At 40.6% G+C, this 72,089-nt stretch overlaps 1 protein-coding gene across 1 annotated transcript; it reads right to left on the bottom strand.

Annotated features, from left to right (window-relative positions):
- Nucleotides 1-65,346: 65,346 nt before the first annotated feature.
- LOC138893122 (uncharacterized) lies at nt 65,347-66,114 on the bottom strand. Its single transcript, XM_070176892.1, has 2 exons — nt 65,784-66,114; nt 65,347-65,618 (listed from the first exon to the last, which is right to left on the bottom strand). Exons 1-2 carry the CDS (start codon nt 66,112-66,114, stop codon nt 65,347-65,349), a joined length of 603 nt encoding a protein of 200 aa, XP_070032993.1.
- Nucleotides 66,115-72,089: the final 5,975 nt, after the last annotated feature.

Genomic DNA, 72,089 nt, shown 5'->3' with positions numbered 1-72,089 from the left:
CCGAGCAAGATCAAAATGCTCCAGAAATTCCATTATGCACGTATCAACTCCTGAATGGCTCGAATCTAGCCACAATAAATTTGATTCAGTCCACACAATTTATAGGAATTAATTCCATATCAAAATACTAATACAAGTTTCGACAACCCATCCAATTACAAGTTCAACCATACTAATTTCACTTAATTCCGACTCCAAATCGATGTTCAAAACACGAAAATTCATTTTATGAAATTATAGAAATTTCCTTCAATTTCTCTTGAAGATTCGATAATCTTACACCAAAAATGAAGATTAATTCATGAAATATAATCACAAGGGAGTCAAGAACACTTACCCCAAGTTGTGTGGAAACATTGCTCTCCAAAATCGTCCAAGCCGAGCTCCAAAATCCGAAAATGGTGAAAAATAGCGAAACCCCAAACTTAAAGGGTTCTGTCCAGCAATTTCGCAAAGGTGGTCAAGAGGTCGCACCTGCGACCCTCGCTTCTGCGGAAAACAACTCGCTTCTGCGAGAATGGCTTGGCCAGCCCAGATCGCTTCTGCGATGCTAGGACCGCATCTGCGGTTGCGCTTTTGCGCAAAATTCACCGCACCTGCAAAGACCCCAGTCCCGCATCTGCGCCAACCCCGCTGCACCTGCAGTCAAGACCCTCACAGGTGCGATCACATCAGAGGCAGCAGTTCCAGCATTTTCCTTAAGTCCGAATTTGATCCGTTAACCATCCGAAACTCACCCGAGGCCCCCGGGACCTCAACCAAATACACCAACAAGTTCTAAAACATCATACGAACTTAGTCAAACCCTCAAATTACCTCAAACAACGCTAAAACCACAAATCATACCCCAATTCAAGCCTAATGAACTTTAAAATTTCAAGTTTCCACAAGCGATGCCTGAACCTATCAAATCAAGTACGATTGACCTCAAATTTTGTACACTAGTCATAAGTGGCATAACAGACCTATTGAAATTTTCAGAATCGGATTTCGACCCCGATATCAAAAAGTCAACCCCCGGTCAAACTTTCCAAAAATTCAACTTTCGCCAACAACAACAACAACAACCCAGTAGAATCCCACTAATGGTGTCTGGGGAGGGTAGTGTGTACGGAGACCTTACCCCTACCTCAAAGGAGTAGAGAGGCTATTTCTGAAAGACCCTCGGCTCAAGAAAACAAAAAGACAAAACGACAAGAGGAGACAACATTAGTATCACCACAACAATCATAGAAAAAATAGGAACACCATGAAATACAGAAGAAAAATACAAAGCAAAAACGATAGCTAGTAAATAGGACATGCACTGAAAAGCGCAAAAATTTGACTTTCGCCATTTCAAACTTAATTCCACTACGGACCTCCAAATAATTTTCTGGACACGCTCTTAAGTCCAAAATCACCATACGGAGCTATTGGAATCATCCGAATTAAATTCCGAGGTCGTTTCCACATAAATCAATGTCCGATCAACTTTTTCAACTTAAGTTTTCAATTAAGAGACTAAGTGTCTTATTTCACTCCGAAATCCTTCCGAACCTGAACCTGCAAAATCGGTAAGTCATAAAACAACTGTAAAACATAAATTGAGCAGTAAATGGGGGAACAGGGTTATAATTCTCAAAACTACCGGCTGGGTCGTTACATTCTCCCCCACTTAAACATATGTTCGTCCTCGAACATGCCAAGAGTTGTTCGTAACTTTCAAATATCTATTACACCTTACCACACACATACCCGAGGGTGATCCCACGTCACCCTATTCTATATAGGCCTCACAACACAATACAACTAAAAATCATTAATTTAACTTTAGTCCAAAAACTTTGGAATTCAATTTCCAACATTCAGAATTTCTTTTCAAGACCCGAATCTCACATCTACACACCGTTTGAGTCTGAACAACCTGTATCAAGCCATAACCCAAGATATAATCACATAACATGCAACAAAACTCATATGCTCACAGCGCCATTCCCAATCACAGTGACTATTCCAAACTAACTCGGTACTTGTATTAAATCCCATATCAAACAAAAACTCATTCCAAAACCTTTGTACACTGCTGATAATGAAAGAAACATGCAGAAATCTCATGACTCCTTATCGGATCAACAAGTTATGGAGCTCTCTCGCCCCAACCAGAACCATAATCACTTTCTAAGCCGACTTTCAATAGTATCCTCCTGAATATACTGAAATCAAACCTGATAGCACCTATTCTAGGTCCAATGACCTAATATTATTAAACACAACTATCCCACTGACACACCACATCAGCATAACTCAAGCCACAACTGCGCAATCCGTGTACCCAAGTATGGGAGATGTCTCAAGGAAGAGAACCATATTGCAAGTTCAACAAGCACCACCACAACCACAATGTTACAACCAACTCCTCAATTTTCGTGAAGAGGATAACTGTAGGCGCATGTGCACAATTGTAAAGGAAGGAAATTAATGAATTAGATAAATTACCATAGAAATAAAATTCCCACACACGGCACGATAACTCACGTGCCAATAATATGAATCACACGGCATGGTCACAGGCCTCCAGTCCCAGCATATCATATAGGAGCAATTAAACAAGTACACTTGTATATGATAAAGAAATAAGATTCTCTTGCTCCTGGACTGGTATAAATAACACGTCATAGTGTAAGCACGTGCAATGTCTGCTATCACACTTCAGAATTAGCCTCTTTGTAAACTCAAGTGTAGCCCAGATAGTTCTCAACAAAGGTAAGAACACGAGAAACGTTATAACTTTACGCTTAACATTCAACTCTAGGCATATCATAGCCTAAGCATTATTTCGAGTATAAATACCTGCCCCAATGCCGCAATTGGCTCAAACCTCACATAAATGCATACTTATAGTGCGTAGCTATCACAAATAATTAACGCAACTAGTGCCTCCACTGAGTTAAAATAAAATACTCACCTCAAATAGGACGCAACCCGAAACAATATACTTCTGAGAACTCCCAGTCTCCAAATTCATCGAACACATGAATCACCGTAACTGATCCCAACTCCAGCACTAGAATGACTAACACATCTTCCATTCACGATAATACCATAAGGAATACTTTAATAATTCTTCCGTGCCACATAGCAATAATTTGAATATCAGCAGTCTATCAACCAAGTGAGTACTACAATACCGATGAACATCCGTAAGTCAAAACACAACGCGCCTTCTGAAATGTGCACCCTTCTCAGGAATTACTGAGCAGCTATAACATTCATCGAAATATCAAAAACTGACCATGCTGTCCAATATTCGTTACCATCTCTTCATGACTGAACTGTCACCTTGTACATGTAAATCCTAATCCCGCGCAACACACCACATCTATTATGCCATCATGTGACAAGCACAAGAATCCCATTATCAACTCTGAGTCACCAGCAAATTAAATACCCGGTTAGTTAGAAACCTTCATCTTGCTTCCTTCCAGGAGGAAATCACAATACACAACACGTTTCCCACACCAGTAGAAAATATCCGGTTCAAACCATGGTAGAAACTATCAAGAACAGTTTGAAATCCATCTGCACATAACCAAGCTATTAGAACTAAATTCCTCTAACTCGACCAAACCACGTAGGTCACCAAAACCCAAGAATATTGCCACCAAAACATCTATAGAGTCTCACCACATCATAATTACCCCTATAAATACCACAATCGAAACAGCCACTCTGAAAATACCTTATTTGAGTCTAAGGCCGTTTCATTCACCTTCCTGATACCGAAATATCAAATCCATAATGATATACAAAATGCCACAAGTCTCGACACCATCTAACTTAAATCTCCGATTTTAGCCATAAACAAATCCCCCAAAAAAACTCTCAATTTTGACATATTAATCTTGAATCCATTAGAACTTTCTCGAGAGTCACCCCTTTTGTTCAAATCCAAATTACACCGCCCAAATGGGCCAAAAGACACGGGCCCCATTAGCACAACAACACTCAAAGAAGTAACTCTACTTTAATACCACCTATCAAATTCATACTCCATGTGCACTACATCATTCACAAATATCAACTCACTCATCCCATGATTTTCATATACCCATAAAGAGTAATATAACCCGTATCTAGAAATTTTCTTACTCGAGTCATTCTCGAACTCCACCTCTATAAGACATCACTGATTCCCAAGTATACTTCAGACCAAAACAAAAATTTGACACATACCTATGAATTGATTTGTCCATAGCTGACTCCCCCACTTGGCTCAAAGCCATAAATTTAAACACTCCATAACTCACAATACCCATACTTTATTACTGTCATAATACTTAAGTCGGTCCAACAAAAATTCTTTTCAAGCTCATGCAACACCAACCATAAAATACCTCAATCGTCCGCTAAGTTCACATTCATTCTCTTAACACTCAAGTCAACTTTCTCAACCAGATTGAAATTCATATCCCAACACATACGCCCCGCCGGTAGTAAAGAAACTCTCCATTCACATTATAAGGAACACACCTATGTAGATTACTTCGCAGGGGATAATCCACCTGCTTAGCCTCAAATTGGTATCTTATTATACCCATTCGCAATTACAATTACTATGAAATCACTTAATCTTTTTGAGTCCAAACTCATTAACCAGACATGAGAATTTAATTTATCCCAAAATTTAACAACGTGAAAGATCCTTCAAAACATTCATACTCGAGACTGTACGTCACATCAAAATGAAAATAAAGCACCCAATGGCCTTCCTTTACATTTCAAGGAAACACTTCTCGTCACATTCAAATCGTCTTAACACATCTCGCAGTTACATCATACTCATCACAAAGCTATTCCACCGCTTATCGAGCCACAAATTCCACCCGTAGGGACATTACTGGACATATGAGTCCAAATGTACAGGTTACAACTGAGGCTACCAAGCCTAAGCTGCGGTCTAAACCTGGCCTCAAGTCCTCCAGACCAGCCCATTACTAAAACACAGAATACACATCTCAAACATCGTTCATGGAATCACAAGCCAACGATGCATAGCTGATATCGAGAGCTTATGTGCACATACGAATGCGTGGAAGGAATTCAAAGAGTTATGTCTCAAGCTGAATCAATTCCGCACGATAAGGAAAGAAAGATGGGAAGTATATATCCTATATTCCATGTAGCCTCTCGAAGATAAGTATGGACGTCATCATACCGATCCGCAAGACTCTACTAGACACTTGCTCATGACTTGTAGAGCCTATGAACCTAGAGCTCTGATACCACCTTGTCACGAACCAAAATCCAACTAGTCATGATGGAACCTAACCCAACCTACTAGGTAAGACAATTACCAACTATCCAATTTCAATAAAATTAATAAGGCAATTAATTAAAAGAAAATATCTAAAACCAATACATTTTTCCAAGAATTGGTAGTACAAATTATGAGCTTCTAAGAATAAAGTTTATAAAGCTGGTATGAAGTAAATACATCATCTATTTAAAAAGTACATAAACAGAGTTTTATGAATCTAAGGCTACCATGAACAAGAGGCAGTTACAACCGGAACGCAGGTACATCTTCAGTTCCAGCTCCCAACGAACACAACAACATATGCAGCCAACATCTGCACACAAGGTGCATAAGTGTAGTATGAGTACAACCGACCCTATGTACTCAATAAGTAACAAACCTAACCTTAGGTTGAAAGTAGTGACGAGTTTGCACCAAGGTCGGGTCCCAACTTCAATAACCAGCAATAGTTCATAACAACTTAAACAAGTAATACCAGAAGTAACTCAACAATCAAATGCTCAGCAAAAACATGATTTTTGAAAATAGTTCTGCCTTTCAAGTACATCAATAAAAACCCAAATCATTTATCGGAGTTGCCAAAAATATGAATAAGTTTGAAAACGATAATTTTTCCCAAAATCCTTTCAAAAATAAATAAGATGTTTCATTTTTCTTTCCAGATAACCAGTGTAAAACCAATGTATCTCTATGCCCATCTGCCAACATGTGCGAGAAATCATGAATGATGTAATATCGTACAACATGAGAAAAAATACATCTCTATGCTTGTATGTCATGTGTGCATGTCAATGCAATGTATCTCAGAGATGAACTCATATGCATACTTTTAGAGTATCAATTCACTCAGTCCTACCCATCACTCAGTCATCACAGTTACTCAATCCTCCCAATCGCTCGGCACTCACACTCACTAGGTACCTGTGCTCATTGGGGGTGTGTACAGACTCCGTAGGGGCTCCTTCAGCCCAAGCGCTATAATCTGCATGGACAACTCACGTGCTGCACGGACAACTCGCGTTCTATAATAAAGCCAATAAGGCATGCTGCAGGGGGCAACCCCGATCCACATAATTATCCTCACAATCAGGCCCTCGGCTTCACTCAGTCATCAATCTCTAGTCTCTCGGGCTCACAATGTCATGAAACTAGCCCAAAATGATGATATGATGAATCAATAAGTAGCAACAGAGGCTGGGAAATGATATGAAATGAATGAACATGACTTAGTATGAAATTTCATTTTAAACAAATAATTCAACAGCAATATGACCTCTTTGGGTCTCAATAACACTGGCACATAGCGATAGCATGATGTTTAATATGATTCTCAGCTCAATTTCTTTAACACATAAAACTACACAGAGAATGCCAAGATTATTTAACTACAAAATTTTACGGAACCAATTACATCACAATTTCTATAGAGCACGACCACACGCCCATCACCTAGCATGTGTGTCACCTCCAAACAATTCACATAATACGTATATTCAGGGTTCATACCCTCAGCTCCAAGATTAGAAGAGTTACTTACCTCGAACAAGACGAATCCAATCCGAGCAAGATCAAAATGCTCCAGAAATTCCATTATGCGCGTATCAACTCCTGAATGGCTTGAATCTAGCCACAATAAATTTGATTCAGTCCACACAATTTATAGGAATTAATTCCATATCAGAATACTAATATTTTTCCAAAAACGTCGAAATTACACTCCAAAATTCACTTGTGGGGCCCACATCTCGTAATCCGACGAAACTCAAAAAATTCGACAACCCATCCAATTACAAGTCCAACCATACTAATTTCACTCAATTCCGACTCCAAATCGATGTTTAAAACTTGAAAATTCATTTTATGAAATTATTGAAAATTCGTTCGATTTCTCTTGAAGATTCGATAATCTTACACCAAAAATGAAGATTAATTCATGAAATATAATCACAAGGGAGTCAAGAACACTTACCCTAAGTTGTGGAGAAATATTCCTATCCAAAATCATCCAAGCCGAGCTCCAAAATCCAAAAATGGTGGAAAATAGCGAAACCCCGAACTTAATGGGTTCTGTCTAGCACTTTCACAGATGCGGTCAAGACGTCGCACCTGCGACCCTCGCTTCTGTGGAAAATAGCTCGCTTCTGTGAGAATGGATTGGCCAGCCCAGATCGCTTCTGCGATGCTAGGACCGCATCTGCGGTCGCACTTTTGCGCAAAATTTGCCGCACCTACGAAGACCCCAGGCCAGCCCCAGTCCCGCATCTACGCCAACCCCGCCGCACCTGCGGCATCGCATCTGCGGTCAAGACCCTCGCAGGTGTGATCACATTAGAGGCAGCAGTTCCAGCATTTTCCATAAGTGCGAATTTGATCTGTTAACCATCCGAAACTCACCCAAGGCCCCTGGGACCTCAACCGAATACACCAACAAGTCCTAAAACATCATATGAACTTAGTCGAACCCTCAAATTACCTCAAACAAAACTAAAACCACAACCCCAATTCAAGCCTAATGAACTTTGAAATTTCAAGTTTCCACAAACGATGCCGGAACCAATCAAATCAAGTCCAATTGACCTTAAATTTTGCACACAAGTCATAAATGACATAACAGACCTATTGAAATTTTCAGAATCGGATTTCGACCCCGATATAAAAAAGTCAACCCCCAGGTCAAACATTCCAAAAATTCGACGTTCGCCATTTCAAGCCTAATTCCACTACGGACCTCCAAATAATTTTCCAGACACGCTCATATGTCCAAAATCACCATGCGGAGCTATTGGAATCATCAGAATTAAATTTCTAGGTCATTTAGACAATGAGGGAACGGGGTTATAATTCTCAAAACGACCGGCCGGGTCGTTACATATATTTCTTTTGAATAAATATCCTTTGAATATAAAACTCTTTCAAAACAATATTTTGCAAATATACTCCTTTCAAATAAATATCTTTTGAATATAAAACTCTTTCAAATAAATATCTTTCGAATATACTTCTTTCAAATAAATATCTTTTGAATATAATTCCTTCGAATATAAGTCACTTTGTAACACCTCGTTTCATAATCATTAAATACGGGTCTGAGCACACTTTCATATTTTCACTGCACCTCATGCCCATATTTTTGTCAACACCGCACGGAAAACTCACGTGCCAATAATAAAAATTATTATATTTCCCCAGCATCTCGTGCCCACATTTCATATCATATCTGCACGGACAGTTCACGTGCCAATAACATAATTCGCCCGGCAATAGCCATAGGCTCACAATTTCAACATGAATCAGACTATTATCAAGTTACCAAGAACAAGACAAGTTGCACAAGAGATACAAATAAACACCAGAAAAAATCACAACGTCATATAAAAATCACCAACAAAATAATCCCACATCATCATGTATCATCCCTGACAATAGCCACCCTTATCTCTCCTATAGCCACCCGTATCACTACTTAATAATAGCCACCCTTATCCCTTCGCCCTGACAATATCAATAGCCACTCTTATCGCTGATATAGCCACCCTTATCACTCCTCTTAATAGCCACCCTTATCTATCCTCCCAGACAATATCCCAACACACATAACCACAGTTAAATGCCACCCTTATACCCACATAATGTCAACAGTGAAATGCCACCCTTATGTCCTCATAATAATAACTCAAATCACACAACATTTTACACGGAATATTATCCCGACAACACAATTCATCAATTCATATCACAATTTGCCCGTAGGACACAACAAATTCACTTAAATTTACAGCAAGTAGCCCAAGGCTCCACATAATGTACACAAAACCTCAAAAACAACAACAGAGATGGAAAAATAATTCAGTATAGAGCAACACCTTCATTAATCTAAATTCTTGATAATTATATTAACGCCTCAATTTAAACTCATTTAATTAATTATTTGCAGTTGGAGAATCCATAATATAATTATTTCCAGGAAATATCAAATCAACAAACTCATGAAATTCACATAAATATTCATGTGACAGTCATACCAAATTATCATATAAAAACAAATTCGACAAACAAGGATTGAAGCATGGCAAATAGAGGATTTAATAAATGCCAACAATTATCCAATTTACTACACAAAAATGCCTAAGACTTTAACCCAATAAATTTTGCACATATAAGCCCGAGTACGTACTCGTCACCTCGCGTACACGGCTTTTCACATTTCACAAATGGCACATAAGACTCGATGCCTAAGTAGTAATTCCCCCACTCAAGGTTAGGCAAGATACTTACCTCAAGCCTAGCTCAATCAATCAATAAGAAGACCTTTGCCTCGATTTTTCCAACTTCGATCGGCTCGAATCTTAAATGAACAATGGAACTTTAATTTCTAACTGGCTTTCATTGGACAAGGAACCTCGAACCGGAGTGAATCAAACGGCGACCTCGATGGTAATCTCGAACTCGACTTTGGAGCTGCTATTTTCGTGAGAAAAGGGGGCTGTTTTTTTTCCCTGGATTTTCAGCTAATTTTTGAGGTTGTTCGGCAACTTTTAATGGTGGTTTTAAGCTGAAGAAAATTGTGTCATTTCAGCAGGTTTTGGGATTGATTTAAGGGGCTGTTTCAGGTCAGTTTTCATGGGAGATGGTGGTTGGTTTTAAACTGAATTTGAGAGGCTATTTTTCAGCTGGTTTTGCTGGGATTTTAGTGTGGAAACAGGGCAATTTTTGGATGTATTTTCAGGTGTTTTTGGATGGTTTTGAGCCATGATTTGACGGCTATTATTTTTTGGGACTGATTTTCGTGGTTTCAAGGACTATTTTAGGTGCCAATTTCAGGTTTGTTTCCTTGGTTTTCTACGGTGGCTAAAGATGGCTTTAATGGAGTTTTGGGGGTTGGTTAACGATGGAGTTTTGAAAGTTCAGAAATTTTTAGGCTTGAATCCGGGTATAATTGGTGTTTAGATGTTGTCTTGAGTGATTTGAAGGTTCGACTAAGTTTGCATGGGGTTATATGACTTGTTGGTATGTTTTGTTGAGGTCACGGGGGCTTCGGGGGTGTTTCGGATGCCCATCAGAAGGAAATTTGTACTTAGGCATTTCCGGTTTCTTCTGGTGTTCTAGGGTTTCGCACCTGCGGTGGGAGCCCGCAGGTGCGGCCCCGCAGAAGCGAAGATGAGGACATAGATGCGGGCAAGGCTAGGTTGGACTAGAAGCACAGGTGCGAGGTTAGGAGCGCATCTGCGAAACCACAGATGCGGAAGGGGAGGCACAGATGCGGAAAAAGGCCTAAGTGGGAAGGATCGTAGAAGCGGACCGGACCCGCAGGTGCGCACCCACAGGTGCGAATATGTGACCGCAGATGTGGAATTTAGGAGCTTAAGTGGGATCCGCACCTGCGATGGAATTTTCGCAGGTGCGGCGTCGCAAATGCAATAGGAGGTCCACAGGTGCTGTTTTGCTGGGCAGAACCTATAAATAGAAGACTTCGATATTTTTCACATTTTGGAACTCGGATTTTGAGAATGATTTTGAAGTGTTTGCTGAGGTATGTTCCTTGTTCCTATTTATCTTCAAGAATGGTGTTTAACCACTGATTTACACCTAGTTGGTGAGTTTTTGAGGTGAGATTTGGGAGATTAGGGCTTGAGAATTTGAGAGTGAATTTTGGGGTTTTGGAGGGGCAAATGATGTCGGATTTTGATAAATTTGGTATGGTTGGACTCATGAGTAAATGGGCTTTCGGATTTTGTGACTTTTGTCGGGTTTCGAAACGTGGTCTCGGGGGGCCGGGAGTTGAGCCTATTTCGGATTTTTGACTTATAATTTCGTATTTTTCTTGTGGAATATATTCTTTTAGCCTACATTAATTATATCGTACTACTTGTGGCTAGATTCGGGGCGTTTGGAGATTGATTCGAGGGGCAAAGGCATTGCGGAGTAGGATTTTGCGCGGTTTGAGGTAAGTAATAGTTTTAAATCCGGTCCTGAGGATATGAAACCCCGGATTTTGATATGATGTGACTATTTAGGAGGGGACGCACATGCTAGGTGACAGGCGTGTAGGCGTGCACCATGGGGGATTGTGATTTGGTCCGTCCCGTGAGACTGTAAAGTCGAATAGACTATTGTTAATTATATCTTCTCTCTGTGTTATAGATATTTGACTGCAAATCATGTTAGAAATCATGCTTAGGCTATGTGATAGTACGGTTGGGACCTCCAGAGGTCACGCACATGTGAATTATTTGCTAATTGGTTTCTTGTACTTAGTCATAGTTTTACTTACGCATCATATCTCAGTCTCTTCTTAATTCCTGTTGATACACTATGTCATTTTGTTTGGGCTGATCTTTATGATTTATGAGGGCCGTGAGCCTAGAGAGATACATGACTGAGTGAGGTCAAGGGCTTGGTTACGAGGTATAGATACCGTAGCGTGTGAGTTGTCCGTGCGAATCATGATGTTTATACTTAGCACGTGACATGTCCGTGCCGATTCTGATATGATACTGTAGCACGTGAGTTGTCCGTGCGGATCTTGATATTATACGATAGCACGTGAGTGATTTCATACTTGAAGGCTTAGCGGATGGTTAAGAAGGGTTGTCTATCCTATTTAGCTTTTGTAAGGGATGTTAGTGCAGAGGTCCCTACTATTGATTCTGTTCCTGTGGTGTGTGATTTCCCGGATGTGTTTCCTGCAGACCTATCGGGCATGCCGCCTGACAGGGATATTGATTTCGGTATTGATTTGGTGCCCGGCACTCAGGCAATTTCTATTCCACCATACCGTATGGCACCGACTGAGTTGAAGGAGCAACTTCAGGAACTCCTTGATAAAGGGGTTTATTTGACCTAGTGTGTCAACTTGGGGTGCACTAGTTCTATTTGTGAAGAAGAAGGATGGTACTATGAGAATGTGCATTGATTACAGATAGTTGAACAATGTCACAATCAAGAACAAGTTTTCTATGCCGCGTATTGATGATTTGTTTGACCAGTTTCAGGGAGCGATGGTGTTCTTCAAGATTGATTTGAGGTCAGGGTATCACCAGCTGAAGATTCGGGACTCAGATATTCTTAAGACAGCTTTCAGGACCCGATATGGCCATTATGAGTTCCTTGTGATGTCTTTTGGGCTGACCAACGCCCCAACAACATTCATGCATTTGATGAACAGTATGTTTCAGCCTTATCTTGACTCGTTTATTATTGTATTCATTGATGACATCCTGGTGTACTCTCGTAGCTAAGAGGAGCATGCCCAGCACCTGAGGATTGTGTTACAGCGATTGAGGGAGGAGAAACTTTATGCAAAGTTCTTCAAGTGTGAGTTTTGGCTCAGTTCAGTAGCGTTCTTGGGGCACGTGGTGTCCAGTGAGGGTATTCAGGTAGACCCGAAGAAGATAGAGGCGGTTCAGAGTTGGCCCAGACCATCCTCAGCCTTGGAGATTCGGAGAGTTTTCTCAGTCTGGCTGGTTATTACCGCCGTTTTGTGGAGGGCTTCTCATCCATTGCATCGCCCTTGACTAAATTGACCCAGAAGGGTTCTCCTTTTAGGTGGTCGGAGGAGTGCGAGGAGAGCTTTCAGAAGCTCAAGACTGCTTTGACCACGGCTTCAGTTCTAGTTCTACCATCAGCTTCTGGTTCTTACACAATGTATTGTGATGCCTCGCGGATCGGCATTGGGTGTGTTCTGATGCAGGAGGGTAGAGTGATTGCTTATTCTTCACGCCAGTTGAAGCCCCATGAGAAGAACTATCCTGTCCATGATCTTGAGTTAGCATCTATTATTCACGCCTTGAAGATTTGGCAGTACTATTTTTACGGAGTCCATTGTGAGATTTACACTAATCATCGGAGTTTGCAACATCTGTTTAAATAGAAGGATCTTAACTTGCTTCAGCGAAAGTGGTTAGAGCTTCTTAAGGACTATAATATCACCATTTTGTACTATCCCGAGAAGGCCAATGTGGTGGCCGATGCATTGAGCCACCAGACGGAGAGTTTGGGGAGCTTAGCATATCTTCCAGCAGTAGAGAGGCCACTGGCATTGGATGTTCAGGCCTTAGCTAGCCAGTTTGTTAGATTGGATATTTCTGAGCTGAGTTGAGTATTGGCTTGTGTGGTCACTCGGTCTTCTCTTTATGATCGTATCAGGTAGCGTCAGTATGATGACTCCCATCTGCTCGTCCTTAAGGACATGGTCCAACACGGTGATACTAAGGAGGTCACTATTGGGGATGATGGTGCATTGAGGATGCAGGGCAGGCTTTGTGTGTCCAATGTAGATGGTTTGCGTGAGTTGATTCTCCAAAAGGCTCACAGTTTGTGGTATTCTATTCATCTGGGCGCCGCGAAGATTTATCAGGACTTGAGACAACATTACTGGTAGAGGAGAATAAAGAAGGACATAGTGGAGTATATAGCTCGGTGCCTAAATTGCCAGCAGGTGAAGTATGAGCATCAGCGACCAGGTGGGTTGCTTCAGAAGTTAGAGATTCCGGAGTGGAAATGGGAGCGGATCACTATGGATTTCGTTGTTGGGCTTCCACGTACTCAGCGGAAGTTTGATGCAGTTTGGGTGATTATGGACCGGCTGACCAAGTCAGCTCATTTCATTCCTGTGATGACTACCTATTCTTCCGAGCAGCTGGCTCGAGTGTATATCCGCGAGATTATTAGGCTTCATGTTGTACTGGTATCTATCATTTCTGACCGGGGTACGTAGTTTACAACACGGTTCTGGAGGGTCGTACAGCATGCGTTGGGCAATCAAGTGGAGTTGAGCACATCATTTCACCCTCAGACAGACGGACAATCTGAGCGCAGTATTCAGATATTAGAGGATATGCTCTATACGTGTGTGATGGAGTTTGGGGGTTTTGTGGGATCAGTTCTTGCCACTAGTAGAGTTTGCCTACAATAACAGTTATCAGTCGAGAATCTAGATGGCACCGTATATAGCTCTGTATGGTAGGCGGTGTAGGTCTCCAGTGGGTTGGTTCGAGCCGGATGAGGCTAGATTATTGGGTACATGCTTGGTTCAGGATGCTCTGGAGAAGGTTAGGGTGATTCAGGATAGACTACGCACAACCCAGTCCAGACAGAAGAGTTATGCGGATCGGAAGGTTCGCGATGTTGCATTCATGGTTGGAGAGTGGGTCTTGCTTCGGATATCACCCATAAAGGGTGTTATGAAGTTCGAAAAGAAGGGCAAGCTGAGCCTGAGGTTTATCGGTCCATTTGAGGTATTGCGACGTATTGGGGAGGTTGCTTATAAGCTTGCCTTTCCTCCCAGTCTAGCAGGAGTTCATCCAGTATTCCATGTTTCTATGCTCCGGAAGTATCACGACGATCCATCTCACGTATTGGATTTCAGCTTAGTCCAGTTGGACAAGGATTTATCTTATGTTGAGGATCCAGTGGAAATCTTAGATAGGCAGGTTCGAAAGCTGAGGTCGAATAATATTGCTTCTGTGAAGGTTTAGTGGAGGGGTTAGCCGGTCGAGGATGCGACTTGGGAGACCGAGCATGATATGCGCAGCTGTTATCCTCATCTTTTCACCACTTCAGGTATGTCTCTATGCTCGTTCGAGGATGAATGATTATTTTAAGAGGGGGATGATGTAACGACCCGGCCGGTCATTTTGATTGTAGTAGCCCCGATCCCCTATTTACTTCTTTCCCCGTATATGTTTCTGCTTATGGGACTTGCCGGGAGGTCTTGTTTTTGGTTTCGGAGTGTTTAGGACACTTAGTCCCTAAAATGGAAGCTTAAGTCTTATGATTTTGACCGTAGTAGGAATTGTATGGAGACGACTCCAGAATGGAGTTTCGTAGGTTCTGTTAGCTCCGTTGGGTGATTTTGGACTTAGGAGTGTGTCCGGACTATAAATTTGAGGCCTGTAGCTAATTTAGGCTTGAAATGGCGGAAGTCGAATTTTTGGAAAGTTTGACCGGGGGAGTTGACGCTTTCATATCGGGGTCGTATTCCGATTCCGGAAGTTGGAATACGTCCGTAATGTTGAATATGACTTGTGTGCAAAATTTGAGGTCAATCGGATGTGGTTTGGTAAGTTTCGGCGTCGTTTTTGGAATTTGAAAGTTTAAAAGTTCTTTAGGCTTGAATCCGGGTGTAATTGGTGTTTTGATGTTTTGTTGAGTGATTCGAAGGTTTGACTAAGTTTGCATGGGTTATATGACTTGTTGGTATGTTTGGTTGAGGTCCCGGGGGCCTCAGGGGTGTTTCGGATGCCCATCGGAAGGAAATTTGGACTTAGGCATTACTGGTTTCTTCTGGTGTTCTAGTGTTTCACACCTACAGTGGGAGCCCGCAGGTGCAGCCCCGAAGAAGCGAAGAGGAGGATGCAGATGCGGGCAAGGGTGGGTTGGACTGGAAGCGCAGGTACGAGGTTAGGAGTGCATCTACGAAACCGCAGATGTGGAAAAGGGCCTGAGTGGGAAGGATCACAGAACCCGCAGGTGCGAATATGTGACCGCAGATGCGAAATCTGGGAGATTAAGTGGGATCCGCACCTGCGATGGAATTTCTGCAGGTGCGGCATCACAAATGCGACAGGAGGTCCGCATGTGCAGTTTTGCTGGGCAGAACCTATAAATAGAAGACTTCGAGATTTTTCACCATTTTCACATTTTGGAACTCGGATTTTGGAGGATTTTGAAGTGTTTGTGGAGGTAGGTTCCTTGTGCCTATTTATCTTCAATAATGGGATTTACCCACTAATTTTATACCTAGTTGGTGAGTTTTTGAGGTGAGATTTAGGATATTAGGGCTTGAGAATTTGAGAGTGAATTTTGGGATTTTGGAGGGGCAAATGATGTCAGATTTTGATAAATTTGGTATGGTTGGACTCGTGAGTGAATGGGCTTTCGGGTTTTGTGACTTTTGTCGGGTTTTGAGATGTGGGTCTGGGGCCGGGTTCAGCCTATTTCGGATTTTTGACTTATAATTTTATGTTTTCCTTGTGGAATTGATTCTTTTAGCCTATATTATTTATATTGTACTGCTTGTAGCTAGATTCGGGGCGTTTGGAGATTGATTCGAGGGGTAAAGGCATTGCGGAGTAGGATTTTGCGCGGTTTGGAGTAAGTAACAGTTTTAAATCTGGTCCTGAGGGTATGAAACCCCGAATTTTGGTATGATGTGACTATTTTGGAGGGGACGCACATGCTAGGTGACGGGCGTGTGGGCATGCACCGTGAGGGATTGTGACTTGGTCCGTCCTGTGAGACTGTAAAGTCGAATAGACTATTGTTAATTACATGTTCTCTCTGTGTTATAGAGATTTGATTGCAAATCATATTAGTAATCATGCTTAGGCTATGTGATAGTACGGTTGGGACCCGTAGACGTCGTGTACCTGTGAATTATTTGCTAATTGTTGTCTTGTACTCAGTCATAGTTTTACTTGCGCATTATATCTCAGTCTCTTCTTGATTCTTGTTAATACACTATGTCATTTTGTTTGGGATGATCTTTATAATTTCTGAGGGCCGTCAGACTAGAGAGGTACATGACTACACGTGAGTTGTCCGTGTGAATCATGACGTTTATACTTAGCACTAGAGTTGTCCGTGCAGATTCTGATATGATATTGTAGCACGTGAGATGTCCGTGCGGATCTTGATATGATACGATAACACGTGAGTTATCCGTGCAGATTATAGTGCTTGGGCTGTAAGAGCCTCTCTGGAGTCTGCACACCCCCAGTAAGCGCAGGTACCTATTGAGTGTGAGTACTGAGGGCTGAGAGCCGAGTGATTGAGCTGTTGTGACAAGTTGAGTGACTGTTTCCCTTGGAGGTTGTTCTTGCTTTTTCATTTATTGATGCACTTAGTTGCTATCTGTCATTGTCGTAAAAATTTTGAAAGATTCTATATCCGGATTTACATGCACTTTAACTGTATAAGAACTCATTTGATTTGAACTGCCGGATTTGAAAGCCTGTCTATTCTTTGCTGGAATTATTGAAAATGAACTGTATTTGTATAACTCGTCACTACCTTCTCAGTTCTTTATTTATTTCTGTTACTTGATGAGTTGGTTGTACTCATGTCATACCATGCACTTCATGTGAAGATCCACGTGTGTTTGATCACGGAGGTCGTTGAGTTCGTGCGCGATCGAGTACCGGAGACTACGAGGTAGCTGCCGACGTCCGCATACCTTGTCTCTCCTTCTATATTTTTTTTCCAGTATTGATACTTAGACACTGTTTGTATTAGACTGGATATCTAGATGCTCATGATTCAATGACACCCCGATGTCGGGCTATTTTTCCGTACTTATATTTTTTTTGGGGTTTTAGGGGGGGGGGGTTTACCCCCGTTTTATGCAAAACTCCAGTTATTTTATATGTCTTAATTCATTTCTGTTAAATTTTGAAAGTGTTTTGGAAAGATAGGCTTGCCTAGTATCACGATAAGCGCCATCATGATGGGTTAGGTTTTGGGTCGTGATACTTTCTCTTTTTCTTAGCTCCTAGTGTATGTTTTCTACTGATGCCCTACTTGTTCCCCCAAGTCCAATATCATTCCGGATCCAATATGAATCACACCCGGGGCCCTGAGGACCCCGCCCGAATATACCAACAAATCCTAAAAATCGTACGAACTTAATCGAGCCTTCAATTCACATCAAACAACGCTAAAACACGAATTACGCATCGATTCAAGCCTAATGAACTTTAAAACTTCAAACTTCTATATCTGATGCCGAAACCTATCAAATCAAGTCCGATTGACCTCAAAGTTTGCATACAAGTCATAATTGACATTACAGACCTACTCCAACTTCCGGAATCGGAATCCGACCCCGATATCAAAAAGTCCACTCCCGGTCAAACTTTCCAAATATCCTCCAATTTTTTAATTTTCACCATTTGACGCTAAAATCAACTACGGACTTCCAAATAAATATCCGGACACACTCCTAAGTACAAAATCAACCATATGGAGGTATTGAAACCATCGAAATTCCATTCAGGAGTCGTTTGCTCAAAAGTCAACTCTCCGGTCAACTATTTTCTTTTAAGCTTCTTAAATAAGAATTGTTCTTCCAATTTGATCCTGAATCGTCCGAAAACCAAACTCCACCACACACGCCAGTCATAATACATATTACGAAATTTTTCGAGACCTTAAGTCGCTAAATAGGGCATAAATTCTTAAAACGACAAGTCGGGTCGTTACACTAGTACTGTCAAACCTCTCTATAACAGTTGCGTTTATTCCAATATTTTGTGGATGTTATAATGAAGTGTTGTTGTAGAGAAAATATATTATAACATAATATAAAAGATCGATTCCAAAAGAACTTGGCTTTTATAGTGAATGATTGTTATATATGGATGTTATTATAGAGAGGTCTAAGTGTATTACTAGCTAATAAATACAATGCATGCAAGTAGCTAGTGCAATCTAGTAAATTTTGATCCTTTTCCTATACTGCATATATAATTATCAGCAAATAGATTTTTGACTATTTCCCATTATAGTTCAGGTAAATGAAAGAGAACCTCCAAGTTTGAATTCACAGGTAATGGGAAAAGGGCCAAATATATCACTCTACTTTCATATATTATTTATATTTAACCCCCGTTATATTTTCGGGTCAAATTTACTCCTACCGTTATACTATCGGGCCAAATTTACCCCTACAATCAGCAAACTTTTAAAAATACGCATTGATTTGTTAAGTAATCCAAAATCTCTCAAATTCCTTTTATTTAAATCACTTGTTGTTCTTCTTGGTCCACTATTTTTGAAATAATTAGCATTTACATGCTTTCTGAATTAGAGAAAACAATAAGTGAAAAATATTAAATAATACAACCGAATAAACAAAGGATAGTAAATTGAAAATTCTAAATTATGTAGCTTTTATAAATTCTAAAAGTATTTATAACATCCCAATTTTAATGAATTCGTTGCACCAAATGTATGGAGACTTTGCAAGTATTAGTGATTGAAGTTGAAGTTACTCGAAAACTTTACATTGTCTAATTCAACTTTGGTTTAATTAAATTTCTTTACATTGTGCACTCTTAAGTTAGTCGATCGAACTCTATACTAACTAGGCAATGACAAAATATATTTGAATATACATGTACATACATGATGCTCAACTGCATATAATACACAATAAATAGACCCACTAAATTCTACGGTGTGTATATAATTGAAAAATAAATAAAATTCTAAACTAATTTTATTTATTACAAGAAGAGAAATGGATGTATTGGTAATTAAAAATAAATTATGAATAATTTGTATAGTCTAATAACTTTAGCATTCATATCAATAGTAATTTTTGAAAATAATGGAGCAACAAGAACAACAAGTGATTTAAATAAAAAAAAATTGGAAGATTTTAGATTACTTAACAGATCAAGAAGTATTTTTAAAAGTTTATTGATTATACGGATAAATTTGGCCTGATAATATAATGAAGATTAAATATAGACAATATATGAACGTAGGAGTAGGAGTATAGTTGCCCTTTTCCCTGTATATGAAATCACTATCGTTGAAACTTGAAAGCTTCGGTAATTGTAGATTATTTTCCCAAATAGATTTTGACATAACTTCTGCATACCCCTTTCCCAAAGTGGCACGAGAATTTAGAGTGAAGTTCAAGTAAAGTTACTCTACTTTTAGGATAGACATTGAATACTTTAAAGCTCAAAACTATAATAATAACTTTGACGCATCAAATTTAGTACTTAAGCAAAAGTCTTATTGATCTTCAAGATAAGTCGCAAAGAATTAACCTAAAGAGCCTCTCACTCAACCGTTTAAATTAAAAGTAATCAGGGATATCTAATATATGTATAATTCATATTTAGTATATCTATAATCATGTATAATCAGTATATATCCATGTATACCAGCTAAAAAAAATAAACAGTGAATACATATAGCTATTTCTGTGAAAATACCATTTGAATTCGCGCAGCGTAAGACCCATTAAAGGAAAAACTCTCAAATCAATTATTTTTAGGAAAATTTATGCGATACGGAAAATATATACAATGTTTTTACAATTCGTAGCTATATTTTTCAAAATATTATTATTTATAACTATATTTGAATTTTATAGCAAATCCACCTATATAATAGTAAGACAAAAGATTAATTGTCTTGAACTGAAACAAGAAAACAACAAGCTCTCGTAGTTTTGTTGGTTGGAGCACCCACTTAGTAAGTTTGTCTTGAATTCAACTCTCAACAAGAGCATTATATTTTCTGTATTTTGCCTTGGTCGTGAACGAATACGGTTGATATAGGTTGCATTTCTTAGCGAACGAATAAAATTGTGCTAATGAATACAGTTGATACTGTAACGACCCAACCGGTCGTTTTGACTATTAGAACCCCGTTTCCCTAAATAAAATTTTCTGTATGTGTTTTTAATGATTTATGACTTGCGGGGATGGTTGGTTCGGGATTTGAAAGTGTGTAAGTTGAAATCGGAACACTTGGTTTCTTAAGTTAACCTTAAAAGGTCAAGTTTGACTTCGGTCAACATTTTGAGAAAACGACCTCGGAATCGGGATTTGACGGTTCCAATAGGTTCGTATGATGATTTCGGACTTAGGCGTATGTTCGAATCGAGTTTTGGATAACCCGAGAGCGTTTTGGCGCAAAATATAGAAGTTGAAAGATTTGAAAAACTTATAATTCGATTTGATGCGCGATTCGTAATTTCGGCGTTGTTTGACGTGGTTTGAAGCCTCGACTAAGTTCGTATTGTATTTTGGGACCCTTATCGCTCTTATAGCCACCCTTATCGCTCCGCCCAGACAATATTAATAGCCACTCTTATCGCTCTTATTGCTAGGCGGATTATAAAATAAAATGGGGGCACGATGTGCCGTGAGTAAATAATGAGGATATTTGGCACGTGAATTGTCCGTGCAGTTGTGATATGAAATGAGGGCACGAGATGCCGGGGGAAATATGATAATTTAATTATGGGCACGAAGTGCCGTGAAAATATAAAAATGGGTTGAGACCCGTATTTACGAAAAATATGAAAATGGATTGAGACCCATATTTTTATGATTATGAAATGAGGTGTCACATGGTGACTTTTTAATCGAAAGAATTATATTCAAAATATTTATTTGGAAGGATTTTTATTCAAAAAGAACTATATGAAAAAAATATATTTGAAAGATACTTATTTGAGAAAATTATATTTGAAAAGATTTATTGAAAGAATTATATTTGAAAATTAATTATTTGAGAAAAACTACATTCGAAAAAGAGTTATTTGGAAGAATTATATGTGAAGGATATTTATTTGAAAAACTTGAATTTATTTGGGCATACATATATTTATTAATTATTGAGTGATATTTATGGTATTCTTGTTGTCTTGTTGCGCATACCATTGGTTGTTTTATCCTGCCCTTATTATTATTTATTTTCTATTATTTTGTATATTATATTGCACAGGTTATTAGACTAGTGAGTGTCTTGACTGTACCTCGTCTCTATTCCATTGAGGTTAGTCTTGATACTTACTGGGTATCGACCGTGGTGTACTCATACTGCACTTCTGTACATTTTTGTGCAGAGCCAGGTATTGGAGATATCAGACTCAAGCAGAGTTAAAGTAGGACCGTAAAGATTCAAGGTAGAGCTGTTTTGCCGTCGCAGTCCCTTGGAATCTTTTCATTTCATTGTACTGTTAAATTTTAATCAAATAGCATTGTATATTCGGTCCTCGTGATCATTCCATGTATTCAGTTAGAGTTCGTGACTCAGTACTACCAGTCTTGGGAGGTTGTATATTCATATTTATTCCGCTGCTAGTTTTGGTTACTTATTTAATTTTTTTTAAAAAAGGTCTTCAAAATGTAATAGAAATCGACTTACCTAGTCTTAGATACTAGGTGCTATCACGACGCATGTGGTGGGATTCTGGGTCGTGACAGATACATGTTGTATTTGTTGCGCGAACGGATACAGTTGACACAAGTTATATTTATTGTGTGTCTGAATACAAGTGATACAAACTGATAACAACTGAACAGTAACTATCAATGGTAATTAGACAAACTATAGTTACTTATGGTAATTAGGATCTAAATTGTAGTGCTTTATGAAAGCTCCTTTTTTTTATTCATCATGCTTGCCACTCTTCTCCGTCTCTTCTCTCCTTCCCTCTAATGACAGGGCATTTGTCTCATTGTCTCCATTATTGTTCTTTAAATTTATAAAGAACTGATTATGAAGTAGTCAACCCACATATACAGATTTTCTTTTTATAAAATATTTCTCTTAAATCTCACTCTCCCTTTAAAAAATTCAAATTATTTTCTTGTAAATCTTCAGACTTATGTTAGATACTTAAATTATTTTCCCAATCTTTATATTATCTGGATGTATTTAGGTTTAGATGTCCATCTGCGACTATAGAAAAGTACTTTCAAAATAGTTTGTTGATCAAGAGGAAGGATATAATCGATTTAAATATTCTAAAGTTTATTTCTAAAATTCATTCTCACTTATAGTTTTTCTCAATCATCATTTGATATGTAGATAGGACTCACAGGTGGACCCATGATTTGAAAATAACAGGGACATCATTGTTAAATAAAAATTTAAGCAAATACTCGAGTGGGAATCGAAATTCAAGCAGTGTATTATAGTTGTGCCCCCAAATCGACCAATGTAAATGCCTAAGTTTTAATTCTTAGGGTGCCAATTAAAATGTATACTTATTATTTAAGAAATATACTCATATATACATATAATTTTTTTCTGAAATTATTAGGGGCCGGTGATGCCCTACCCTTAAGGATAGGTCCGCCTCATAGGTGGAAGATGAAGGAAGGTACAAATTATACTATTCTTCCTTTCAATATAAGTTTTAATAACATAAGATAAAAGATGTGATTGTATTTAGTTTTGACAAGACAAAGCAATTTTAATAACGTACTGTCACAGCCCGAAATTTCCATCTTCGGGATCGTGATGGCGCCTAATATCTCATTTGCTAGGCAAGCCAACGTTAGAATAATATTAGTTATTTTAAAATAATTTTAAATTAATTAATAACAAAGTAACAAATGCGGCGTTGAAGTCATCTCGGCAGTCATAACCAATTATTATTTCAATCAATTTTTGTTGCGGCGTGCAACCCTCTCCAACAATATAATTTTTCAATAAATTTCCATTGTGGCGTGCAAACTGCTCCAACAATATAAACTTAAAATATAATCTGTTACGGCATGCAACCCGATCCCCCAATATATTCCTTTTCATTTCCGTTGCGGCGTGCAACCCGCTCCAACAATATAATTTAACAACTTTTAAATATATATATAAAGAATACTCCCATAAATACTACATTCAGTAAGAAATTATTGGGCAACAAGGCACACAACATTTATAAATTATTACGAAAATAAGTAAGGACAAGTAGCAATTAATTATGAAAATCAAGGAGAAAATAGGTAATTTCATGTTTAATATGCTAAATGTCAAGTAGAAATTAAGACACATAAATCAAATAAGTATGTAACAATTATTGCATGAATTCAAGAATTAATATTTAACAAGAAATATGAGAGAAATAATTATTATGGCAATTAATTCATGTCTTAAGAGCAATTTATGATTTTAAAATAATTATGCAGAGAATTAATTTAACGATGTATAGACACTTGTCACCTCGTCTATACGTAGTTCACATGAATTTCATATAACAAATAATTAAAGGGTTTTATTCCCTCAAGTCAAGGTTAACCACGACGCTTACCTCGCTTTGCAACCAAATTCAAGATTCCAATAAACCTTTGCCTCGCGTATTCGTGTCCGAAATCCTCAAGTTTAGTCATAAACAATTCAATATACTCAATACAAATTGTAGGAATTAATTCCATATGAATTTACTAATTTTTTGGATTAAAATCCGAAATTTATCTAAATCCTCAACAGTGTGGTCCACATCTCGAATTTCAAAAAATATTACAAAATCCAAACACCCATTCCGATACGAGTTCAACCATATAAAAATTATCAAATTCTGATGTCAAATGGACTTTCAAATCTTAAACTTTCGTTTTTGAAAAGTTTTACAAAAATTCAAATTTCTTCCAACTAAATCCGAAATAAATGATGAATATAGACATGAATTTATGAAATATAATCACTCTTGGTTATAGAATACTTACCCAATTCAAAGTCGTGAAAAATCCCTTTGGAATCGCTTAAATCTGAGACTCAAAACTCAAAAATGAGTAAAAATTGTTAACTTCCGATTTTATGGGTTCTGTCCAGGCCTTTTCGCATCTGCGGACACTTGACCGCATCTGCGGTTTCCGCTTCTACGGATACTTGACCGCATCTGTGGTTTCCACTTCTGCGAGGCATGGCTCGCTTCTGCGAGCCTGCATCTGCGGTCTAAAATCCGCATGTGCGATTACACCAGAAAACCAAAATTTCAGATTTTCCTTAAGTCCAAATTTTGATCCGTTAACCATCTGGAACCTCCCGTACACAAACCATATATGATTTTCAATCATAAAACATGCTACGAACCTGCTCGCATGCTCAAAACACTGAAAAGAGGTCGTCTTGACCTGATATTGACCATGGTCAAACTTCTAAATTTCTTAACTTTACTAGTCTAACCAATTATCCAAAAATACACCCAGGCCCCTTGGGGCCCGTCAAATCATACCAACAAGTCCTTAAACATCATACGAATTTAGTCAAAATTTTAAATCACGTCAAACAATGCTAGAATCACGAATCATACATCAATTCAAGCTTAATGAAACTAAAAAATTTCAACTTCTACATTCAATGCCGAAACCTATCAAATCACGTTCGATTGACCTCAAATTTTGCACACAAGTCATAAATGATATAATAGACCTATTCCAATTTCTAGAATCGAATTTCGACCCCGATATCAAAAAGTCAACTCCCCGGTCAAACTTCCCAAAAAATCAACTTTTGCTATTTCAAACCAAATTTCACTACGGAGTTCCAAATAATTTTTCGGACACGCTCCTAAGTCCAAAATCACCATACAGAGCTGTTGGAATCATCAAAACTCCATTCCGGGATCATTTACACATAAGTCGACATCCAGTCACTATTTTAACTTAAGCTTTAAACCTTAGAACTAAGTATTCTAATTCATTCCAAAACCTCACCGGACCCGAACCAACTAACCCGGTAAGTCATAAAACAACTGTAAAGCATAACTTGAGAAGTAAATAGGGGAACGCAGTTATAATACTCAAAACGACCAGCCGGGTCGTTATATTCTCCCCCACTTAAACATGCGTTCGTCCTCGAACGTGTCAAGAGTTGTTCCTAGCCTTCAAATATCTATTCCACCTTACCACATATATACCTGGGGGTTATCTCATGACACCCTATTCCATATAGGCCTGACAACACGACATAATTGAAGATCATTACTTTAACCTTAATCCGTAAAACATAGAACCCAATTTCCAACATCCAGAATTCTTTTCAAGACCCGAATCTCACACCTACACACTGTATAAGTGTGAACAAGATGTATCAAGCCATCATAATCCCATATATAATTACATAACATACTACACAACTCGCATACTCGCAGCACCATTCCTGATAACAGTAATTACTCAAAGCCAACCTGGTACTAGTATTAAACCCCATATCAAACAAAACCTTGTTCCCAAACCTTTGTACACTGCTGATAATGAAAGAAAAACGTGAAATATCATGACCCCTTATCAAATCAACAAGTCATGGAGCTCTCTTGCCCCAACCAGAACCATGATCACTTTCTAAGCCGACCTTCAATATTATCTTTCCGAATATACCGTAATCAAACCTGATAGTACCCATTCTAGGTCCAATGACCTTATATTATTATACACAACTATTTCACAGACATGCCACACTAAAATAACTCGAGCCACAAACTGCGCAATACGTGTACCCAAAATGGAAACTGTCTCAAAGAAGAGAACTGTTTTCGCAGGTTCAACCAGCACCACCACAACCGCAATGCTATGAGATTATCATGTATAGTAGAAACAAGACACATGAATCTAATAACAGTAACCAGCTCTCCTAGAGCTCACATTAACATTACCCGCACGGATAACTCACGTGCTATAGTATCAATATCTGGACCCGCACGGACAACTCACGTGCTAATAATATCAATATATGGATCCGCACAGAGAACTCACGTGCCAATAACATAATCTACCTGGCATGGTCATAGGCTCTTGTCCAATCATATCATACAGGAGCAATCAAATAAGTACACATGTATATGATAAATGAAATAAGATTCACATGCTCCTGGACTGGTATAAATAACACGCCATAGAGTAGGCATGTTTAAAGTGTGCTATCATAACTCAAATCGGCTAGTTAACACAGAAATAGTAACTACCCAGTTTATTCAGGGAATCAGCTTCTTTTTAACCTCAAGTATATCCCAGATAGTTCTCAACAAAGGTACGAATATGAGAAACGTTATAACTTTACGCTTAACAATCAACGCTAGGCATATCATAGCCCAAGCATTCTTCCTAGTATGAATACTTGCTCCGATGCCGGCACATGAGCTCAAACCTCACATATATGCGCATTCATAGCGCGTAGCTATCATAAATAATTAGTGCAACTAGTGCCTCCACTGAGTTTAAATAAAACACTCGCCTCAAACATGCCGCAACCCTGAAACAATATGCTTCGGAGAACTCTCAGTTTCCAAATTTATAGAATACATGAACCACCGTAACTGATCCCAACTCCAATACTCGAATGACTAAGTCATCTATCATGTACGATCATCCCACGAGGAATACTTTCATAATTCTTCCATGCCACATAGTAAAAATTTGAATATCAGCAGTCTATCAACCAGGTGAGTACCGCAATATGAATGAACATCCGTAAATCAAAACACAATATGCCTTTTGATATGCGCACCCTCCTCAGGGATTACTGAGCAATTATAACGTTCATCTAAATATATAACACTGGCCATTCTGTCCAGAATTCGTGACTTTCCCTTCAAGAATGAACTGCCACCTTGTACATGTAAATCTTAATCCCGCACAACACACCATATCTATCATTCTATCATTTGACATATAATCTCGAATTGTGAGTGTATTGAAGGATGTTTCACGTTGTTAAATTGTGGGACAGATTAAATTTTTATGTCTTGTTAATGAGTTTGGACTCAGAAAGATTAAGTAATTGCGTACTAATTGTGGCTATGAAAGGGTATAACAAGATGCCAATTTGAGGCTAAGCATGTGGGTTATCTCCTGCAGAGTAATCTACATAGGTGTGTTCCTTATAATATTGAGTGGAAAGTTTCTTTTCTACCAGCGGAGTGTATGTGTTGAGATTTAAATTTGAATCTGGTTGAGAAAGTTGACTTGACTGTCACGAGAATGAAGCGAGCTTAGCAGATGAATTGAGGTATTTTATGGTTTGTGTTACCTGAGCTTGTGAAGAATTTTTGTTGAACTGACTGCAGTATTATGGCAATAATAGAGTATGGATATTGTGAGTTATGGAATGTTTTGTTCTATGGCTTTGAACCAAGTGGGGGAGCCTACTATTGATGATTTGATTTCATGATTATGTGTTGTACTAGTTTCGGTTTGAGGCATACATGTGATTTGGTTATGACTTGCAAAGATTGATTTCGAGGATGACTCAAGTACGAAAGTTCCTGAATACATGTTATATTTCACTTTATGAGTATATGAAAATCAGGGGATGATCGAGTTATTATTGTTGGATGTAGTACGCACGAAGTATGAATTTGATTGGTGACGTTAAGGAAGGGTTACTTCTTTAAGTGTGGTCAAGCTAAGGGAGCACGTGTTGTTTGGCCCGTTTGGACGGTGCAATTTATATTTGAGCAGAGTGGAGGACACTATAGAAGGTTCAAATGGGTTCAAGATTTATATATAGCAATCGAGAATTTTTCTGGATTCGTATATGGATAGAATCTGGGATTTTCATTTGATGGTGTCGGGACTTGCGGTAATTCTGTATTACTATGGATTCTATATTCCAGTATAAGAAAGGTAAAAGAACAATTTTAAATTCACATAAGGTATTTTCAGAGTGAGCGCTTCAGTTGTGGTACTTATGGGGGTGCTTAAGAAGAATACAATGGCTTATGGGCCTTATGGCGGTGTGGTTTTATGTTAGGATGTCTTGTAGTGAAATTTGGGTAAGGATCGTGAAGTTCTGACAGGGAGAAGTGTCAACTTGAGGGTAATTCAGAAGAAACTCGGAGAAAAATAGGACGACTGGGTAGTAGGCTGGACTAGTATGGTATGATCGGTTCCTTGGGTACCTATAAAGTAGTGAGGGTATGAATCCCCGAATTTGGTATGATATAAATTATTTGGAGGTGACACACACGATAGGTGATGAGCATGTGGACGTGCACAATAGAAATTGTGTCTTGAATAAATCCTGTGCAGTTGTAAAATTAAAGAATCATGTTATTATCCGCGTATCCTCCACGTGTTAGAAAAATTGAGCTGAGGCTCATATTGAAGATCATGTTTAGGCTATGTGCCGATATTTTGGGACCCATAGCGTCGTGTTGATGTTGAATTAATTATTTTAAAATGTACATTTCATACTCAGTCATGCTCATCCATTGTGAGGATATTTATGGGATTGGGGTTGCCCTTCTGTAGCAGGCCATATCGTCTCTTATATATATTATTATTATTATGGGATCGGGCTGCATGCCGCAGCAGGCCTTATAGGCTTTATTGCTCTGAATCGGGGCTGCCCGCCTGCAGCAAGACTTATAGGCTTTATTGTTCTGGATTGGGGCTGCCCGCCTGCAGCAGGCCTTATAGGCTTTATTATTATATGGATCGGGGCTGCCCGCCTGCAACAGGCCATATAGGCTTTATATCATGCTTGGACTGAAGGAGCCCCTCCAGAGTTTGTACACATCTCCAGTGAGCGTAGATGATTATATATTCGGGATGGACTTCACAGGGCATGGACTTGCCTTACTTATTTATATTGTGATGAATTTTCCGTGGACATGGATCTTGTCTGTATCATTTATATTTGGGGATAGATTACCCCAGGGCTGGATTGGCCTTATATGGTATTGAGTGACTGACTGTCAGTCGAGGTGTATATATATACGGGATGGAATATCCCTGGGCTGGATTGGCCATAAACAGTACCAAGTGACTGAATGATTTGTGACCAGTATTACATAAGGTCTTTCCACTAAGATGACATATTCTTCATATCATGCAGTATTGATCTATTTCACTTGTATTGAGGTTAACTGTTGAACTTGAAAGCATGCCAACTTTTCTGTACCATTATTTATGCTGGATTGTACCTGCGGAGCTCGTCACTACTTTCATCCTAGAGGTTAGTCTTGTACTTATTGAGTTGGTATCAGAGCACTAGGTTACTTAGGTCTCACGAGTCACGAGCAAGCTTAGTAGAGCCTGAAGGATCGGTACAGAGACGTCTGTACTTATCTTTCAGAGGCTATGAAGTTTTAGGAACAATATCACTTCTTTCTTATCCTGTCATGCGATTTTATTCTATCATCGATGATTGAACCATTCTATTCTTATTCTCTCGCAGATGGTGAGAACACGTAATACATCTACCGATGGACAGGGACCAAAGCCCCCGATGGCCACTATGACCAGGGGTAGGGGTCGAGGCCGAGGTCATGCTAGAGGCCGAGGTAGAGGCAGAGGTAGAGCTCAGTCTAGAGCTCTAGCAGCAACAACTGTTGTAGAACCTTAGGTGGATCTTCAGGAGGAGGTTCCAATTCAGACTGTAGCCGTTGGACCAGTTCAGGTTCTGGAACTCAGTGACACCGGGTTTTGGGGAGTGTTTATATCTATATTTGTGATATTTATTCAAATTTAAAAGATATGGTATTTTATTGAGATTGTCGGCTTGCCTAGTATTGAGATAGGCGCCATCACGATAGGTGAGATTTTGGGTCGTGACACGTACTACTGATAGAATTCTGAAATTTTTCGACCGGATAAGTCTTGGAGAAAACATAAATTTTCAACTATTTTTTGATAATTACAAATCATAGTGTGCACTGTGTACAGGTAAAATCGGGGGTAATGTCTACCCCGATTCCTCAATGAGAGAACTAAGGGGAGCAAAGATCCATGAGATTATAATCGGGGCCAAAAACCCTTCATATTGAGGCAACATATCCTGAGGTCGGACATGGTAAAGCGACACACCTCGGATCGAGTATAACTCCTAGACCTCGAGAGACATAGTGGATGGTTATGCATGATGGATAGGGGGCCGTAATACTCGCCCTCAACTGGATATTCCGGCGCGAATCTCGTTCAGTAACAATTATGGATCAATAATTACCGAAAAAAGAAGATATTTAACTTTCTTTAGACTTATGCTAGAATTGAAATTCTCCTACTATATAAAGGGGAAGTTTTTCTTTAGTTTGGGACATTGTAACACGCGATCAAGGCAATAAAAGTTTACTTTTGTTCTCTAGCTACTGTAAAAGGCATTACTCACTTGTTATGCTCTTTATTCGTGACTGGGCTTGAACCGAGGGTCCAATCGAGGACGAGCTCACTAATTAATCTAAGATCAATCCTGGTCTTAACATTGTGAGTGGTTTGATCGTGTATTTCCTCTTTAATTCATTTATCTGTTATTCTTAATTATTCGTGTTGAAATAAATCACATATCCTTCAAACCGCGACAAATATAATTGTTACCCATTTTGGGGGTAAACGGTTTGGCGCCCACCGTTGGTCCCTAGTAGTAGCTTCCACAGGGGACTCCGGCTGCAGATATTGTGCATGTTCTCGCCATCTGCGAGAGAACAAGAATACAATGGTTCAATCATCAATAATAGAATGAAATCGCATGACAGAGAGAAAAAGAAGTGAAATTTTTTCTAAACTTCATAGCCTCTGGAAGATAAGTACAGACGTCTCTGTACCGATCCTCCAGACTCTATTAAGCTTGATCATGACTTGTGATACCTCGGCAACCTAGTGTTCTGATACCAACTTGTCACGACCCAAAATTTCCACCCTCGGGACCGTGATGGCGCCTAACATTTCACTTGCTAGGCAAGCCATTAAATTACACAGAATAAAATAATAACAAAAAATGAAAATGGGAATGAATCAAGTAAGTGGTATGTCACCATTAAATTATACAGAATAAGGGCAAATAATACCTCGCAGAAAGAAAATAGAAATTTACAACTTTAAGAAAAATCACAACAATAATCAAAGGCAAATGCAGTCATAAAGAAATATCAACAAGGGCACTCCCGAGGTACCGCCTCGTAGTCCCAAATCATAAATAAATTCACAATATCTCATTTCCTTATATCACCGCAGGAGCCTTCACATTTAATTTTAAAAAAAATATTTTTTTCCCAAAATAGCATCTCGCGTTTTAGCCACCCTTAACACATGGCATGACTTCTAGTAGTTCCCCTACTAGCCACGCGTATCAAGCCACCCTTATCTCACCGCATGCATTTCAATACCCATGCCTTATACCACCGCATGCGTATCAATATCACAATATATCTTAATTTGCACCTCAAGTACCCATATATTTCAACTTGGCAAAATAAATCAACAACAATATTTTTCACAATAAAGAGCTCAGGGCTCATGCCAAAAATAAATCAACAACAATATTTTCTATAATAAGGAGCTCACGGCTCAATCACAATGAGTACAAAAATCTCACAAAATATTCAGCAAAAATAATATTTCACAAATTTAACACTTTGTCTAAATATCAAATTTTTAAATATAAATTACTTCATTTTTTAATAATATTTAAATTAAGAAATCTATCCTTCAAATAATGCACAGAACAAAAAGGAACAGAGTTTCAACTAAATAGGTAAAAACTTAGCAGGAACAGGTCAGGCAAATTTAAAATACGAAAATATATTAATGATGATGAATATAACCGAATAAAATAATTTAAAGACATAATCTTCCACATTTAACCCGTGTACACACTCGTCACCTCGTGTACACGACTCTTAACACATTACAATTATCACATCAATATCAATCCTAGGGGAAATTTCCCCCACACAAGCTTAGACAAGTCACTTACCTTAAACCACGCTCAATCAGTCAAGTAGTATGCATTTTCCTCGATTTTCCGACTCCGATCGGCTCGAATCTAATCATAATTAATTCGATTCAATCAATACAAATTATAGGAATAAATTCCATAAGAAAATATAAATTTTCTAACAAAATCCTAAATTTAACCCAAATATTGCACGTGGGGCCCACGTCTTGGAACCAGACAAAAGTTACAAAATATGAATGCCCATTCAACCACGAGTCCAACCATACTATTTTTACTAAAATCTGATATCAACTCGACCCTCAAATCTTCAAATTAAACCAAGAGGGTTTTCTAAATCTTCCAACTTAATTCACCAATTAAATGTTAAAAACCACCATGGATTCGGGTAATTTGACCAATATTGAGTTAAGAACACTTACCCCATTATTTTCCTTGAATATTTCCCGAAAATCGCCTTTCCCCGAGCTCCAAATCGGTAAAAATCAGAACTTAAACATTCTGCCCAGTGATTTCTTCTATGCGATCGCGGACCAACTCACGCGATCACGAAGCACAAATTTTCATTGCCCAAAAATAACTCTACGCAATAGCATAAAATTCCACGTGATCGCAGCACAGTCTCTGCAAGCCTACGCGATCGCGAACCTTCTCACGCGGTCGCAAACCTTCTCACGCGATCGCGAAGCATTAAGCGCGTGGCCCACCTCCTCCCTCTGTTCCTCTTCGCGAACGCGGCCTAGCCCACGCGTTCGCGATGCACAGTGTTATCAAGCTACGCGATTGCGATTCCCTACACGTGATCGCATAGAGTAAAATATCCACTGCCCACTTAAGCCTACGCGACCGCGGACCTTCTCATGCGATCGCGTAGAAGAAAACCAGACCTGAGCACCAGAAAATTTCAGCAAAACACCAAGTCCAAAAATTGATCTGATAACCATCCGAAACTCACCCGAGGCCCCCGGGACCTCAACCAAATACACCAACAAGTCCTAAAACATCATACAAACTTAGTCGAAGCCTCAAATTACATCAAACAATGCTAAAACCACGAATCATACTCCAATTCAAGCTTAATGAAACTTAGAAATTCCAACTTCTACATTCGATGCCGAAACCTATTAAATAAAGTTCGATTGACCTCAAATTTTTCACACAAGTCATAAATGACATAACAGACCTATTCAACTTTTTAGAATCGGATTTCAACCCCGATATCAAAAAGTCAACTCCCCGGTCAAACTTCCCAACTTAAATTTCTATTTTAGCCATTTCAAGCCTAATTTAACTACGGGCCTCTAAATAATTTTTCGGACACGCTCCTAAGTCCAAAATCACCATACGAAGCTATTGGAATCATCAAAATTCTATTCCGGGGTCGTTTACACATAGGTCGACATCCAGTCAACTTTTTCAATTTAAGTTTTAAACTTTGAAACTAAGTGTTCCAATTCATTCCAAAAACCTCAGCAGACCCGAACCAATTACCCCGGCAAGTCACATAACAGTTATAAAGTACAGAATGAGCAGTAAATGGGGAAACAGAGCTACAACTTTTAAAACGACTGGCCGGGTCATTACAGTAGAGTACTACAAATAATAGTCTGAATGAAAGTTTAACTGTCTAAATAGAAATAGACAGCTAGAGTAATGTAGAAGGGGACTTCAGGATTGCGAACGTTGTGTAGTTATACCTCAAGTCTCCGTCAAGCATCGGATCCGAGCAATCTACTGACCCCCGCTAGGACCGACTCCAAAATCTGCACAAGAAGTTCAGAGTACAGTATGAGTACAACCGACCATATGTACTTTGTAAGTGTAGAGCCTAACCTCGCCGAAGTAGTGACGAGGCTAAGTCGGGTCACTTACAATAACCTGTACGCAGTGATAATAATAATAACAGAGAATGAAAATAGGAAATGAAGGTAAAGTAGCTAATTTATAAAAATGAGCTCAGTCCTCGCGACCAGAGAATCCAGAATATCAGACCTCAAAATATCATGAAAACGGCTGAAAACTAACACAATAACACAATGAGTACAACATACACAATTCGTTGCGGCGCGCAACTCGATCCCACCGTAAAAAAATACAATCTTCCCTTATTCCACCAAAATATCATTTATCAATATCAAGAATCACATATAAAATCCGCTGCGGCGCGCAACCCGATCCCACCATATCATCATAGTCAATTTCATAATCCTTTGTTATTTCACCATATCATAATTTATCAATAATAAGTATTATGTTCACAACCATTGAGGCGCGCAACCCGATCCCACCATATCATTATAATCAATATTAAAATCCTCATTTATTCCACCACATTACAACTGTTGCGGCATGCAACCCGATCCATAAATAATTTCAATAAATGTAATCAAACCAATAACTCAATTTACAAGAATCTCTACAATTAAAGGATATCAAAAGCAAAGTAACAAAGGAACCATGTACTAATCAAAGGAATGCTACAAATAATATAAAAACAACAAGACAAGTGAAGTTTGTGACAATTAAGGTATGCAAATAAGACAATTAAGGCAAGTAAAAATTAATCACAGAATCATGGAAGGGACGAACAATTCAATGCAAGAATAATTAATGACAAGTAACAAATTACGGCATAGAAAGAAACTAAGGCATGTAATAGTTTAAGGCATGGAATAAGGTAATGCATGAAATACGAGGAAAGACATGGAAACAATCATTTTGACAGTGCATATACACTCGTCACCCCGCATATACGCCGTTACACACAAAATTTACATAACACACAGTTCAAGGGTTCCTAATTCTCTCAAATCAAGGTTAGACCCAACACTTACCTCATTCTACAATCAGATCAAAGCTCAATCGGGGCCTTTCCTCTAAAATTCACCTCCAAACCAATCGAATCTAACCAAAATCAACTTAATATCATCAAATAATGCTAGGGAAATCAATTAAAATAGATAAAGCTAAGATCTTTACTCCTTTACCAAAAAGTCAATAAGTCAACCCGGGGCTCGCCCGGTCAAAATTTGGGTCCAATGGTAGATTCCAACTATTCATGACCCCACGAGTTCATATATGTGATTAGTTTCAAAATTCGAGTCCAAATCGACTCTCAAAATTCAATTTCTTATTTTTCAAAAACTTGACAAAGTTTCATAAATTTTCACCTTGATTCACATGATTTTGATGTTAAAATATAAGATAAACAGATGAAATATGATTAAAAATGGATTAGAATCACTCACCCAAAGTTTGTACATGAAATTTCCTCTTCAAAATCGCCTCTTATCGAGCATAGGGTTCCAAAATATGAAAAACATGAGGCTAAAATCCCATCTCTCTGCTTTTGTCCAGGCGCAGATGTCGCAAATGCGACCCAGGGTTTGCAAATGCGAAGAAGTTATCACAAATACGAACTCCCCACATCTTTGTTGTCATCGTAATTGCGATGACTAGTTCGCAAATACAAACACTGGAACTTCGCAAAAGCAATCAAATGGTCGCAATTGCGATCTCTGCTGTTCCTAGGATCCCTTCGCAATTGCGAAAAAAATAATCGCAAATGCGTCCCCCACCTCGTAATTGCGAGGTCTGTAGATCACACCAGCAACAGAGGGTCATCAGTTATTCTCCAAGGTCAAAACTCAGTCCGTAGCCTATTCGAAACTCACTTGAGCCCCTCGGGCTCCAAACCAAACACGCATACAAGAGTAATAACATCATACAAACTTGCTCGCACGATCAAAACACCAAAATAACACCTAGAACTACGAATCAGACATCAAAACGAATGAAATTTTCAAAGAAATCTAAGAACATGCAAATTTACAACCGGACGTCCGAATTACGTCAAATCAACTCCGTTTGCACTAAATTTTGCATTCAAGTCTTAAATAATGAAATAAACTAATTCCAAGTTCTGAAATCGAAATCTGAACCCGATAACAAGAAAGTCAACCTACAGTCAAACTTGAAAATTCGTTAAGCCTTCAAATTACTAGTTTTTAACAAATCACGTTAAATCAAGTTAGGGACTTTCGAATTTAATTTCGGGCATACACACAAGTCCCAAATCATGACACGTACCCATCGGGACCGTCAGAACACTTATCCGGGTTCGTTTACACTAAATATTGACCGTAGTCAAGTCAAATCATTTTTAAGGTTAAAATTTACATTTTCTTAAATTCATCACATAAAAACATTCTGTAACACGACACAGACAATGCATGCCAATCAAGGAACACTAAACGGAGCTAGACGGGGTCTCAAAATAGAGAAATGAAGGCTAAAATTCAAAGCGATCTATCGGGTCATCACATAATCGGGCGAGAGATTTGAGGCTAATGACAAGAAGGTGGAAACATACAACTCTAGGATCGATCAGATCCCGGGAGCACCCCCGATATTGAAGGGACCGAGCTCCAAAAAGTTTATCCAGAAGCCTTTTCCTTCGAGTGCGGCACCAAAGCTGATACCAAAGAGGTTTCATATGCCTGATATCCCTAAATATAATAGGACCACGGATCCAAATAAGCATGTACGTGTGCAATCAAAGGGAATGATTTGGAAGACGAGAGATCGAGTCGGTGTTGCTGAAAAGGTTTGGGGGAACTTTTTCCAATGGAGCAATGATATGGTATCACAACCTGCCCCCAAATTCCATTGACTTGTTCACTATGCTTGCAGATGCTTTCGTAACGGCCCGTGCCGGGGCCATCAAGGTCGAGACCAGAAAGTTTGATATTTGCAAGGTCAAACAAAAGGATAACGAGATGTTCAGGTAGTTCGTGTCAAGATTCCATATAGAACGAATGGACCTACCACCGGCTGAAGATGATTGGGCCATTCAGGAATTCACTCAGGGGCTTAACCCCCGAAGTTCCTTGGCCTCTCAACAGATAAAACAAAATTTGGTGGAGTACCTGGTGGTAACATGGGCCGACATCCACAACAGGTACCGGTCGAAGATTAGGGTCGAGGACGACCAACTTGGGGGCCCTTCTGGATCTGTTTACCCCATCAGGACCGATGATAGATCTAAGAGAGCCATTTATCAAGAGCTAAGATTGGTCCGAGATCGATATCAACCATACATCGCGGATCGAAGGGGAAATGGATCTGGATGTCACCCAGCAAGGACCGAGAAGAGAAGCGATCGAGGGACTAGTAGCAGGGGCTTGATGAGCAAGAATGGATTCGACAGGTCGCTCGGGATTAGGGAAGTACCTAGGTCATCAGAATATAACTTCAACGTAGACGCTGCAAGCATTGTGTCGGCCATAAGCGCATCAAAGGAACCAAGTGGCCCCAAATGTTGTAGTCCGACCTAGCCCAGATAGATCCTAACTTGATATGTAAGTATCATGGAACTCACGGTCATAGGACCGAAGATTAGTGATAGCTAAGAGAAGAAGTTGCCCGACTGTTCAACAATGGGCACCTCCGAGAATTCCTAGGTAAAAGAGCCAAAAACAATTTCAGAAATAGGGACGCCAACAAACATGTTGAACAAGAGGATCCTCGACACGTGATTAACATGATCATTGGGGGGGGGGAATCGGTGTCCCCCAAGGGCCAATGATAAAATGCATTAAAGTGTCTATTAGGAGGGGAAAACGCACCCGAGATTATGTTTCAGGGGGAGTCATTTCGTTCAGTACAACCTCACAATGATGCACTGGTAATATCTGTACTTATCAATATATCTCGAGTTAAACATGTGTTGATTGATCCAGGTAGCTCGACCAACATCATCAGATCAAGGGTCGTAGAGCAACTGGGTTACAAGATCAAATAGTACATATGGTAGCTAGAAATATGAGTTTTGGCTACTTTGCACCTATTATTTGTTATATTTTAATTTATTTGAGCTAAATTATGGACAATTTATACTCATTACATTTTTTATGTTATGTAGGCCGTGATTTTGAGCTAAGACAAGTTTTTGGAGATAAAATGAATAGAAATGGAACGTTGAAGTCTGAGTAGAAGTTCGAAAGTTAAACCGTGATTGAATTTGGAGGTCGAGAATCGAGTGCGCATGTACAAAATAGAAAAACAAAGTGCTAAGCCCAAAAATAGGACATCTTGGCATGAATGCCACCATAGGGAACAAGGTAACAACATTTAAGGCACCATAATGTATTAAGAAATATTCCCTGAAAAAAAGAGAACGAGGGGACATGCTGTTTAGGCATCTAATATAGTGGACAAGGCTTCTGAAATTTACCAAAGACACATCGTGCGGCGCGATGTGCCCGGCAGCGTGTCAATGCAAAGGTTTGGCCTAATTAATTCTACTTCGTCCCAGAGGGGGTATTTTAGTCCAGGTCCGTCCGATTCGGTAATACACTGTAAACACGATTTTTGAAGGGGATTCGACCTAGGAGAGTTTTAGAGAGCTACCACGGCTTGAAGACACAAGATTGCATCAATTCTCTTGCCAACAATCAGTGCAATACAGGAGTTTGTATCGTAAAGTTGCTTTGAAGTTTTCTATGTTCTTAAAGGTATTTGTGATGACTGCCTCTATATCTATGGAGAAGTTTTTCCCCAGAGTTTGACGGATAGGGTATTTTGATTGATATTGGTGTATTTAACTCTAGTTTAATTATGTGATTACGTTTATGGAGCTTTGAATTAATTGTGAATTTATTCATCAGTTTATTTAATCGAAAGAGGAATATTTTGGTGATTATCTTTGCATTATTTTGTTTGGTTTAATTTAATGATTCTTCTAAATAATCGAGATAATTTTTTGAATCATTGATTAAACCAAGTTAGGAGAATATTCGAGAGACGTTTTCCTAAAGACTAGTCCATTTACATGTTCTTGCATATCTTCACAGTGCTTTGTATTAGTTTATTTTGTAGAGTTCAGATTTAATCGAGAGAGGGGTATTAACCTTACATTTAAGCTGATCATCGAGTGAATCCGTGAGAATCATTAGAACATTAGAAGTGAATTTGAATGGAGTAAGATCCAGAATAACTATCTTACACCTATCCTATTGTGACCCTTATTTCTCATATTGTTTACGTCCCATTTTAGTTCAACTCCCATTCTTCATGGTCAAGTTTAATTTGTTGTAATATTAATTTATTAGTTATTGTAGTTAGTCATTACCACAAATCAAGTATTGATCGTCCTAAATAGCGTTAAACCATAAGTTATTCGAACATTGTTTAAATTCAATCCTCGTGGAGATGATAATTTTCCAATACTATCTTTGGCTAGCGATCATCAATTCTGTGTTATTGTTTGCGCTCGTCAAGTACTAGCAGTCCGGGTATTGAACGGATTCAACATGGCATGTGAGACCATGAAAGGGGAGATAACTTTGCCAGTAAACACTGCCGTGACAATCCAAAAATGAAGTTCTATGTGATCGAAGGGGATATGAAGTATAATGCTCTATTCGGGAAGGCCATAGGTCCACAACATGAGGGCAGTACCTTAGACCTTGTACCAGGCACTAAAATTTCCCACACAAAGGGGAGTCAAAATGGTGTACAGAGAATTGCCAGCCACAAAGGAAATGTTTGATGTCCACGAAGTGATCCTGGTGCCCGCGGTTTCAACATCGAGGAGCACGTAACCGACCAAAAAAGAAGAGATTAAATAGCAATCACTAATACTGGTCTCTGTCAATTGGAGAGACATGAAGAACAAGGGATATACGATGAGGACGATTACAGCGTTCTGAGATCATTCATAACTTTCGATGACACCGCCGCCACCAAATCAACGGTTGAAGAGCTGGAGCAAGTCATATTAATCGAGCATCTATCGAATCGAAAGGTATACCTGGGAACGGGGTTAACCCTCGAGCTCAGGAAAAAACTTACTGATTTTCTTTAAGCTAACGTAGATTGTTTTACTTGGTCCGACCTTGACATGACAGGGATCCCATCGGAGGTAACCAATCATAAGCTAAGTTTGGACTCGAAGTTCTATCCGGTTAAGCAGAAGAGGAGGCCACAGTCCTAGATCAAACATGCTTTCATCAAGGATGAGGTATCCAAAGTTCTAAAAATAGGATCCATCTGGGAAGTTAAATACCCGAATTGGTTAGCTAACGTAGTGATAGTACCTAAAAAAGGAAATACACTAAGGATGTGTGTGGATTATAAAGACATAAACAAAGCATGTCCAAAGGATTCTTTCCCTTTTTCTAACATCGATCGAATGATCGACGCGACAGAGGACCATTTTAAATATTTGCAGGAAACCTTTGACATCCTAAATAAATACAACATGAAGCTAAACTCGGAGAAGTGCATATTTGGGGTCGGTTTGGGCAAATTCCTCGGGTTCATGGTAACTAATCGGGAGATAGAGATTAACCCCGACAAAAAAAGCCATAGAGGACATCATCGTAGTGGACAAGGTCAAGGTGGTTCAAAGACTGACCGGGCGTATAGCCGCATTGGGCTGGTTCATCTCGAGGTTCTCGGACAAGAACCATCGATTCTTCTCACTATTTAAAAAGAAGAAGAATTTTTCCTGGACTCCAGAATGCCAGCAAGCTATGGAAGAACTCAAACGATACCTGTCGAGCCCCCTCTGCTGCACACTCCGAAAGCAAACAAACAACTATACCTCTACTTGGCAATTTCTGCGGTGGCGGTAAGTGGTGTCTTAGTCCGGGAGGAAGAAGGTACGCAATTCCCTATTTACTATGTTAGTAGAACCCTAAGAGATGCCGAATCAAGGTATCCTCACCTATAAAAGTTAGCGCTCGTCTTACTAAGCGCTTCTAGGAAGCTAAAATCATACTTTCAACGCCACCCCATATGTGTCGTTACCTTTTGCCCGCTGAGGAATATCATGCATAAGCCTGAGCTCTCGGGCCGATTAGCCAAATGGGCCGTGGAGATTAGCGGGTATGATATCGAGTATTGACCCCGAACTACCATAAAATCTCAGAATTTGGCAGACTTCGTGGCCGACTTTACGCTGGCCTTAATTCCCAAAGTCAAAAAGGAATTACTGCTCACCTCGGGGGCTAATTCGACAATATGGACCATATTCACGGATGGTGCCTCTAACGCGAAGGGGTTTAAGCTCGGTATCGTGTTAAAACCACATGCAGGAAGCGTAATTAGGCAGTCTATCACAACTGTAAAGTTGACTAATAATGAAGTCGAGTATGAGGCCATGATTGCAGGTCTAGAACTGGCTAAGAGCCTCAGGACCAAAGTGATCGAAGCCAAATGCGACTCCATTCTCGTTCTAAATCAAGTCAACGGAACGTTCGAAGTAAAAGAAGAATGGATGCGGAGGTACTTGGACAAATTGCATATGACCCTACACCAATTCAAGGAATGGACTCTACAACATGTACCCCGAGATCAAAATAGTGAGGCCGATGCACTGGCCAACTTGGAATCATCTGTCGACTCCGATGAATTCAGTTCGGGCAGTGGTACAACTGATGAATTCAGTGGTAGAAGAAGGTCACGCAGAAGTAAACTCCACGAGTTTGACCTGGGATTGGAGACACAAATACATAGACTACTTGAAGATATGAAAATTGCCTTCTGATCCCAAGGAATCGAGAGCCATGCGCAACAAGGGTGCCAGATTTAGCTTAATCGAAGTAGTATTGTCCAGGAGATCCTTCTTCGGCCCGCTGACCAGATACTTAGGGCCAAGAGAGACAGAATACGCTATGAGAGAAGTTCACAAGGGCACTTGCGAAAACCATTCGGGGGCAAAATCCTTAGTTCGGAAGCTAATCAGAGCCAGCTACTAGTGGAATGAAATGGAGAAGGATGCGAAAGACTTCGTGCGAAAATGCGATGAATGCCAATTACACACCCTGATGATTCATCAACCAGGAGAGATGCTCCACCCGGTCCTGTCACTATGGTCGTTTATGAAGTGGGGTCCAGACATTGTCGGTCCCCTTCCATGGGCACCCGGTAAAGTTCAATTCATACTATTCATGACCGATTATTTTTCCAAATGAGTCGAGGCTTAGACGTTCGAGAAGGTCCGAGAGAAAACATTCGTTGACTTCATCTGGGATCACATAATATGTTGATTTGGGATACCAACCAAGATCATTTGCGACAACAGAAAACAATTGGTATGCAACAAGGTAAGTAAGTTTCTCGAAGATCACAAGATAAAGAAGATATTATCAACGCCTTACCACCCTAGTGGGAATGGGCAAGCAAAATCGACGAACAAAACTATACTCCAAAACCTAAAAAAGAGATTGACCAGTTCGAAAGGAAAGTTGAAGGAAATCTTGTCCGAAGTCCTGTGGGCATACTGTACAACTTCGATATCAAGTACTGGGGCGACCCCGTTCTCTCTTATCTACGGAGCGAAAGCCCTAATACCAGTCGAGGTAGGGGAACCAAGCCTCAGGTTCCAGTATGCAACCGAAGAGTCAAATGACGAGGCCATGAACATGAGCCTAGAATTATTGAACGAAAGGCGGGAGGCCGCCCTAGTTCGTTGTCCGCCCAGAAGTAACGAATAGGGAGATACTACAACCGAAGAGCCAACCTACGACATTTGCAAGTCGGGGACTTGGTATTGAGAAAGGTACACCAGGAACCCAAACGAAGGGAAACTGGACCGAAATTGGGAAGGACCGTATCGAGTCATCGGAATAACCGGCAAAGGCTCGTATAAACTCGAATCGAGAAACGGTGTACAACTACCGAACAATTGGAACGTGGTACACTTAAAGCGGTACTACTGCTAAGGTATGAACTTAATTCCTTTTTAATTTAGTTACATTACGGACTAACGTATGCAGGTACTCAGCCAGGGACGAATGTGGCTATTAGGCCTAAAAGCACGTGTTACACTCTCTTTTCCTTGAATCGGTTTTGTCCCAAAATGGGTTTTTCAGCAAGGTTTTTAAAGAGTCAATAGTAAAACGTGCTACCTTAGTTTTGAAGACCGGACTTAAACTGAAATTGATGATCATTTGCACCAAATCAACAGTATCCAAGCCCGAACAAGTTTGCCATCGAATACTGGGGGACATTACCCCAAGGTTAGGATCCTTAGAAAGGGGAAAATTTTATATGTCAAAGCCAAGGCTTGGTGATTAGGATTCATTTGTAAGGGTCAAACGGTCATACGAACCGTACCCATATATCCCACTCTAGCCACGGCACATGGCTTATACGCCTCCGATCGTGTACCCTATATATTAAACAATGAAAGAAATCTACGCTTCCCTTATACTTTATCACTACACATTTCTCTTCTTCGATCCGAGATCCTAAACCCACGGGCAACCCCTACTCGGGGACTGTCGTTCGATTAAATATTCGAGTGGCTCGGGCTACCGAATCTCGGAGGCACCAAGCCTATTAGGCAGTGCCCGAATATGAAAGGCTACGGCCACCCTAAAAATGGCCTTGAGACGTCCGAAGTCCGTACTCAGAAAGTAAGGCCCTTACATATAATCAAAACCTATTAAAACGTTACCCTTAACAAAAACATCATCGTATATATGACACTTAAGCATCTTAAAGTCCTTCGATTTTATCAAAATCTCGAAGCCACAAGTAATCCAAAGTTTCCATAGAAACTGGGCCCCATTTAGGCCTCCGAAGAATGGATACTCTAGATTACATTTGATTCTATGTTATGGCATTAAGAATAATACACAATTGCAAAAAGATGCTAAAAAGTAAAAACATGGTATTGCTAAAGGTAAAATTTTATATATTTCAAAAAATAATATTTACAAAGGCACGGTAAAACGTCCTCAAAACAAGTAAGAAAGAAAATGTACAAGGTAAACCCAAAAAAGAACTAAGGCACCTATGCCTAATCTTCACCGGGGCTCGACTCCGCAACGGAACCACCAGAACCATTGGAACCTTCAGAACCGTCGGAGCCTTCGGGACCTTCAGGCTCATAAAGTTTCTTTGCCTCGGCCTCGAGCCTCTTGGCTTCTTCAATCTAGGTCAACAGGTCAAAACCTCGGGCATGGATCTCCTCGGGGGCCTCTCTCCGGGATAGCTGCTTTACGTACTCGGTCTTCATCTTTAAGCGGGTCTCGGCTATCTCACATCAGCCTTATACTAGGCCATCATTTCCTTGACATTGGAGGAATCAATAGACGTTTCCTCCAATTTGGACCTCAACGCAGTATATTCTCTACCGAGGGCTTCCCGTTCCGTGAAGGCTGAGTTTAGTTGTGCCCAAAGTTCATCATTTAGCCGAGACCATTTTTCGTCCTTGTCCTTCGCAACCCGTGGTTGGTCCTTGACTGATGCCAGCTCCTCTTTTGTAGCCTCTTTTTTCGAAGGCAACAGGTCCATCCTGCCTTTCCATGCCTGAGTCGTGGCCTTGATATCATCCATCTCAGCCCGAAGGTGGTCGATCAAGTCTACCTTTTCTTGGACTTGCGAGGTTGCATTGTTAGTCATCACGAGTAGCTTCTCGTTTTTAGCCTCAAAGATCCTTACCTTCTTGCCAGATTGGCATGCTCCCGCTTCACGGACGAGGCCTCATTCTGAGCCTTCTCCAGTTCGGCTCGAATAACTGGGAGGTCCTTGAAGGCCTCATCTTGGTGCTTACTTAGAGCTTTATACATGTCCTTCTTCTGGATTTGCTCTTTGAGCTCGAACTCGAGCTGGGTGATTTCTAAGAGGGACCAAAAGAAGCTTTCGTGATGAACCACTAAAGCCTGAAAAAACAATGAAGTCATTAGAACATGACTAAAACTAACTAAAATTTGCAAAGGGGTCGAATAGTAGACATCTTACCCGGTTCAGTGCCTGTTGCGCCTCATTGAAGAGGCTTGATGTGCCCACTTTGTTCATCTTCACCTAGTGCTCCTTGGTCACCAGGCATCGAAGGTAGCTAGCACCCACCACCGACAGAGCCCGGGCATCCGGTGGGATAGTAAGAACAACCGTTCTCTTACGGTCGGGATCCATGCTTGGAGCAGGGAATTGCCTCACCAGCTTCGGGCTCGAGCTCGGCTCGCCCTCTCCTGATGGCACGTCCGTTTTTGGGACCTCCAGGTGACCAAGTCCAGAGTATTCCTCCAATGCGCCCATGTCCATGCCGTCAAAAAACATGTTGAGGGAATCATCTGGGCCCTGTGCCATCTCGTTTGATTTTTCTTTTTCGGCTTGAGCATCTTCGAACATGGAATCTTTGTGGGATGGTGTCCCCATGATGTCAATGACTCTAGCTTCCTCCTTTGGGGAAGGAGTGGCTTCTCGGGAGACTATGGCCTCTGATTCTCCTTCTGGCTCCCGAGCTAGGGGATCGACCTCTTGGCCACCTTTTTCGGTTGCCACCTGCTCTCCCTCGTCGATGGTTGACTCATGAGCAATGAACTCAAGGTCATTATCCTTGGGGTAATCTCTAATTAGGTAGAGGGAATTAGAGTGCGGTGCGCTAGACTTGGTGCTCCCTTTGTTGTTTTTCCAGATCCGGATGGCCACCCTTTTCTTCTTCAGCACGGCATCCGGGAGTGCAAGGACTTCCTCTTCTTCTTTTTCTTCTTCTTTGCAGTAATCCCGAGTTGTCCTGGAGTGGAGTGTTTGGTAAGCGAGGATAGGTCCTCATCCTCATCCAACGGCCTGAGCTCGGTGGTCTTGGGCAAACCTGTGAAAAGGAAGAAGACTTAGCGAAATACAAGTCAAGGGTGTGAGTAATCACTCGGGAGAGAGCCTCGCCATGGGAACGGGCCGCCCACTTGCACTTAGAGAGACTTTTCCATGCATGATCGAAGTAAGACATTTGTTTGCAAATCCCCTCGATCTACTCCTTCAAGCGAGGGACTGCATTAGGAACCCGGGCAACCGCTTCACAACGATAAACGCAGACAATTAAGAAAAGAAAGAAAGGGAGTGCCAAATACTAAAGAAGGAAAAGACTTACGAGATGTGTTCCACTTTTCCGGGAACGGTAGAAATTCGGAGGGAATGAGGTCTTCGGTTTTCACCTGAACGAACCTCCCCTGCCAACCCCGATCTCGGTCCTCATAAATGCTCGAGAACGGAGCTTTACTTGCTCGACGAACGAGCTTAATCAACCCCCCTCGGAAGATTCAGGGACTGTAGAGACAAAGCATATGGTCGAGGGTGAACCGAGGTGCTTCAGTGTTGTTTACGAAGTGACGAAAGAGGATTACGATTCTCCAAAATGACGGGTGAATTTTCCCAAGACAGACCTAGTACCTTTTGCAAAAGTCGAGGACTACGGGGTCCACTGGGGCGAACGTGAAAGAGTACGTGTAAACACTTAGATACCCCTCTATATGAGTGGTGATATCTTCGTTAGGCCCGGGGAAGACCACCTTCTTTCCCTCCAAGTTACAGTCTACTCGAACTATGGGGAGTGTCTCCTCAATGACATAGCATATGTACCTCCATGCTCCCTCAACTCGGTCCTGTTGATTGGAGGCCTTTTCGATATTGAAGTCGTTCTCGATAGTACGTCCCCCGGGGATGAAGCCCTTCAAGGGAGACTCATGGCCACCTCGGGATGGCTACCTCGACATTTGTGGTCAGATTAGAAGATGAGGGGGCATTTTTCTAAGGCACGAATTTGGAAGTTTTTGCCATCGGATTCTTGGAATATGAAAGTTTCAAGAAAATATATGAATATTTAAAGATGTGATGAAGATATAAAGAGTTGGGTTGAAGATTCAAAGAGAAAGTATGAAGATTTAAAGATCTAAGGAGCAATGTATGAAGATTTGAAGAAGTTAAAGGTAAGTAGAGAATTCGGGGATAAATCAAAGAGCTCTGGAATCGGAAAGTGGGGAAGTAAAAAAGGGGTCAGAGATTTTATAGAGGAAGGACAATCAATGCGTGGTGTTTCACATTTAAGGACAGTCAACCGGCGGTTGACATGTGTCCGAAGTCAGAATGACACGACTTATGGGACGTTTCGTTGGCATGTCAACTCGGTTGTAACGAACGAAGGAAGGAACCGGGGTCCATTTATTGCTTCCCGTCGCTTCGATAAATCTACCCTCCGGAAAATGAGGGGACTTGTTGTGTACGGGTAACTTCGTCCTTTTTGCTACTGACAAGGTAACTCCATTAATCTCGTTCCCCCAAAAAATTATATTGATCGTCAGGCGCGGGGGATCTTCTCCTACTCTTGAGGACTCTGTGTTATCACGGTTTCGACCGTAATTGTTCTTGGCCTGGTCACTAAAGAATTCCCTGAGGTGGCCATTTTTCAGAAGTGTTGCCACCTCTTCGCGCAGATGCCTGCAGTCCTCAGTCTGGTGACTGTTCGTCCCGTGGTATTCGCACCACAAATTAGGATCCCTCTAGCTAAGATCAGACCTTATCGGCTTCAAGAAGCGTGCTTCTTTAATGCTCCTCATAGCCGATACTAACTCTACTACACTAACGTTGAAGTTGTATTATGAAAGTCTAGGGTAGGAAGGATCTCGAGAACCTGACGTTTCCTTGTCCTGTAATGACCTGTTATTCCGGCCGAGATCAGTTCTTCTATCGGTAACGAACTTGTCTACTGACAGGAAGCCTCTGCCGCGTCCTTCAGCAAATTCATAGGGGAAAAACCGGCTCCAATAGGACCGTCTATCCTTGTTGAAATCGTCTTTTGATTTCTCTTTATTCTTATCCCGGCCTTTAACCGGCGTTGGGAAGCCGAGCTGATCATCCTCAATCCTTATCTTTGACTCGTACCGGTTGTGAATATCCGCCCAAGTCATCGCTTGGAACTCGATCAAGCTTTCTTTCAACTTCCGAGAAGCATCAGAACTTCTCGGATTCAACCCCTTGGTGAATACTTCAACCGCCCACCCATCTGGAACGGCCGGGAGCAACATACTTTCCTTCTAGGAACGTGTTACAAATTCCCGCAGCAACTCAGACTCTTCTTGTGCAATTCTAAATAAGTCGGCCTTCCGGGCCTGCACCTTTCTAGCCCCGGCATGGGCCTTAATTAAATAATCCACGAGCATCTCAAAGGAATTTATGGAATGCTCGAGCAACAGCGAATACCACGTCAAGGCTCCCCTCGTGAGAGTCTCTCCAAATTTTTTCAGCAAAATTGATTCGATTTCGTAGGGAGCTAAATCGCTCCCCTTCACCGCTGTCGTATAGGTGGTGGTATGCTCCTGAGGGTATAAAGTCCCATCATATTTCGACACGCTGGGTATTTAAACCGATTCGGGATCAATTTTGGTGTTGCACTTGATTTGTACGGCAATTGAGTGTACTTCCTTGAGTCTGGTCCTTTCAGCACTAATAGTGCACCTGAGATTTGGTCCATGCAGGCATTTGCTTCCCTCATAAATCGTATGAGTTTGTTTTTGAAGGGATCGCTCTCGTTGTTATGACAGGATCCACTCCCCCGGCCCCATCGAAGCCGACCTTGCCCCTCAGGGTGTTGTTTTCAACCCTCTATGTTCTTTGAATTGTAGAAGCACCGGGAGGAACTAGACCTCGTCCGTTCGCGTTATTGAAAGCACCCGATAACGCTTGTTTCTTATCTTGTTGCTCCTGCAGGACCCTTACCGATTCAACGGCGTGCTCCTCTTTAGCGTCATTAGGAGTCGTCTCCAGAACATGTCGTTGGTACCGCCAGCCGTGGACCGAGGTGGCTTCGCTCCCCTCACTGCGGGTATCACTGATTGAATCCTCGTGTTGAGGCTGGTTTCGTTGGGCCTCAAGGTTGTGTATGTTGCTAACACTACTATCTGTCATTTTTTATGATTTTTTGCTAAGAAAAAATAATCAAACACGTTAGTAAAAGAGGCAAGGACCAACTTAATTGCACAACTATCTAGGCCCTACGGTGGGCGCCAAACTGTTTACCCGTAAAATGGCACAATTGAATTTATACGTGATTTCTAGACAAGCGAATTAATTTGATCCTGAAATAATAGACGAATTATATAAAAGTATAATACTTAGCCTTCAGATGAAAATGAAATAGCAGAAATAATAGTTCCGGGAGCAGGGCTTCCGGGCACAACAACAATGAAATCCAGAAGCAAGAAGATAAAATTATATTTAGCTTTGAATAGAGTATAGTGTATGTTTGCCAGAAAATTCGTGTCCGGTACAATGATAATAGAGCTCACTATTTATAGTTGGGAATAAAGTCCTAGGATCAAGCCCCTTTTTTAATGTCAATTATGAGGGCCATTGAAGAATGTGTAACGGCGGGCAGTGAATACCATAGTTTTTGTAACGGGCAGTATACTTAATGCTGTAGAATATTCTTCATTAAATATTTCTGGGTGGCAAGCATTTATTTTATCTTTATGAGTATCGTTCTCTCCGGTAACAGACGGGATTGTTACCTTCGATTTCAACTATCTTATGTCTTTTGCTCCACGTGTCACTTTCTCATGCAATCATTTAATATAACGTATTTTACTCTATATAGTTTTTCCTTGAATAAAATCAGGAGCGCTCCATGCATGCATCCACTATGCATGTTGGCTTCCCTATCCATTTCTTTTGTTGGTTTCTTTCTCTTTTTGTCATTTAATGTAAATTAGTGGTTCACCCCTATGAACTATCCATTACCTTTTCATCATTTAACTAAATTCTACAATCTATAATTGATCCAAAGAATGAGACCAAACAATACAACCAAATTATTATGTGTAGTCCATGTGACAATGACAAATAATGCCAAGTTAATAGAGCCAAAATTTCATTGATAGCAACCTCTTAAGAATCGGGGTGCATTTTCTATTATTGATTGAAATAACTTTTTGTAAAACGAAAATAAAAAATGAATTTATTTAAGAAGATTCATCGTCATATTTTTAACTAACTTAGTGGATATATTAATTAGGTGCTTATAACAATAGAAAAATATTCAAGATTTGTTAACACGTGAAATTTGTTTTTGAAGCTGCAAATCATTCGTACTATGAAGAATCTAAGGGACAAAAGATTGCTCTACTGCATACATATATATATATGTTAGTCAATATGTATTACTGTAAATAATGAAACAGTAAGCTTTATGAAATAGGAAAAACAGAAACAGAAAGTTAGCAACAACAGAATGTCGAAATAATTTTTGAAAAACCAATTTCGGAATAAATCGAGCCCACTGAATGCACAGTGTGTCCTTAAGGAAATTATTCCCCTCAAGTATCTGAGGTGATGGAATATTATCCTCTCAGAATAGAACGATTTAACTCACCGGAGTATTGGTACCAAAAACGCCGATGAAACAACGAACCACTCGAAGAATCTGAATCCGAATCCGAATCCGAAGCCGAGCCGAGCGAGCGAGCGTCGACGGTGCGAGGCTTACTTTCTTTCCAACCCATTTAACACCAAGAGAAGTTCTTTCTCAATATAAGTACATTCACTTTTCTTTCTGTAATGACTCGGCCGGTCGTTTCGAGAGTTATAACCCTATTTTTCCCATTCATACTTTTTGTGTTATTCAGCTATATTATGTTATATCGGGTTAGTTGGTTCGAGTCCGGAAGAAACTCGGAGTGAACTGATACACTTAGTCTCATAATTGAAAATTTTAAGTTAGAAAAGTAGATCGGATATAGACCTATATGTAAATAATCTCAGATTTGAATTTTTATGATTCCAATAGCTCTGTATGGTGATTTTGGGCTTAGGAGCGTGTCCGGAATATTATTTGGAAGTCCGTAGAGGAATTAAACTTGAAATGCCGAAAGTTTTATTTTTTGAGAAGTTTGACCGAGGGTTGACTTTTCTATATCGGGGTCGGAATATGATTCTGAAAATTGAAATACCTTTGTTATGTTATTTAGGACTTGTGTGCAAAATTTGAGGTCAATCGGACGTGATTTGATAGGTTCCGGAGTTATTTGTAGAAATTAGAAATTCCAACATTCATTAGGCTTGAATTGGGGTGTAATTCATTATTTTAGCGTTGTTTGAGGTGACTTGAGGATTCGACTAAGTTCGTATGATTCTTTAGGACTTGTTGGTATATTTGGTTGAGGTCCCGAGGACCTCGGGTGAATTTCGGATGGTTAACGGATCAAAAAGTGAACTAGAACAGCTGCTGCAATTTCCTTCTGTTGGAAATTGCTTCTGCCTAGAAATCAAGCCCAGATCGAGCTCAGGGTCGAAGGCTACGATCGAAGCCCATATCGAGCTCAGGGTCGCGGGCCACGATCGAAGCTCAGATCGAGCTCAGGTTTGAGGGCCACGATCGAAGCCCAGATCGATCCCAGAGTCGAGGATCACAATCGAAGGCATGATCGAGCCCAGAGTCGAGGGCCACGATCGAAGCCAAGATCAAGCCCAGAGTCGAGGGCCACGATCGAAGCCCAGATCGAGCCCAGAGTAGAGGGCCACGATCGAAGGCATGATCGAGGGGCAGGACCGAGGGGCAGGACCGAGGACCAGGATCGAAGACCTCTATCGAAGGCCAAGATCGAGGGCCAAGATCGAGGCAAAACCGAGGATGTCTAGGCAGAATTATAAAAACAGGGACTTCGTCCCATTTGCTATTTTGGACAAATTGGAGCTTGGGGAGAGGCAATTTTTGATATATTTTCAAGGAAAACTTGAGGTAAGTCTCTTGTGATAATCTCTACTCCATAATATTGAATTATCATCGAATAATCCGACTAGATTACATGATTTTGAGGTGTAAATCAGAGATTGTAACTTAGAAATTTGGAAATAAGATTTATAGATTTGAGGGTCGAGTTGAGGTCGGATTTTGGTAAAATTGGTATGGGTAGACTCATGGTTGAATGGGCTTTCGGATTTTGCAACTTTTGTCGGGTTCCGAGGGGTGGGCCCCACAGGCGATTTTTGAGTCAATTTCAGGTTTTGGTCTAATTTTGATGCTTTTCTTGTGGAATTCATTCCATTAGCGTATATTGATAGTATTATACTGATTGTGAATAGATTTGGAGTATTTGGAGGCAAAGTCCAGAGGCAAGAGCATTGCAGGGTAGAGATTTGACCGGTTTGAGGTAAGTAACGATTGTAAATCTAGTCCTGAGGGTATGAAACCCCGGATTTTGTATCATTCTACTATTTTTAGTGACGCACATGCTAGGTAATGGGCGTGTGGGCGTGCACTGTTGGGGACTTGTGACTTGGTCCGCCCCGTAGCAACTGTAAAGTTGCATACTTTGTTGAAACCATTGATACTTATATGATTTAGAAAGATTTTCTGTAAATTGGGCTGAATGCTATGTTTGGGCCTTGCGCTAATACTGTTTGGACCCTTAGGGGCTGTTTCGTATCATCCTCTCACTATTTTCGATTGAAAATCTATACTCAGTCATGTTTATACTTGTTTACTGCATAACTAAGTTTATGACTCTATTTTGATGCATATAAATGTTTTGGGCCGAATGCCCTGCTTTACTGAAATGCCCGAGTGGCTTGATTTGTGAGGATGAGTGTGGATCGGGGCTGCTCGCCTGCAGCATACTTGTGACTGAGTGAGGCCGAGGGCCTGATTGGTGAGGATGAGTGTGGATCGGGGCTGCCTGCCTGCAGCATACTTTATTATTATCGCACGTGAGTTGTCCGTGCAGATTATAGCGCTTGGGTTGAAGGAGCCCCTCCCGAGTCTGTACACACCCCCAGTGAGCGCAGGTACCTACTGAGTGCGAGTGCCGAGTTCTGAGTGACTGGGAGGCAAGAGTGATTGTGAGGTATGCCCGAGTGGCAAGAGTGATTGTGAGGTATGCCCGAGTGGCACGAGTGACTGTGAGGTTTGCCCGAGGGGCTGTTTATGATTTCATCATTTTTGCTCACCTTTGCATTGAGCCTTTGTTTGAAAAACTGTTGGAAAAATGTCTTTAAAATGATTTTTACTGGAACTGGGTTTAAACGAGATGTTTGATTCAAATCCTGATTTTTTTTAAAGCATTTGGTATTTTACTGAGATTTCCTGATATGAACGTTATATGCTTTATTGCTCGTCACTACTACTCAGTCTTTATTTATTATTGTTACTTACTGAGTTGGTGTACTCACGTTACTCCCTGCACCTTGTGTGCAGATTCAGGTATAGCTGGACACGGTAGCGGTTACTGAGTGTTCTGGTTGTAGATTTTCTTGGAGATAGCAAGGTAGCTGTTTGGCGATCGCAGTCCCTGCTCTTCTCCCTCTTATCTTCCTCTAGTTATATTTAGCTATTTTTCGGGCTGAGTTAGCCTTGATATTGTTAGATAGATTATAGTATATGCTCATGACTAGTGACACCCCGATGTCGGGCTTTTCTTTTCCGCACTTCTATTTTTCTTTGATTTGAACTCTTTAAATGGAGGTTTTATGTTAAATAACCTTGAAATTATCTTTGAAATGAAAATATCATTTTGTTTAGGAAATGAGTCGGCTTGCCTAGTTCCACGATAGGCGCCATCATGACAGGGGTTAGTTTTGGGTCGTGACAGATTGGTATCAGAGCCTAGGTTACATAGGTCTCACGAGTCATGAGCGGGTTTAGTAGAGTCTTGCGGATCGATATGAAGACGTCTGTACTTATCTTCAGGAGGCTGCAGAACCTTTAGGAAACTCCACATTCTTGAATTCTTGTCGTGCGAATCTGTTGATTCTAGTAACTAAACATCTGTTGTTTCATTCTCTCACAGATGGTGAGGACTCGTGCTACCGGTCAGGAGGGCCAGCTACCAGTACCACCAGCCAGGGCCGCGAGAGGCCGAGGCCGTGGTAGAGGCCATGGTAGGGGCAGAGGTGCAGCCCGTACAGCAGTTGGGGCAGTACCTACAGATCCACCGGTTGTCCCAGATCAGGACCAAGTTCCAGTTGTTGATGCACCAGTTCAAGCACCACCTGCGCCTATTGTGATTCCAGGCCTTCAGGAGGTCCTAGCTCAGATTCTGATAGCGTGTACTGGCCTTGCTCAGGCGGTCTCTATTTCAACAGCCGCAACCACTTCTCAGGCCAGGGGAGGCACTCAGACTCCCGTCGCTCGCACACCCGAGCAGGTTATTCAGGGACTTCAGACACCAGAGCTACCACCAGCCCAGCCAGTTACTGTTGCTTAGGATTATGTGGTTCCTGCTATGCCTGAGGATGATTAGCATAGGTTGGAGAGGTTTGGGAGACTTCAGCCACCACCTTTCAGTGGCACAGAGAGAGAGGATGCTCAGGACTTTTTGGACATGTATCAGAGGATACTCCGTACTGCTGGTATTTTGGAGACTTGTGGGGTCTCATTCACTACCTTTCAGTTTTCTGGGGTTGCACTCAGATGGTGGGAGACTTACGAGAGGCGTAGGCCTGTTGGCGCAGCACCTCTTACTTGGCAGCAGTTCTCCGTGGTCTTTTTGGAGAAGTTCGTGCCTCGATCCCGCAGAGAGGAGCTGCATAGATAGTTTGAACGGCTACACCAGGGTGATATGTCTGTGATGCAGTATGATATGCGATTCTACGAGTTGGCCCGTCATGCTATCTGGTTGTTTCCCACAGACAGAGAGAGGATCATGAGGTTTATTGATGGCCTCACTTATCAGCTACAGTTGCTCATGACCAGGGAGCAGGTTTTAGGTGCTACCTTTGATGAGGTTATCGAGATTGGTCAGCATATTGAGATGGTTCGCGGTCAGGATAGGGTTGAGAGGGAGGCCAAGAGGCCTTGTGGTCAGGGTGGATTCAGCGGTGCTTCTTTTGGGGGTCAGTTCCAGCACGGTAGAGGTCGTCATTTTAGACAGGCTCAGTCAGCTCGGCCATTTCATTGGGGTGCATTATCTGGCCATGGTTCTCACAGTTCTCATCAGGGCCACTCATCACTTAGTGCCCTTCCAGTTCAGAGTTCGTCCCGTGCTCCACCTGTTCAGGGCTCTTCCATGCCAGGTTCTTCTACCAGTCATCCCGGTGCTAGGGGTTCCCTTCAGTTTCCGCCGCCAGCACCAGGGAGTTGTTTTAAGTGTGGGGAGCTTGGGCATATGTAGAGGCAGTGTCCTCATCATCATGGAGGTCTATCTCAACAGAGGAGTTAGCCTCCGACTATAGCACCAACTACCTCACCATCCGTCCAGTCAGCTCGGGGTGGAGGTCAGTCAGCTAGGGGTCGCCCTAGAGGGGCAGGCAGATCAGGGGGTGGTCAGGCCCGTTTCTATGCTCTCCCTGCCATACCGATGCTATTGCTTCAGATGCTGTGATTACAGGTATTGTCTCAGTTTGCCACAGATATGCCTCAGTATTATTTGACCCTCGTTCCACGTATTCATATGTTTCCTCGTATTTTGCCCATTTTCTGGATATGCCCCGTGAGTCCTTAGTTTCGTCTTTACATGTATCTACTCCTGTGGGCGATACTATTATTGTGGACTGCGTATATCGATCATGTGTGGTGACTATTGGGGGTCTAGAGACCCGAGTAGATCTATTGTTGCTCAGTATGGTTGACTTTGATGTGATATTGGGTATGGATTGGTTATCTCCATGTCATGCTGCTCTAGATTGTCACGCTAAGGCGGTGACGTTGGCTATGCCGGGAATTCTGAGGGTTGAGTGGAGCGGTTCTGTAGATTATGTACCAAGTAGGGTGATTTCATATTTGAAGGCTCAGCGCATGGTTGAGAAGGCTTGCCTATCTTATTTGGCTTTTGTGAGGGATGTTAGTGCAGAGACTCTTGTCATTTATTCTGTTCCGGTGGTACATGATTTTCCGGATGTGTTTCCTGCAGACCTACCGAGCATGCCGCCTGACAGGGATATTGACTTTGGCATTGATTTGGTGCCGGGCACCCAGCCCATTTTTATTCCACCATATCGTATGGAACCGGTGGAGTTGAAGGAATTGAAAGAACAGCTCCAAGAACTCCTTGATAAAGGGTTTATTTGGCCTAGTGTGTCACCTTGGGCTGCACCAGTTTTATTTGTGAAAAAGAATGATGGTTCCATGAGAATGTGTATTGATTATAGGCAGTTGAACAAGGTTACAGTCAATAACAAGTATCCTTTGCCTCGTATTGATGATTTATACGACCAGCTTCAGGGAGCGAGGGTGTTCTCCAAGATTGATTTGAGGTCCGGTTATCACCAGCTGAGGATTCGAGATTCAGATATTCTCAAGACAGCTTTCAGAACCCGATATGTCCATTATGAGTTCTTGGTGATGTCTTTTGGGCTGACCAATGCCCCAGCAGCATTCATGCATCTAATGAACAGTGTATTCCTGCCCTATTTGGACTCATTCGTCGTTGTATTCATTGACGACATCCTGGTGTACTCTCGTAGCCAGGAAGGGCACGCTCAGCATTTGAGGGTTGTATTGCAGAAATTGAGGGAGGAGAAGTTTTATGAAAAGTTCTCTAAATGTGAGTTTTGGCTTAGTTCAGTAGCATTCTTGGGGCACGTGGTGTCCAGTGAGGGTATTCAGGTGGATCCGAAGAAGATAGAGGCGGTGCAGAGTTGGCCCAGACCGTCCTCAGCCACGGAGATTAGGAGCTTTCTTGGTTTGGTGGGTTACTATCATTGCTTTGTGGAGGGATTTTCATCTATTGTATCGCCCTTGACCAAATTGACCCAAAAGGGTGCTCCATTCAGGTGGTCGGATGAATGTGAGGAGAGCTTTTAGAAGCTCAAGACTACTTTGACCACAGCTCCAGTGTTAGTTTTGCCATCAGCTTCAGGTTCTTACACCGTGTATTGTGATGCCTCGAGGATAGGCATTGGTTGTGTTTTGATGCAGGAAGGTAGGGTGATTTTCTATACCTCGCGCCAGTTGAAGACCCATGAAAAGAACTATCCTATCCATGATCTTGAGTTAGCAGCCATTGTTCACGCCTTGAAGACTTGGCGTCATTATTTGTATGGGGTTCATTGCGAGATCTATACTGATCACCGGAGTCTGTAGTATCTGTTAAAGCATAAGGATCTTAATTTGCATCAGCGGAGATGATTGGAGCTTCTTAAGGACTATGATATCACTATCTTGTACCATCTGGGGAAGGCCAATATGGTGGACGATGCTTTGAGTCGTCGGGCAGAGAGTTTGGGGAGTTTAGCATATCTTCCAGCAGCAGAGAGACCTTTGGCATTAGATGTTCAGACCTTGGCAGGCCAGCTTGTCAGATTGGATATTTCGGCGCCTAGTCGGGTATTGGCTTGTGTGGTCTCCAGGTCTTCCCTTTATGACCGTATCACGGAGCGTCAGTATGATGACCCTCACTTGCTCGTTCTTCAGGACAGGGTTCGGAGAGGTGATGCTAGGGATGTGACTATTGATGATGACGGGGTGCTGAGAATGCAGGGCTGGATATGTGTGCCTAATGTAGATGGGCTTCGAGAGCTGATTCTTGAGGAGGCCCACAGCTCACGGTATTCCATCCATCCGGGTGCCGCTAAGATGTACCAGGATTTGAGGCACCACTATTGGTGGAGGCGGATTAAGAAGGATATAGTTGGGTTTGTGGCTCGGTGTCTAAACTGTCAGCATGTTAAGTATGAGCATCAGAGATCGGGTGGCTTGCTTCAAGGGTTAGAGATCCCAGAGAGGAAGTGGGAGCAGATCACTATGGACTTTGTACTTGGGCTCCCACGGACTTTGAGGAAGTTCGATGCTATTTGGGTTATTGTGGATCGGCTGACCAAGTCCGCGCACTTCATTCCATTAGGTACTACTTACTCTTCAGAGCGGTTGGCTGAAATTTACATCCGAGAGATCGTTCGCCTGTATGGTGTCCCAGTTTCCATCATTTCAGATAGGGGTACTCAGTTCACGTCGCAGTTTTGGAGGGCCGTGCAGCGAGAGTTGGGTACTTAGGTTGAGTTAAGCACAACTTTTCACCCTCAGACGGACAGGCAGTCCGAGCGCACTATTCAGATATTGGAGGACATGTCGCGTGCTTGTGTCATTGACTTTGGGGGTTCATGGGACCAGTTTCTGCCACTCGCGGAGTTTGCATATAACAACAGTTATCAGTCGAGTATTCAGATGGCTCTGTATGAGGCTTTGTATGGGAAGAGGTGTAGATCTCCGGTTGGACGGTTTGAGCCGGGTGAGCCTAGGCTCTTAGGTACAGACTTGGTCCAGGACGCATTAGATAAGGTGAAACTGATTCAGGAGCGGCTTCGCACGGCGCAGTCTAGGCAGAAGAGCTACGCGGATAGGAAGGTCCGTGATGTGTCTTTTATGGTTGGGGAGAAGGTTTTGCTGAAGGTATCACCCATGAAGGGTGTTATGAGGTTTGGGAAGAGGGGCAAGTTGAGCCCCCAGTTCATTGGGCCTTTTGAAGTGCTTCAGAGAATAGGGGAGGTGGCTATTAAGCTTGCCTTGCCACCTAGCTTGTCGAGTGTGCATCCAGTGTTTCATGTTTCCATGCTCCGGAAGTATATTGGAGATCCGTCCCATGTTTTGGATTTTAGCACGGTTCAGTTGGAGGGTGATATGACTTATGATGAGGAGCCGGTGGCTATTTTGGATCGACAGGTTCGAAGGTTGAGGTCAAAGGATATAGCTTCAGTGAAGGTGCAATGGAGAGGTCATCCTATGTAGGAGGCCACCTGGGAGACCGAGCGGGAGATGCGGAGCAGATTTCCACGCCTATTCGAGACTCCAGGTATGTTTCTATACCCGTTCGAGGACGAACGGATGTTTAAGAGGGGGAGGATGTAACGACCCTATTTTCCCCATTCCTAATTTTTTTATGTTATTCAGCTATATTATGTTATATCGGGTTAGTTGGTTCGAGTCCGGAAGGAACTCGGAGTGAACTGATACACTTAGTCTCATAATTGAAAATTTTAAGTTAGAAAAGTGAACCGGATATGGACCTATATGTAAACGACCTCGGATTTGAATTTTTATGATTCCAATAGCTCCGTATGGTAATTTTGGGCTTAGGAGCGTGTCCGGAATATTATTTGGAAGTCCGTAGAGGAATTAAGCTTGAAATGCCGAAAGTTTAATTTTTTGAAAAGTTTGACCGGGGGGGTGACTTTTTGATATCGGGGTCGGAATCTGATTATGAAAATTGGAATATCTATGTTATGTCATTTAGGACTTGTGTGCAAAATTTGAGGTCAATTGGACGTGATTTGATAGGTTCCGGAGTTATTCGTAGAAATTAGAAATTCCAACGTTCATTAGGCTTGAATTGGGGTGTAATTCATTATTTTAGTATTGTTTGAGGTGATTTGAGGATTCGACTAAGTTCGTATGATGCTTTAGGACTTGTTGGTGTATCTGGTTGAGGTCCCTAGGGCCTCGGGTGAGTTTCGGATGGTTAACGGATCAAAAATTGAACTAGAACAACTGCTGCAATTTCCTTCTGTTGGAAATTGCTTCTGCCCAGAAATCAAGCCCAAATCGAGCTCAGGGTCGAGGGCCACGATCGAAGCCCATATCGAGCTCAGGGTCGAAGGCCACGATCGAAGCCCAGATCGAGCTCAGGGTCGAGGGACATGATTGAAGCCCAGATCGAGCCCATAGTCGAGGGCCACGATCGAAGGCATGATCGAGCCCAGAGCCGAGGGCCACGATCGAAGCCCAGATCGAGCCCAGAGTCTAGGGCCACAATCGAAGCCCAGATCGAGCCCAGAGTCGAGGGCCACGATCGAAGCCCAGATTGAGGGGCAGGACTGAGGACCAGGATCGAGGACCTCGATCGAAGGCCAAGATCGAGGGCCAAGATCGAGGTAGAACCGAGGATGTCTGGGTAGAATTATAAAAATAGGGACTTCATCCCATTTGCTATTTTTAACAAATTGGAGCTTGGGGAGAGGCGATTTTTGTTATATTTTCAAGAAAAACTTGAGGTAAGTCCCTTGTGATCATTTCTACTCCATAATATTGAATTATCATCGAATAATCCGACTAGATTACATGATTTTGAGGTGTAAATCAGAGATTGGAACTTAGAAAATTAGAAATAAGATTTGTAGATTTAAGGGTCGAGTTGAGGTCGGATTTTGGTAAAATTGGTATGGGTAGACTCGTGGTTGAATGGGCTTTCAGTTTTTGTAACTTTTGTCGGGTTCCGAGACGTGGGCCCAACAGGCGATGTTTGAGCCAATTTCGGGTTTTGGTCTAATTTTGAAGCTTTTCTTGTGGAATTCATTCCATTAGCGTATATTGATGGTATTATACTGATTGTGAATAGATTTGGAGCATTTGGAGGCAGAGTCCAGAGGCAAGAGCATTGCGGGGTAGAGATTTGACCGGTTTGAGGTAAGTAACGATTGTAAATCTAGTCCTGAGGGTATGAAACCCCGGATTTTGTATCATTCTACTATTTTTAGTGACGCACATGCTAGGTGACGGGCGTGTGGGCGTGCACTATTGGGGATTTGTGACTTGGTCTGCCCTGTAGTAACTGTAAAGTTGCAGACTTTGTTGAAACCATTGATACTTATATGATTTAGAAAGATTTTCTGTAAATTGGGCTGAATGCCATGTTTGGGCCTTGCACCAATATTGTTTGGACCCTTAGGGGCTGTTTCGTATCATCCTCTCACTGTTTTCGATTGAAAATCTATACTCAGTCATGTTTATACTTGTTTACTGCATAACTCAGTTTTATGACTCTATTTTGATGCATATAAATGTTTTGGGCCGAATGCCCTGTTTTACTGAAATGCCCAAGTGGCTTGATTTGTGAGGATGAGTGTGGATCGGGGCTGCCCGCATGCAGCATAGTTGTGACTGAGTAAGGCCGAGGCCTAATTAGTGAAGATGAGTGTGGATCGGGGCTGCTCGCCTGCAGCATACTTTATTATTATCGCACGTGAGTTGTCCGTGCAGATTATAGCGCTTGGGTTGAAGGAGCCCCTCCCGAGTCTGTACACACCCCCAATGAGCGCAGGTACCTACTGAGTGCGAGTACCGAGTTCTGAGTGACTGGGAGGCAAGAGTGATTGTGAGGTATGCCCGAGTGGCAAGAGTGATTGTGAGGTATGCCCGAGTGGCACGAGTGACTGTGAGGTTTGCCCGAGGGGCTGTTTATGATTTCATCATTTTTGCTCACCTTTGCATTGAGCCTTTGTTTGAAAAACTGTTGGAAAAATGTCTTTAAAATGATTTTTACTGGAACTGGGTTTAAACGAGATGTTTGATTCAAATCCTGATTTTTTTTAAAGCATGTGGTATTTTACTGAGATTTTCTGATATGAACGTTATATGCTTTATTGCTCGTCACTACTGCTCAGTCTTTATTTATTGTTGTTACTTACTAAGTTGGTGTACTCATGTTACTCCTTGCACCTTGTGTGCAGATTCAGGTATAGCTGGACACGGTAGCGGTTACTGAGTGTTCTGGTTGCAGATTTGCTTGGAGATAGCAAGGTAGCTGTTTGGCAATCACAGCCCCTGCTCTTCTCCCTCTTATCTTCCTCTAATTGTATTTAGCTATTTTCTGGGCTGAGTTAGCCTTGATATTGTTAGATAGATTGTAGTATATGCTCATGACTAGTGACACCCCGATGTCGGGCTTTTCTTTTCCGCACTTCTTTTTTTCTTTGATTTGAACTCTTAAAATGGAGGTTTTATGTTAAATAACCTTGAAATTATCTTTGAAATGAAAATATCATTTTGTTTTGGAAATGAGTCGGCTTGCCTAGTTCCACGATAGGCGCCATCACGACAGGGGTTAGTTTTGGGTCGTGACACTTTCCACCACCAATGAGGGACACTTTGCTCTTCCCAAAGCAAAAGGGAGCTTACTTTCCCTCCACTTTTTTCCCTCCATTCACCAATCTTTAATCCCAATAATCCCCCACATGAATGGGGAATGGCTATAAGACAAAGGAATGTATGTACGAGTGTGCGTTTTACATGCAAGGACTAATTACATCTGGATAAGTAGGTTTCCCTTTGAACTTTCTGTAGTGAACTTATATCGGATATACTCGGTCAATTGGTATATTTGATATCTTTGAACCGTCGAGCTTTGTTGTATACCTAGACAACATAAGTCACACAATCAACCCTTAACCATTTATGGTTCTCACGGTTATGTTCGTTTCTGCCATTAACACCGCCTGGTTTCATGAGTGCTTAGAGAATGGGCCTTTACTTTCATTCCCCTTGAAGCGGCTTACACTTCACACTCACAGAGGTGATTTATAAACGTGTAATCCTATTAACACACTATCTGGTCATATCCTGCCAGACTTAGCAAATCATTAAAAAACTTTAAGCTTTATTGACTCATCAAAAGCCTTGATGTTTACCTTGATTTTTGAACATTGTCTTCATCACGAGAATGGGTTCAGTTAATTGACAATGTTGAACCATCATTCATAACTTTGTTTGATCTCTTTGAACCTAACTCTTGGGATCTCTAGTCTTCTAGGTAGAATTACTGCCATGATGACTTGTCCTAAGCCTTAACCCCATTCCCTTTAATGATCTTTCAACTGCCTCTCTAGATAGGCCTTTTGTAAGTGGATACGACACGTTATCTCTTGACTTTACGTAGTCAATCGTGATAACACAACTAGAGAGTAGTTGTCTAATGGTATTGTGTCTCCGTCGTATATGACAAGATTTTCCGTTATACATAACGCTCCGTGCACTGCCTTTTGTCGCTTGACTATCACAATGTATACATATTGGTGCCAAAGGTTTGGGCCAAAATGGAATATCTTCCAAGAAATTCCGGAGCTATTCAGATTCTTCATCGGCCTTATCTAAAGCTATGAATTCAGATTCCATTGTAGAACGGGTGAGGCACATTTGTTTGGATGATTTCCAAGACACTGCTCCACCCCCAATTGTGAAAATATATCCACTCGTGGATTTAACTTCAGATGATCCAGTGATCCAATTTGCATCACTATATCCCTCGATCACGGAGGGATATTTGTTATAATACAAAGCGTAATTTTGGGTATGTTTCAGATACCCCAAAACTCATTTCATTGCCATCCAATATAGTTGATTGGGATTACTTGTAAACCGACTCATTTTACTAATAGCACATGTTATATCTGGTCGCGTACAATTCATGATATACATCAAACTTTCCAATACTCTTGCATAATCTAGTTGTGAGTCACTTTCACCTTCATTCTTTTGAAGTGTATAACTCACGTCAATTGGAGTCTTGGCAATTTTGAAATCCAAATACTTGAACTTGTCAAGTACCATTTTAATGTAGTGAGACTGTGATAATGCTAGACCGTGTGGAGTCTTGTGAATTCTGATTCCTAAGATCACATCAGCAACTCCTAAGTCTTTCATGTCGAATTTGCTAGCCAATATATGCTTAGTAGCATTTATATCTGCCATGTTTTTGCTCATTATCAATATGTCATCAATATATAAACAAGCAATGACTTCATGTCCTGGAGTGTTTTTAATGTAAACACATTTGTCACTCATTGATTTTAAACCCATTTGCCAACATTGTTTGGTCAAATTTGGCATGCCATTGCTTGGATGCTTGTTTAAGTCCATAAAGTGACTTAACAAGTTCGCACACTTTCTTTTCTTTACCCTGAACCACAAAACCCTCAGGTTTCTTCCATGTAAATCTCTTCCTCCAATTCTCCATTTAAGAAAGTTGTTTTAATATCCATTTGATGGATTTCAAGACCATACATGGCCGCCAGTGCCACTAATACCCTAATAGATGTTATCCTCGTTATTGGGGAGTAAGTGTCAAAGTAATCAAGGCCTTCCTTTTGTCTATAATCTTTGACAACAAGTCTTGCCTTATATTTGTCAATAGTGCCATCAGCTGTCATTTTCCTTTTAAAGATCCATTTCGAACCTAAAGGCTTATTTCTTGGAGGAAGGTCAACTAATTTCCATGTATGGTTATCTAACATTGATTGAATCTCACTATTGACTACCTCCTTCCAAAATGCTAAATCAGAAGATGACATAGCTGCTTTAAAAGTTTGAGGCTCATTTTCAAGAAGAATGTCACAAAATCTAGTCCAAAGGAAGTAGATGTTCTTTGACGTTTGCTACGCCTTAGAACTTCTTTACTTGGAATATTTTCCTTTGGTTCTTCCCGTGGTCGTTTAGGTCTTTCACTTAACGACACGCATTCAGTTTTATACGGATAGATGCTTTCAAAAAATTCATCATTATCTGATTCAATTACCGTATTAATATGAGTTTCAGGATTATCAGATTTATGAACCAAAAACCGACATGCTTTACTGTTTGTAGCATATCCAATGAAAGCGCAATCCACGGTTTTTGGTCCGATTTTTACCCTTTTGGGTAAAGGTACTTGTACCTTTGCTAAACACCCTCACACTTTAAAATATTTCAAGTTGGGTTTTCTTCCTTTCCATTTTTCATATGGAATTGATTGTGTTTTGCTATGGGGTACTCTGTTGAGTATTCGGTTAGCTGTAAGGACAGCTTCCCCCCACAAACGTTGCGGTAATCCGGAACTTATTAATAAAGAATTCAGCATTTCCTTTAATGTCCGGTTTTTCCTTTCCGCAATTCCATTAGATTGAGGTGTGTAGGGGGCAGTAGTTTGATGGATAATTCCATATTTCGAACATATTTCTGCAAACGAAGATTCATATTCTCTACCCCTATCATTTCTAATCATTTTGATCTTTTTATTCAATTGATTCTCCACTTCATTCTTGTATTGCTTAAATGCTTCAATTGCTTCATCCTTACTATTAAGCAAATAAACATAACAATATCAAGTGCAATCTTCAATAAAAGTAATAATATACTTTTTCCCACCTCGATATGGTGTCGACATCATATCACAAATGTCAGTATGAATTAAGTCTAAAGGATTTGAATTCCTTTCAACAGACTTATAAGGATGTTTTACAAACTTAGATTCAACACATATTTGACATTTTGATTTATTACACTCGAATTTAGGCAATACTTCTAAATTAATTAACTTCCGCAAGGTTTTATAATTGACATGTCCTAATCGAATATGCCATAAATTATTTGACTCCAATAAATAAGAAGACGCTGAAATTTTATTCATACTGTCAACAACCATTACATTAAGTTTGAAAAGGCCCTATGTGAGGTAGCCCTTTCCAACATACATTCCATTCTTGCTTACAACAACTTTGTCAGAAACAAATATACATTTGAATCCATTCTTAATAAGTAAAGAAGTAGAAACTAAATTCTTCCTAATAGTAGGAACATGAAGTACATTGTTGAGCGTTAACACCTTGCCGGAAGTCATCTTCAGGAATATCTTCCCATAAACTTCAATCTTGGTTGTTGTAGTATTTCCCATAGAAAGCTCTTCTTCGGGACCAGCAGTATAGTAAGTTGCAAATGCTTCTTAGACAACAAAAACATGTCGAGTGGCTTCAGAGTCAATCCACCACTCCTTCGGATTTCCAACTAGGTTGCATTCCGAAAACATTGCACACAGATCATCAATGTCATCATTCTTCTCCACTATATTGGCTTGTCCCTTCTTCTTATCCTTTTTCGGAAGACGACAATCAGGGGCTCTATGACCAGCTTTTCCATAATTGTAGCAATTGCCCTTGAATTTATTTTTGTTCTGCTCCTTAGTCTGTCCAGAAGACCTCTTTCTCTTCTTACTTTTTGGAGCAGTCTCCTCAACGATATTAGCTCCCATGATCGTTGAATTTCCACGAGACTTCTTCTCGACTGTTTTGTCGTCTTCCTCAATCTTGAGACGAATCACATGATCTTCCAACTTCATTTCTTTGTGCTGGTGCTTAAGATAGTTTTTGAAATCTCTCCACGAAGGAGGCAATTTTTCAATCATTGCAACCACTTGAAATGCTTCATTCACGGCCATACCTTCAGCAACAAGTGTGATGACTCAAAAGGTCATCTTTAAATTTAATAAATTATTTTTTTGTTTTGAGGCCTCAAATAGCACTATTCATCATTCCTCAACTTGCGTGCACAGTCTGTAAATTTTTTCGAAAAAGGTTTTATGTGAAAAATTGATTAAAATGTGAAATAAATCTTTAAAACTCAATTGAGTTGACTTTGGTCAATATTTTGAGCAAACTGGCCTAGATCAATGTTTTGACAGTTTCGAAAGGTCCGTATCGTGATCTGGGACTTGAGAGTATGTTCGGATTTGAATTTGGAGGTCCCTAGCTCGAGTTATTGCATGTTGTCAAAATTTTTAAGTTTAAAGGTTTAATGACTTAAGAGATTTGACTAATGTTTGACTTTGTTGATACCGGGTCAATATTTTGGTTTCGGAACCCTGTATAGCTCCATTACTGTATTTATGACTTGTCTGCCAAATTTGGTGAGATACGGAACTGGTTTGACGTGATTCGGACGTCCGGTTGTTAAAATAGAAATTCTAAAGTTTTCTTAAAAAATTCATTTGATTTGGTGTCTGATTCGTAGTTCGAGGTGTTATTTTGATGTTTTAATTACGCGAGTGAGTTCGTATTAAGTTTTTGGACTGGTGTGCATATATGGTTTGGAACCCCGAGGGCTTGGGTGTAATTCGGATCATGATCGGCGCATTTCGGAACCATGAAACTTCTGAACCTGATGCTACTCGTTTCCTTCTATGCGATCGCGTGACTGTGTCCGCGATCGCGAAGGCTTAATGGTCACAGATCAAATTTGTACTATGCGATCACATAGTGAGGTCCACGATCGCACAGTGGCAGCAGTCAAAGCACCGCGAACGCGAGGGCAAAGCCGTGTTCGCGTAGAAGGAATGAAGGCAGAAACTGGGAATGTCATTTGTGCAACACGATCGCACAAGGCAGTACGTGATCGCGTAAGGCTGGAAAATGGCTCTTCGCATTCGCATATGCTCTTTCGCGTTCACGTAGAGCAAAAACTGGGCAGCCTAAAAATGTGCTTCGCGATCGCGAAGCATTGTCCGCGATCGCATAGGGCAAAAACCTAGGCAAACAGAACTTAAAGTTCTCTAAATGGGATTTTACCCCATTTACTACCATTTTCGATTTTGAGCTCGGGTAAGACGATTTTTGGGGGATTTTTACGGAAAAACATTGGGGTAAGTGTTCCTTATCCTATATTGATTATATTTCATGATTCTATACTCATTTACATCATGAATCCGTGAATTTAGGGAGGAAAATCAGATTTTTATAAAATCTTCCAAAAATATAAAATTAAGAATTGAAGGTCAATCCGATGTCGGAATTCGATAATTTTTGTATGGTTGAACTCGTATCGGAACGGGTATTTGGTTTTCGTGAGTTTTTTCGATATTCGATATGTGGGTCCCATAGTCAATTTTTAAAATGAATTTCGGATCTTAATCCGAAAAATTAGTAATTTCATATGGAATTAATTCCTACGATTCGTGTTGAGTATATTGAATTGTTTGTGACTAGATTTGAAGCTTTAATACACTAATTCGAGAGGCAAGGGTGTATTGGAATCTTGAGTTGGTTGCAAATCGGGGTAAGTGTCGTGTCTTAACCTTGACTTGAGGGAATAGAACCCTTGAATGATTTGTTATATGAAATTCATGTGAACGACGTATAGGCGAGGTGACGAGTGTCTATACGTCATCAAATTAATTATTTGCATAATTATTTAAACATCATAAATTATTTTAAGACACGAATTAATTATTATATTGATTGTTTCTCTAATATTCCTTGTCAAATATTAATTCTTGAATTCATGCAATAATTGTTACATGCTTATTTGATTTATCTGTCCTAGTTGCTACTTGGCATTTAGCATATTAAATATGAAATTGCCTATTTTCTCTCTGATTTTCACAATTAATTGTTACTTGTCATTACTTGTTTTCTAAATAATTTATAAATATTGTGTGCATTGTTGCCAAATAATTTCTTACTGAATGTGGTATTTATGGGAGTATTTTTATTATATTTAAGAGTTGTTAAATTTTATTGTTGGAGCGGGTTGCACGCCGCAACGGAAATGAAAAGGAATATATTGGGGGGACGGGTTACACGCCGCAACGGATTATATTTTAAGTTTATATTGTTGGAGCGGGTTGTACGCCGCAACGGAAATTTATTGAAATAATAATTGGTTATGACTGCGGAGTTGCTTTTAACTATTGAAATGAGTTACATGTTTTATTTCTATTATTGTTGTTATTATTATTATTATTGCGTACAGGTTAATGTAAGTGACCTGCCTTAGCCTCGTCACTACTTCGTCGAGGTTAGGCTCGGCACTTACAGAATACATGGGGTCGACTGTACTCATACTACACTCTGGACTTCTTGTACAGATTTCGGAGTTGGACCCAGCGGCGTACTATAGATTTGCTCGGATTCAGCTACCAGTGGAGACTTGAGGTATAGTTGCACGGCGTTCGCAGCTCTGAAGTCCCCTTCTACTTTATTTTAGTTGTGTGCTTTCTTTCAGACAGCTTTATTTCGTTCAAACCCTTGTTTGTATTATACTAGTGTAACGACCCGGTCGGTCATTTTGAGTATTACAACCATGTTCCCCCATTTACTGCTCAATTTATGATTTATGGTTGATATTTGACTTGCCGAGGTAATTGGTTCGGGACCGGTGAGGTTTTGGAGTAATTTGGAACACTTAGTTCCAAGATTTAGAACTTAAGTTGAAAAGCTTGATCGAATGTTGACTTATGTGTAACGACCCCAGAGAATTTTTGCTAAGAAAATTAAGGTTTTGTGGTGCCGAGGTAGATCAATTAATACAAAGGTTGCAGAAATTTGTCCCGCGACTCGGACTTTTTGGGTTGAACAATGCACTGGGGAATAAAGGAAATTTTTTGCCGGAAAAATTCATTTCTGCAGCCCACTATGCTGTCGCAGAATCACTTTGCGGACCGCAGAGTGAAGCAGGTGAGGCGAGTTTGGAGATCAGGTTTGCGGCGCATTATGCAATCGCAGACCAGTTCTGCGGTGCATTATGCGACCGCAAAATAGGTCTGCGGGCCGAATAATCACTGCAGACCCAACCAGGCGACCCCTATTTTTTGGAGCTTCAGTTATGCGGTCGATGTGAAGACCACATACGTGTTATGCGGTCTCATATGCGACCACAGATCTACGTCGGGCTTCAATTTTTTTAATTTTTGACTCGACCCTATTTCGATATATTGAGGCAAAGGGGCTCTTTTGGAGCAAAAATCTGATATTTTAGAGAGTGGTGAGAGCATCTTAGAGAGAAAAAGTGAAGACCTACTCAATTGTTCATCAATTCTTGTTCAAGGATTGAAGATTTCACAAGGATCTTACTAGGGCTTCAAAGAGGTAAGAATTTCTTCCCCCATTTCTTCAATTTTGATTTTTGGGGTAAAAGATGGGAGATTAAGAGTATGATTCTTGGGAGTAAGAGTATTATTTATATATACACATACCAATAAGGTTGTGGAAAGATTGTTAAGTTCAAATGGGTAAATATTGGGTTGAAAATGGTAGAAATCTTCATAGATTTTAATTGAACATTTGAGAGTCGAGTTGATGTCGGAATTTGGTGAAATTTGTATGGTTGGACTCGTGGTTGGATGGACGTTCATATTTTGTAACCTTTATCGGGTTCCAAGACGTGTGCCCCATGGGCGAGTTTTTTGTGCAATTTCGAATTTTGTTGGAAAATTTATATTTTCATATGGAATTAATTTACTATAATTTGTATTGACTGAATCGAATTAATTATGGCTAGATACGAGGCTTTCGGAGACCAATTCGCGAGGCAGAGGCATAGCGGAGTAAGAAATTATGCGGTTTGAGGTAAGTAACATTTCTAAACTTGGTTCTGAGGGTATGAATCCCCGAATTACATGTTGTATGAATTGTTTGGAGATGACGCACATGCTAGGTGACGGCGTGTGAGCGTGCATCATAGGAATTGTGACCTAATTGATTCGATGGAGTTGCATAATTAAATAAATGTCATTATCCGCATATCCTCCACGTGTTAGAGAAATTGAGCTGAAACTCATGTTAAAGATCACGATTTGGCTACGCGCTGATATATTTTTAAACCCACATGGGTCGTATTGTTGTTGAACTATTTGTTTAAATTTACAATTTTGTACTCAGTCACATCTATCACTTGCATATCATATCTCAGTCTCTGTTGTCATTCGTTGATACTTCATATCATATATATATATATATATATATATTGAGGAATGGATCTTCCCTGGATATGGATCTTGTCCGAATCATTGATATTTGGGGATGGATCTTCCCCTGGGCTGGATTGGCCTTATATAGTATTGAGTGACTAACTGTCAGTTGATGGATATACATATATATTTTAGGATGGATCTTCTCTGGGCTGGATTGGCCATATACAGTACTGAGTGATTGAGTATTTTATATTATGAGTACACGGAGTTTTCATTAAGGTGCATCACATACAGTATGTACATTGGCATGTAGATACAGAGATGTCATATTTCTCGTATTGTTCAGAATTAATCTATTTTCATATAGTATGTACATTGGCATGTAGATACAGAGATGTCATATTACTCGTATTGTTCAGAATTGATCTGTTTTATTTGTACTGAAAGTAACTATTGAACTTAAAAGCATGCCTACATTTATGTATTGTTATTATTTATACTGGACTGTACCTGCGGAGCTCGTCACTACTTTCATCCCAGAGGTTAGTTTTGTTACTTATTGATTTGGTTGTACCCATACTACACTCTACACCTCATGTGCAGATCCAGGTACTTCCGGATACGGCGGTTTCCAGATTTGAGGATTTATCTGTTGGAGACTATCAAGGTAGATGCTCGATGTCCGCTCACCTTGTATCTCTTTCCTTCAATTATTGTACCGTTCTATACTTTCAGACAGTATTTTATCAGTCAGACTTTATATTCATATTAGATGCTCATGTACTCAATGACACCGAGTTTTGGGAGTATTTATATCTGTATTTATGAGTTTTCTTCCGCCGAATTTAAATATTTTGTTTTCAAACTTCAAAGATATAGTGGTTTATTGAGATTGTCGACTTGCCTAGTATTGAGATAGGCATCATCACGACAGGTGAGATTTTGGGTTATGACAACTAGAAGCTCGTGCACTTGTGACACCAGTTCTGGGATGGTATTCAGACATCGCTAGTATTATGGATTATTCCCTTTAAAATAGACTTTATTTCCGCATTTATTTTTTTGTTATTAATTAATTTAAAATTATGTTAAAATGGCTAATTATATTCTAATGTTAGCTTGCCTAGCAAATAAAATGTTAGGCGCCATCACGGTCCCGAAGGTGGAAATTTTGGGTCGTGACAATAAGGTCGTGAAAAATAAGTTGAAGCTCTTGAACTTGGGTTCCAACGGTTTTGCTGTCTATCATCTTATAGTCTAGAAACTTGGCGACCATAAACTTCTTCAAGCATGCATCTTCAGTCTTGTACTTCTTCTCAAGTGCGTCCCATAATTCTTTCGAAGTATTCATAGCACTGTAGACATTCTGCAAGTCATCCTTCAAAGCACTTAGGATATAGCCTTTGCAAAGAAAATCTGCCTGTTTCCACACCTCAACAACCATAAATTTTTCGTTGTCCGGCATGTCCGCGGCAGGCACTGGAGGTTCTTCACTGGTGAATTTCTGTATACCAAGTGTGGTAAGCCAGAAAAACACCCTTTGTTGCCGTCCTTTGAAGTTGGTTCCAGAAAGTTTTCCCGGTTTCTCGGTCGGTGGAACAGCAGTTCCACTTGACGAGGGTATCGTCATTGCCGCAATAGTCGCATAAGAATTTTCATTATCAATTACCATTTCTCACTGTCAACAATAGAAGAGTTCAATTAATGGCAAAAAACAGTACTGTAAT

The sequence above is a fragment of the Nicotiana tomentosiformis genome, chromosome 5 (genome assembly GCF_000390325.3).
Source record: "Nicotiana tomentosiformis chromosome 5, ASM39032v3, whole genome shotgun sequence".
Classification (NCBI taxonomy): Eukaryota; Viridiplantae; Streptophyta; class Magnoliopsida; order Solanales; family Solanaceae; genus Nicotiana; species Nicotiana tomentosiformis.
The sequence above is the reverse complement of the archived record's forward strand: the minus strand, read 5'-3'. Positions and strand labels throughout refer to the sequence as shown.

Excerpts from the sequence above, each read along its gene's own strand:
- LOC138893122 (XM_070176892.1), bottom strand. The coding sequence starts at position 66,114 with ATGGCCGTGAATGAAGCATTTCAAGTGGTTGCAATGATTGAAAAATTG. Across the intron at positions 65,619-65,783 it reads TCATAGAGCCCCTGATTGTC|CATTTGCAACTTACTATACT; the intron begins GTCTTCCGAAAA and ends TTGTCTAAGAAG.